At 40.5% G+C, this 60,948-nt stretch overlaps 2 protein-coding genes across 2 annotated transcripts in view; both read right to left on the bottom strand.

Annotated features, from left to right (window-relative positions):
• Positions 1–2,965: 2,965 nt before the first annotated feature.
• LOC307129939 (uncharacterized protein) lies at positions 2,966–12,963 on the bottom strand. The gene is made up of 3 exons (XM_079822744.1): positions 12,829–12,963; positions 12,134–12,382; positions 2,966–4,930 (listed from the first exon to the last, which is right to left on the bottom strand). Exons 2-3 carry the CDS (start codon positions 12,216–12,218, stop codon positions 3,789–3,791), a joined length of 1,227 nt encoding a protein of 408 aa, XP_079678870.1. The 5' UTR covers positions 12,219–12,382; positions 12,829–12,963; the 3' UTR covers positions 2,966–3,788.
• A 43,308-nt stretch (positions 12,964–56,271) lies between these two features.
• The window catches only part of LOC307130133 (uncharacterized protein), a 10,611-nt gene continuing 5,934 nt past the window's right edge, over positions 56,272–60,948 (bottom strand). The window contains exon 3 of the mRNA XM_079823029.1: positions 56,272–58,658. Within this exon, the coding sequence (XP_079679155.1) occupies positions 57,097–58,658 (1,562 nt within the window). The 3' untranslated portion in view covers positions 56,272–57,096. The remainder of the gene's footprint in view (positions 58,659–60,948) is intronic.

The following is a 60,948-nucleotide window of genomic DNA, read 5'->3' as shown; positions in this document are numbered from 1 at the left end:
AACCACATTTGTGTGGCTATAAATGGTTAATATTTTTTAATGAAAATGAAAAAAGGCAGAGTGGTGTTATGACATATTTCTCCTGGAGCATCTTGAACACGCGTCTATTTCACTTAAAATGCCCGATTGATATGTGCGTCCGATTCGCTGTGGACACGTGAGTGGATTCAAAAGCGTCCAACTAGAAGTGATAGACGCGAATTTGACGCTCTATTCACGTTTGGTGTGAACGCGTAGCAAGCAAAAATGCTTAGAGGAAAAAATTAATTAATGGATAGATGAATGAATGAATGAATCAATATACATGTCAACAATCTGTTGCATTGCACTCTTAGTAACTCAAACCAATAAAGATAACATTTTGTATTGTAAATGTGGACATTTTTCCTGTTTGTAAACAAATAAAACTCATGAATAAAGGAAGTAGACTAAATAAATGCAGGGGCATGCACACAAAGAAACACACACACATACATACATACACACATATGTACACACACACACACACACACACACACACACACATACATATATATATATATATATATATATAAGGCTGCAGAACAAAAGCCAAATATATTATCAACCTTATTGGGCGAACTCAAATGAAAGTGTCCCCACATTTCAGAACCATGACAAAGTGTCACAACAATAAACTAGCGCAATACAACAGTTCTAACAACCCGTGGTGCGCTTTTTGAATCGGAGTACGAAGCAGTCACGGGTGTGTGTAAAACAAAGCTTCGGACGTCATTGGTCACGTGATTTTGATAAGAACGAATCAAGCATCGATACAAAGCTTCACTGAAAATCGTTTCCTTTTTTTTGACACACGCTTCGGTGCTTTGGTGTCACTAGCCGCGTTTCCATTAGAGATTTGTGCAAAACTTTTGCGATATTTTCTAAAAGTCGATAAAAAAATCTTGCGAAATGACAGCGTTTCCATTAACTGATGTTGTGCGACTAAAACAATTTTTTTTCCTCTCATGATAAATCATTCCAAAAATTATGCTACGGATGTTGTTAGGTTTATGTATATCCCAGCCACCGCGCGCCATTATTTTTAATCGCAAGGAAAGCACCTTATACTTGAGCGGCAGGTGTTATGATAAATTGTGGCATTTTATATTCTTTTTTTTTTTATGAGTTTAATAAAGAACTCGTCTTCTGTCCAAACATACCATAATCTGTAAAGAATGATCGACTTTTACATACGCCAGGTTATTGTGACTCATTGCCACATACAGAGACGAGCGAAAAGTTTGAATCTTCATGGTGATAACTCAAAGGTTTTTTTTACCACTTTGTTATTTTGGCTTGGAATTTCGTTTGTTGGAAATATAAACTGAATTTAGAAATGCTTTTGAAATGAAAAACTGTGTTTAATAAACAAAATATATTTTTGAAATGAAGACAGCGTTTGGAGTGGAGTGCAAAATAATCTGTTCCCTGAGTCCACGGCCTTTGCTGTTATTGAGTGTACACAAATAAAAGTAGAAAGTTTACTGTTTATAATTATGTCTTGCACATCTGTATGGCTAAAAATGACGGAGTATTGTGAGTTTCAGCTGGAAATGGAATAAGGAAAAAATCCATCAAAAGGCGCCGACGACTTTGTTGGACAGAGTGTTTTAAAGAAAACGTAGCCTATTTAGTTTCATATAGTTAGGCTATGTCTAAATATTATAATCTTTTAATTTCATATGTTGATTATGAAAAGTGAGCAGCATGAGTAAGGCACATAATCAGATGCGCATATGTCTGGAGACATTTTGTGAATTGTGTTTTCTAGAAAGTTCTTTCTTTAAAATCAATTTCGTTTTGTATAAATTGTTTTTTAATTTTGATCAATGTTTAATCAACTATTTGGCTGTAGCCTATATTTAATAAATAAGAAGCAAACCAAGATCGTCGGGAATGATTGACGTTTGTAAATGGCCTGTTTCCTCAGTCTTTGAGCAAGGCTGAAACTATAGCGTATTTCTGTTTTAATACATTTCTTGAATATATGTCTTAATTACAGTAGGCCTATAGATAGTTATGATATTTGTGGTTGCAACGGAGTCCGTCATTATAAAGTTACGCCACTTTCCTTGTCATTTTGTCATTTTAACGACATAAGATATCGTTATTAGACATACTTGAGTGGAAAAAAATTATATGTAGGCCCTATGTGAGAGCAATGCGTGACCGTACCAGATGACCTGTAAATGCGAAAAAACTGTTTCCATTGCAGTTTTGCGGAAAATTGTCTTTTTCGAATTGCCTGAAAAACCACCTCAAGCGAGCGTAAAAACTTTTTTGCGATATGTGGGAGTTTTTGCGAAATTGACGCGTTTCCATTGGGCGTATTTTCAATTCGCAATTTGAAGGGTTATGGAAACACGGCTACTGTTAACATCACTAACATCTTTATCTTAATTTGGCTCAGCATCGTTCTCGTTTTTGATGCACACATACATGTTAATAAATAAATAAAGCATGGCTGCTTAATACGCTGTGCACTATTAGTCTGACTATATGTGTTCATACTGAATTTCAAGCTGGTGTGTTAAGAAAGAAAATGTCTGTGTATTCAGTGCATGTATCCTGCTCAACATTATCCTCCTCAGCAGGCCATTATATTAGTTTGTAATCTTGATTCTGCTGAGAGTAGGCCTTGTATGTGCACTATGCATGCCTAATTTCACCTGATCAGGCGTGATTCCTGAATTATTAGATTTATTATTTTACTAAAATTAGTTATAATAATGGTTTCCCCCCCTTTAACATGTATTTTAAAGGCATCTCTAAATTATGCACCATTTGTCAAATATAATGCCATTGTGTAACCTCTAGATGGCTGTATATATGTGTATATATATAAAATAACATGGTGTTTTGATTCGGACATAATTAGTAACTTTGCATTTGATTTGAATATGTATATATATTTACACAATATTAAAGAATACTTTTAGTCAAAGTTGAGTTTTTATTTTGATTTGAAGCATCAATTTTGCATTACAGTCAAATCTGGACACAGAGAAAGCATTTTGTTATTCACACTAGCTACATACACAGATCAGGCATAATATTATGACCACTGAGAGGTAAAGTGAATAACACTGATAATCTTCATCACGGAACCTGTTAGTGGGTGGGATATATTAGGCAGCAAGTGAACATTTTGTCCTCAAAGTTGATGTGCTAGAAGCAGGAAAAATGGGCAAGCGTAAGGATTTGAGCGCGTTTGACCGTGTGGTCCAATCAAACAGACGAGCTACTGTAGCTCAAATTGCTCAAGAAGTTAATGCTGGTTCTGATAGAAAGGTGTCAGAATACACAGTGCATCTCAGTTTGTTGCGTATGGGGCTGCATAACCACAGACCACTCAGGGTGCCCTTGCTGACCCCTGTCCACCGCCGAAAGTGCCAACAGTAGCACTGGAACATCAGAACTGGACCACAGAGCAATGGAAGAAGGTGGCCTGGTCTGATGAATCACGTTTTCTTTTTTTTTCTGGTGGAGGCAGTGTGATGCTTTGGGCAATGTTCTGCTGGGAAACCTTGGGTCACTTTGACACGTACCACCTTCCTAAGCATTGTTGCAGACCATGTACACCCTTTCATGGAAATGGTATTCTGTGGTGGCAAACAAGTCTGATCCATGGAAGCCCCACCTCACAATTAACAGGACTTGATCTGCTGCTAACATCTTGGTGCCAGATACCACAGCACACCTTCAGGGGTCTAGTGGAGTCCATGCCTCTACGGGTCAGGGCTGCAAAAGGGGGGCCAACACAATATTCATAATGTTATGCCTGATTGGTGCATTTCATTATGAATTTGAAGGATTATTTCTTCAGAGTGAATAAACAGATGATTTTTTAAACCTGCTGCATCTTTGAAACTCTTCTCACACTGAGTGCAGTGGTACGGCTTCTCTCCAGTATGAACTCGCTCATGGGATTTCAGGTTTCCAGACTTAGTGAAACTCTTGTCACAATATGAGCACTTGTGAGGTTTTTCTCCAGTGTGAATTATTTGGTGCTCTTTCAGATGACTAGATGTAGTAAAGCTCTTCCCACAGTCACAACACACATGATCTCTCACACCTGTGTGTGTTTTCTGGTGCTGTTTAAAACTCTTTAGCCATGAAAAACTCTTTCCACAGAGTGAACAAACATGAGGCTTCTCATCTGAATGAACTATCAGGTGTTCTTTTAGATTTGATGATGAAATAAAATCTTTCCCACACTGATCACAGTTAAACGGCTTTTCTCCAGAGTGAATGCGCAGATGAATACTGAGAGTTGATGCATCTCTGAAACTCTTCTCACACTGAGTACAGTAGTACATCTCTCCAGTGTGAACTCGCTCGTGTGATTTCAGGTGTCCAGACCGATAGAAACTCTTGTCACAGTATGAGCACTTGTGAGGTTTTTCTCCAGTGTGAATTCGTTGGTGCTCTTTCAGATAACTAGATGTAGTAAAGCTCTTCCCACAGTCACAACACACATGATCTCTCACTCCTGTGTGTGTTTTCTGATGCAGTTTAAAACAGTCAAGTCGTGAAAAACTCTTTCCACAGAGAGAACACACATGAGGCTTCTCATCTGAATGAACCATCAGGTGTTTTTTAAGATTTGAGGATGAAATAAAATCTTTCCCACACTGATCACACTTGAATGGTTTTTCTCCAGAGTGACGGAGCAGATGTTTACTGAGAGCTGATAATTGAGTAAAACTCTTTCCACACTGAGTGCATATATACGGTTTCTCTCCAGTGTGAATTCTCATGTGTGTGTTAAGGTTTTGTTTTTGTGTGAAACTCTTTCCACACTGAGAGCAGGTGTGCAGCTTTTTGGCTTCTGTTTCTTGAGTTTTGAAGTCACAGAGTTTCTTTACGTCATTTAGTTTGTGTTGTTGCTCTGTCACTTCCATCTGGTCTAAAATAAACATATAAAGTAGTCAGAATCAGTTCAATGAGGTTAAAAAATTAAAAACACTCAGCAGAAAACAAGAAATCTGGGCCTGTATTTATAAAACCTTTAAGAAATGCTCTTAAGAATAGTCTTAAGCTTTAACTTAAGTGTCAAAAGATTCTCAGTAAAAGTTGTCTAAGGGTGTGTTCACACTTGTCATGTTTGGTTCGATTAAAACAGACCCTGGTGCGATTGCTCGGTTAGTGCGGTCCATTTGAACATATGTGAACGCTGCCATCCGAACCCTGGTGAGCACCAAACAAGCGGACCGAGAACGCTAAAAAGATGGGTCTCAGTCCGCTTCCAAACGAACTCTGGTGCGGTTCGATTGATATATGAATGCAAAACGGACCAAAGACATGTAAACGAACCAAAAACAGGACGTAATGTCACAAGATGCGACGCTACAAGTCAGCTGATTTGACGACACGAAAAGATCGGTGTATCCAAAATGAGTAGAGGGCAAACGTGGAGCAAGGAGGAGGTAAAGTGCCTCATCGATATATGCAGATCTTCAATTCTGCATACAACAGAGCAAATCCTGGTGCTGTTTTGAATGTTTTGAACATTTTATGAGCTCTTCGTGAATTCTCAGCTGGTAAAAATAAAACCATATGTACACGCATAAAATGATGGCGTTTAATCCAGCACACAGCATTGTTTTGAATGTTCGGTAAGCAAGCTCCGTCACGAAATATACGTCATAAAAGCCGACCAATCAGGTTGTGACAGTATACCTATGCCTTTGGTTCGGTAACTTTAGGTTTGCTGTTAAAAATGCCAGTGTGAACGCTAAGCGGACCAGGACTATATGTTTTGTTCTTGTTTTTTGGTCCGGACCAAACAAACCGAACTACAAGTGTGAACTTTTATAGAACTAAGAGACTTTTATAAAGAAGCTGAAAGGTGGATTCTGAAATCCACTACCGCTTCAATAGAATTGTATATATCCTAATTAAATTTATAATCAAAGCCTCAATCAATATTCATCCTCCTATATAATTATGATTTTAATGATTCTTTCCAGTTATGAGTTTGCTTATATCAATAGGACCCATGATTGTTTCTTCCTTTATAATTTCTAAAGTTTGTATTTGGTCTCTGAGTGGTGATTGAGGGTCTGTCCTTGTGGTGTGTGATGTTTCGCAAAAACACTTGATTTCAACATGTTGTCGTGTGTTTGGATTTTAGAGGCATCACACACCTCACACTCGACAGGAATGCAGTAACAGAGATTGCTCATTTAGCCCGGCTTCCAGAGATGAAATATGGATTTGTCTTTCAAGTTATTTCTTTATTTTATTTCCTTTAATATTTTCTTTTACTGAAACCCTAAAGAATCAAGATGAATATGGTCTGTACTATTGTCTGTATCTCTCACTGAGAGAAAAGCACATGTTATCAATATGTTTTGGAAAACTTTCTCTGGTTGGGACCAGATCTCACCAACTCCAACCTTGGAAAGACTGTGTATCTGTGTATGTGCGCAGTATTTGGTGTTACAGATCAGTATCGGAGGTGGATTGCGGGCATCCTAAAAGATGAGGGGCTTGTTGTTCTGGACAAGCTGGCGCCTGCTCCAGAATCCGGAAGGTCATTACATGCCTAATTCTGGGGTGAACGTGTCAACAAGTGATATCTGTACATGTGAATCTGATTAACTGACAATGTGTGGAAATTTACCAAGTCCATTTTCTCTGAGTCAATCAGAATCATTCCACATGACAGTAATGACGTGATTAGACCTTGAAAACAGTATAAATGTTCAGAAATTGTATGTACGATAGGTGTAGGGCGGGGAGACTGTTAGAGGAAGCGTGGCCTACGAACTCCTTGTGAGACTTGAAGCTGGCTTCTGCTGATGAAACTGCAAACTATTCTTCAGTAAATTTCTCTTTAATTAATCTAACTCCTGACTCTTGGTCTTCATTTTTCACTACTGGTCCTGGGTCCTAAGCTGTTACCCCAACAAAGCTAAAAGCAAGTCTAAGACTGATTCTTAAATGCTGACTAAAGTGGCACTTAAGGCCAATTTATACTTCTGCATCGAGTGTACGCCGCAGAAGAAGCAGCTTGTTGTGTAGAATGTGTACATTCATGTTGGAATATCAGCAGCCGTGAGAGAGCAGCTTTTCTTGCAGCTTGAGTTGTTGTATCTAATACAAATGAAGCATCTCTAGTTGATTAGTAAAGTTAAATAAGGTGATCTGGCGCTGGAATGCGTTTGTGAAATCATGCAGAGCTCGTGGTCGCTGTCTTCACTAGCGGTGGCTCGAGCAATCGATTGCTGTTGTGGAGACTTCATTCACGAAATGTACCCTAATGTGTCCCTGTTCTTGATATACAATTACTGATTAACATCTTTGGTTTTAATGAGAAAATAAAATAAACTATACTTGCGGTCCGCTTGCGGTCCGCGTAGAATTGACGCGTTGTTACATTTTTGGAGAGGTGCGCGTCAGGGTACGGCGTAGGTCCGACGCAGAAGTATAAATTGGCCTTAAGTGCCACTTTAGTCAGCATTTAAGAATCAGTCTTAGACTTGCTTTTATCTTTGTTGGGGTAACAGTTTAGGATCCAGGACCAGTAGTGAAAAATGAAGACCAAGAGTGGCAAGTGTTACAAACTCAGGACTACAATGATGTCGACACAAAATGGCCGCCCTTAACCACTGAATCAGCCAATAGTGAGCCTGCAACGGTGAAGTCACAGCAGCAGGACACCAATCGTTTAATGCAATTATAGTAAAATAATTTATTTAAGATTGAAACTTTAATATTTAAATTTATCACAAATTAGTATTGATGCAGTGGAATCATTTGATTGATTTTTTTTATTTTCATATTCATATAATTTCCCTTCGCCTAATTTATCAACGCCTTTTCATTCTATCCCTCTACACTGCTCCTACCCCTAAAACTACCCATCACACACACACACACACTGCCCCTGCCCCTAAACCTACCCATCACAAGAAACATTCTGCATTTTTACATAAAAAAAAAAACATCATTCAGTATGTTTATAAATCCATTTACATTCACGCGGAATCACACGGTGTACACATACACGCGGATAGATCAAAATGCGTACAGATAACACGCCATTTAGCTTTAGAAAGTGCTGTGTATGTTTACTAGGGCTGCAACTACGAATCGATAAAATCGATTATTAAAAGAGTTGGCAACAAATTTCATTATCGATTCGTTGTGTCGCGCAACTATTATGCCCGTCAATAAGATGCGGAGATGTTTGAGTATAAAGAAAGCACGGTTGAGCGCAAAGCAGAGTGGAAGCGGACGAGCTGTGCTGTACCCGTCGTACCACGCAGCGGAAAAGCAAACCGAGCCGAGCGTACCAGTCGAAAAGCGCCATTAATAAATCGAAAAAGTGTGTTAATTGCAGCGAAAGCGACGTGACATGGCACGGGAGCACCACGGTGGTGATTCAGCACCTAAAACCAAAACATCTTGGAGTCCTTGATGAGGAGGAAGGGAGTTCAACAGCAGGGTAACGTTAATGCTGCCTTCACGTGGTCTCGGAATTATCGTAAATACGAGTTTCCTAGGTAAACATTGCACATGAACGGCCTCACATTTTGAAACTTGAATGCAATGCGCTCGTAATCACGACTTCAGAAGTCGGAATCATCAAATTTCCGATAGCACGTGAAGGCAGCAATTACTACAAAATCCCACTTTTGTTCCGTTTGGAAGTGAGGAGCGTGCCGACCCTCCAGTAGCTCTTCTGGTGCTTGTTTACTCGTTATCCAGCTTGACAAGCATGACAAGTTAGCGTTAGCTTGTTAATAACAGTAGTAAAGCAGCGGTGGTATAGCTTGCAAAGACTAAAGACACGTTTTTATTAGGGATGGGCGATATCTTATCGTTTGTGATATACCGGTAAAAATTCTCCCCACGATAAGAATTTGTCTTCCCGCGATAATAACGATAAAGCCTAGTTGATGGCACGACCCATCCGCACCGTGCCACCGCTGGCCGTGTTGATGCTTAAAGCGTTATTACTTTATGATGGCCGCGGTGGCTGCGTTCGTCACTTTGTATAGCTGAACGGGGGTTGGAGAGAGAATTTTCTTGTGGTGCCCCCGCAGCACTCGGTGCCCTAAGCGCCGCGCAATGGGAGCGGCGGCACTGAATCCGCATCTCACGTGCAGACCGAAAACAACTAGAAGCTGCGGAAGAGTTCATAGCTAAACGAGGGGATACCTGAGGGCAATCTGAACCTGTACATACAGATGTATTTTCACAAAAGCGATAACGGCGCACATTAGGGCTGCTCGATTATGGAAAAAATCATAATCACGATTATTTTGGTCAATATTGAAATCACGATTATGTAACACGATTATTTCACATGACTTTGGGAATGTGTTGTATTTATTAAAAATACACCTTTCAACAATTCAATTGAAAATGTAACATTTGTTGTACTTTTTGACATATTCAAATCAAAGTATAAAAGTATTCACGTAAAAATGATAACCACAAATAAATAAGATCAACAATATGGTTCGGCTAGATATGCTTTTCAGGTACGTCTAACATTAGTTTTCAGGTACAGAAATGTATCAAATGTAAAATAACATTGCATATTTGAGTGCATAAATTAAAGATGAATCCTATTAAACTTACAAAAGCTATTCAATCCGGATCGGAGATGCGTCGTTTTTATCGACTGTATAAAGTTCACTTAAGGCATATACAGACTATGTCTGCTAAGATACTCATCAAGATGGACATGTTGACATACGTTTTGTGTGAGTTTGTCCGTTCAAGAGCAAGACTTGAAAGAGAACTCAATATTTGCGCGCTGTGAGACGTGTGCGCGCTCTCGGATGAGAGCACAGAGATACATTTCCTCACAGCGCGCGCGGCTTCTCATTCGCGTCTTCTGGCTCTACACCCGGGTGAAGACGGTGAAAATGACTGGACATATTCGAACATACGGCAGCACTCGCATGCATTGAACAAAGTTTACAAAGAGAGAATTATTTGAAAAATATGAGGGGAAAAAAGGACGTTTACACGGCACCCCTGCTCTCGTCAGTTTTTTTTTCTTTATTAGATTGTCATAGGTCACTCTGTTTAATTTTCAAGTGGTTAAACAAATTCGTGCTGCTCCCTTGCGTTGCAGCCACTACCATGTAGCAAATCTTGCACGTAGCATGTTTCTGCTCGTCGTCTGATTCCTCGAAGCCAAACTGTTCCCAGACAACGGAGTTGGTTTTTGCCTTTTTTGCTCACCAAACGCTGCTGTAACTGCCCTCCTTCTGCCATCTTTACTCGCGCCGAGTTTTTAAATTCCAGCGGATGATATGCACACGAGACTCACGAACTGAGAAAGATTTGTGGGTTCGGGAGGGGCGGATGAGCGCGTGCGCGTTTCATTCAGAACGCAAGACAAAATAAGAGTGTTCTTGCAAAACTGAACATGGCAAAATAATCGTTTTTTCTCGATTATACTATTTTGGTGATCGTTGGGAGGCAAAATCGAAATCGAAATCGAAATTCGATTAATTGCACAGCCCTAGCGCACATTTCGACTTAACAAGCCGAAATCTCCGGTTTCACGACAACACAGTAACTGGAGTTTCTAAAAAACTTCACCCTGGCCGGAGTTTTCAAAAAAGTCTGGTTTCAGTAACCGGATACTGCGTTTGCGTGTGGACGAACAGCCAAACCGTATAGAAAAAGCTGCGGTTTTGAAAATACCCGTGTTCGTGTGGACAGGGCCTAACATCTATTGTCATTTTCGGTCTTAAAGTGACAGCAGTCCATTAACCTGCTTCCATTTGTGCTCATAATATTAATCAAACAACAAAAGACAGAGAAAATCACCTCTTTAGTTTTAATAAGGATTCATTATATTTATTATACATTAATTATTTAATCCATTTTAATCTATGAGGAATGTTGTATGCAAGTTGTTATAAAGAATGCATATCATTCATTGAAAATAAGACAATAAGACAAAATAAGGAGGAGTAGTTTTATTTAATTGTTACATAATATTTTTTTAATATGTCACAGCAGTTAAATCTGTGTCTGGATTTAATATCATTCATATTAATAGGTTAATACAGTAGATGTATTCTCCAGGAGTATATAATGGGTTTGGACATTTTAGAGAAATTCTTAATGCATTACAATTTAACTAAACCCATTAGTTTTGTTTGTGAGTGTGTGCGTCTGAGTGTAGTGTAGAGAACAAGTTCTAACATCCTGTTAAGTTTTCTGATTAGTATTTTTCTTTATAAAAAAAAGAAAAAAGATGTATACATTTATTGTAGCAACATGTGCACTTTCTGAAGATTTTTTGCACTGTCAGTTCTTTTCTTGAATAAAGGATTGGAAATTAAAAAATTTTTATAAATCTGATTCATCGATTTATCGAGGAAATAATCAACAAATTAATCGATTATTAAAATAATCGTTAGTTGCAGCCCTAATGTTTACGCAAAGTCATGATGTCATGTTGTATAGGGGGCGATTTCGGATTCAGGCAGTATTTTTGTGTTTCCAAAAACCATTCACACTTTTGCTAACTGGCAAACAGCATTTGCAGCAAGTCGTGTTTTACTGTAACTTCAGCAGCTCCAGGCACATGAACAAAAGCCCCAATCTCATTGGTAGTTAACACGAAACCAATGCGTTTTTTTTTTAATGACGCTTTTACGCCTGCCGTTTTGCGCCCTTCACATTGGCGCACTTTGTTTAGTCACGAGGCGTTAAACACAAGCGAAAATCATCCCGGTGTGAACAGGCCTTAAGTGTGACATCTGCGGGCTGTAAATTAAAGTGATGTTTGTGTGAGTAAAGAATAACATGAAGCTTCAAGCTTTCTTGACGTTTTCTTGACGAGAAAACTGACAGCCTCCGACATACGCATGACCAGAGTTTCTCAGCGCGCTGAAGTCACACTTCAAGTTACGTCAAGCATGAACTCAACCCTCTCATGCTCGTGCTGGTGACTGTGGGTCAGAGACGATAGTCTACAATTTAAAATATTGGTATTTTTCATACAAACACTTATCGTTACTTGACTTGAAACACGAAAGCCCAAACTATAAAAATATGCACTTTTGCTGCTTATTATTTCACAGCTACTAAAGCAGTCAATAATGAAGAATCAAGAATGGACACCAACCTATTTGTTCCTCTGTATCTTCATGTTTTATTCTGGATGGATCTGGATAACTCATGTCTTCAATCTCCTCTTTAATAAACTCCATCTTTAACAGTCACACAGATTTCAGCAGCTACACCTGGAGTTTGTCCTTCTCTTGTAGGATGATGTGAATATTCCCAGTATTTATTGGTGAATTGTTGTGGGAGGGGCTTCACTGCAGGTGTGAACTGTGATCACTGTGAGATACTGACGCCCACAGGACCAGACCTGGAAAAATCAAAGAGAAGTTACTGAATTTACACTGGATTACTTTAATTACATATTATTTCTGTCAGAAATATGGAGTAGTTTGGTACAAGTTAGATATTAATTGCTTTCAAAACAAGGTTTGTTCAACTCCTGTCCAAAGTCTGAGAGAAACAACAGGACCATCATGTTTAACTGAGCTGCTGAAAAGCCTCTTTGTCTCCAAAAGTTCCCTGTTTTCACCTCATTCATTATGCTGATGTCTGAGATCTTCTGTAAAGTGGCACATTAAGCACATTTTATTGGTGTAATAGAGTCAAGAGTCTGTGAAAAACTCTCTGCCAACATATTATTACACTCTAATAATAAACCAGGACACACAACGCATTTCATTACATTGTTCCTTAAACATGTAAACTCTGGAGCTGATTAATGTTAAACTCTGTAATCTGAGAAACATCTCTCACCTGCAGACTGGAAATATGAGGCATCCGGAGAAAATATTCAACTTTTGTCCTTCATTCACGATCGTTAACAGCGTCGCTTTTAAGTTTCAGCTTCATCTGGAGAGTCTGCTCTCGTCTCGCGCTTCTCTCTTCTGCGCATGCTCAGGGCGCGCGGTGTCATGTTTCTTTAAAGGGGCCGCAAATTCTTAAAGCGTATTCTTTGTAAAGGTGTAAATCGCCTTTCAACAAGTGTAACGCCCGTTTCACACATACTCCGTCTGCAGTGCGTATGCGGTGCGTGTTGCGGTGCGTATGCGGTGCAGGAGCAGCACGCGCTGTTGTGCTTTCATATACATGGGTTTCCTGTTTACAAACATTACAGGGTGCGTGCGCATCCTGGAGGCAGAAAGACAGATCGCTGAGCTGGTCCGCTACTGCAACAACCTAAAGTATTGAAGCTTTCCTTATTGTTTGTATATAACTGCTGACTCAATAAAACGTGGTTTTAGTTGGATCTGTTTGTCTGTCTTTAATTTTGCAGTGTTGCTGTGATACATGTATGAATGATCATGTTAGGCTAGTAATGTACTAGCCGCATCTACTGGACAGCGCGATTTTTTTATTTACGTGCCACGTTTCATGACTGCACATATATACACAAAATACTAAACTGTAAATAAAATATTTGACAATGGATTACGTGGGAAGCCTTTACCTCCGACCGTGCCGATTATAGCTATATATAAAAAAAACTTACTCTCAGCAATGGTGAGATCTTGCCAGATCCTTACGCTATACATGACGATCTGTGGATTGTGGATGACAAAAAATGGCCAGCAATTGAATCGCCTGATATATACAATTATCTAATTCAGACACCAAGTGTGTATACTAGAGAAAGTATTAGAGCGTACAAATCCCTCGATGCATAGGCAACTACGTGCGGTCATGTGCAGCTTGTTAAATACTTTGATGCTGCACCGGATTTTTGCGTGTTGAGGTCAGGTGTGCTCCCTAGTCAAAGGCAAGGGATTAAAGCGAAGCCTTATGATGCCTGGGTGTATGTCCACAAGCAGTGGCGGTTCTAGACCACGGTAACTATGGGGGCCAGGCAGGGGCCACTTGTGCTTTTAGGGGGCACACGTTAACATTTATCTTAACCAGTAGATAATTAGGTAGTTCACCTGAAAATTCTATCACCATTTACTCACCCCCATGTCGTTCCAAATAGGACTTTCTTATGTTGAACACAATATTAACTTATTTATTTTATTAAACTGTTGTATAAGATCAGTAGGCCTATCGCATTTGCACTCATGCTATTCTGGGTAGAAAAACAGAACTTGTGTGATATTGCACTCGTTACTCATGTTAATGCTTAGTCTATATCATGATGTAAATGTGAGGGCGTTTTCACACTGGCAGTTTAGTTTGAATAATTGGTAATGTGAAAGTTGTCATGCGGACCCGGGTGAGCTGAGCTCAGGGGAACTGAATTCGAGACTGCCTGAAGGAGGTAGTCTGAGCTCGGTTGCGCAAATTGCGCTCGAGCTGTGCTGCGATTCATGGGAATTTGAAAGCAACAAGCTAATACGACTAGCGGGCCTGTGGCGGACCACTGGAGGCAAAGTTGGCGGCCCACCGGCGGCCCGCTGGCATTTTGCTCATCGTTTTCCTAGCGGACCACCGGCGGCAGCCACCACTTTTCCGACAGTGGTCCGCTACCGAGCCGCTGGTTTATAATAAATGTTTTCTGGCCACCCACGGACGATCCACTGGTCATATGATTCACAACTGGGTAATTATAGTTAGATCCAATATAATAATATTTAATGCAATAATGAATCAAAAACAAAGTACACAACTGCTAATAACCATTGTATATGTATTTTTTTGGATAGAGGCAACACAAATGCGTAGCTAAACAAATGGAAATAAACATAAAATAACTATAAACATTATGATAGCCTATTCAAAATATGTACTTTTGTTAATATATATATATATTAGTGCTGTCAAACGATTAAAATATTTAATCGCGATTAATCGCATTAATGTCATAGTTAACTCACAATTAATCGCACATTTTTATTTATTCTAAATGTCCCTTGATTTCTTTTTGTCCCATTATTTTTTCTTATTTTAATGCTCTTATCAACATAGAAAAGTGGATCGGCTTGCTTTGTTCAAATGTTTGTTTTATTGAAAACAACATTGGCATACTTTAGTGTTCGATTTCACACCAACATTCTCACTTGGAGCAAATAATCTCACACAATGTAACACTGCCCATCAATAAAAGGGTGAAACAAATACTTTGTTGCACAAACAGCCCCTTCAACAGCCCTTTCTAAGGGATCAAAACAGGGTGATACAAAATAAAATTACAAAGTGCACATGCAAGGTAAACTAGGACTCCGCCTATAGTGCAGTTAAACCAGGGGTCGCCAACTAGTGGACTCCGGTCCGAATCCGGACCGCGAAGCCTTTTGACGTAATGAAACAGTTAACGTTGCAATGCTCAGTTACTACGTTCAGACCCAGACGCGCGGTCAAGCATGCAGTGAAGAAGAGACTGATGGTGCGTTCACACCGGACGCGAATGACGCGACATGCACGCCGCTTAATCCGCGCCGCAGAATGTCTATTTGCGTCTTTGCATTGACTTAAATCACTCGCGCAAAACGCTTCATTCGCGTCTGGTGTGAAAGCACCATCAGAGCAGAAAGCAGCGCTCAAGACAAGCACTTTTAGTTGAAGACCCCTGAGTTAAACCATGGCATAATACGTTTCTCATTTCGGCGTCTCACGCTTGCCATCCACGTCTACTCTTTTAATGGCCCAAACGAGTGCGGGCAGCCGCAGCGTGCCTGATGTTTTGTTTCCGGTCTAGCTACATCCGGAGTGGTGTTGTAGTTTTTCTAACGTTACTAGTTGTTGCAACAGCATGTGAAAAAACTACAAAGTTTGTTAGACCAAAAAGAACGTTAATCTCGCGATAAAAAAATTGACGCCGTTAAAATAGGTTTGCGTTAACGTCGTTAATAACGCGTTTAACTGACAGCACTAATATATATATATATATATATAAACAGGATACATAAGACTGTATTATATATTATAAGATTAAGACTCGGGTGCGCAAGAAAAGTAACCTGCGCATGCATTTTATCAGATGACGGTGTATTTAGTTCAATACAACACATGTGTAAGGGATGATAGTGTTGATGATTTACCTTGGATACGAGCGAGAGGGAGCCTGCGGTGTATTCGCGGTGTAGAATGCGCTCTGACGCGGACCACAACAAACGTGCCCAGTGTAAAAACGCTCTGAGTCTAAAACTCAAACAGGGGCATTTCTGCCGCATATCTTGAATTTTATGGACATTCTGGCACTGAAATGGTTTGGTTAACGACATTCTAACAATACAGGTTTTGGAACAACACGAGGGTGAGTTACATTAGGTGTTTTTATTTTCTTTTAGGGGGAACTAACCCTTTATTTTATTCCCAGATTATTGAAAGTCTTTTATTTGGCCATGTACTGTATCACTCGATCTGCAGTCTCTACACGTGAAGTAAAATCATTTCAAGTTCATTTATTTATTTGAAAAGTAATGTATCTGTAATATGATCATGCATGCTCAATTTATAAAAGTAAAACTAAACCATTTATTTTACATGTTTTGTAGCCTACCTGCTCTCTGTTAGCAGACTCTTCGCAAAGTTAGCATAGACATCAAAACAAACATCTAATACTCTATAAGCAACACTGGACAATTGGATAAAATAATATTATTTCTCGCTATATGTGAACAAGACTGAAATTACATTATTCTGTATCTTTTCTCGGGTATGCCTATCTCTGTCATATTCGCACATGAACGGTTCTTTCATTGCGTTGGTCATAATTTATCTTTGGCTGCATCTTCCTAATTCGGAATATGATCAAAGATTACATATGTGGACGTGTTCGGAGAAATTAGCCATTGAAAAAATATATTTTAACTACCAGTAAATGAACGAAATGACTGAATGGAATTCAAAGTCGTCAAGTCAGTAAAATTAATCTCCAGTAGCTATCACTGCTGCGTAAGGGTGCAGTTACATTCAACACAACGTGTATAAAGAGAGCTTATTTTATCTATAATCAAGAGCGTAGCAACCGCTATAGCCCGCGTTTTACAACTATTTGAGCGAATGCAGACTGAGTGACGAATCATTCATAAACAGACATCACTTGCGCGCCACAGCGCGCAGCCTCCTCATTGCTTCTCTGCATTGGTTATTGGTTATGACACAATAAAGTGCTCTTTTCATCACACACCGCCACAGCAAAAAACGCACATTGCAACCAGTTTCAGAACATTGTTTGGTGCGATGTGATTCCAAATTTACGGGGGCCAGAGGGGGGGCCAGGCTTGTTGACACGGGGGCACCGGCCCCCCTGGCCACCCCCCTAGAACTGCCACTGTCCACAAGGCCCTTGGGTACATCCTCACGGCTAACTGCAAATGCATGGCAGGGTACGTCTACCTATCAAAATGTACCTGCAATAACAAAAATAATTTTTTGGCAAACGCATGCTTCCCCCTAGGTATGTTAAACATCAGGCACCCAGCACTGGCTCTGTTGGTACAATTAACCACGCAGCAACTCCTTGGCATTTTGACTTACAAACACGCCGCTACCAACCTACAACACGAGAGGTTTCTTCTTTCTGCCTCTCGGGTGCGTGCGCAAGCAGTGATGACGTCGCCGAGAAATCCGTGTATATGCTGCGTTTGCAGCGCGCAACTGATCCGCGGTTGTATACCACAAACACAGCATTTATTCATTATTATTTTCATTTCAAATCCAAAAGTTGTTACTGAACATGGCTTGTCAGAATTGCAATTCTCTTTGTTTACACTTTCATAGATGTCACGTTTTAACGTAGTACATTTAAACAACGTTTTATTCAATTCATTACTTTATATTTATATAGCCTATATAACTTTATATAGCCTATACTTTAGCTCACACAAGTGGCAAAACATTGAAATATAAATTATAGCCTATAAACATTTTAAATTAGAAACTTACAATAGAAACAGTCGACTCTCGTCTTCTCTTTCGTTTTTAAACCCTTTTAAAAGCAGGTCATAAAGACCTTTGTTTTTCCACCTCCAGGAACGTACGTGCTCTTCATTATTTCAATTTTTTTAACCTAAATGCCAGGTAAGGTGTCGTTTCCTTGCTTTACCCGAGAAAAAAAAGCCATGTGTTGACTTTGAAACAGAGTATATTTTAAATTACATACATCTGTGGTAATTTTACTAGATTTTCGTGTCAGTACATGTTTATTTTAAAGCGAACAATGTGCTGTCACTTTAATTCCGCAGTGCAGCACAGCAAAAAATAGACTCGGTACGGAAACGATCGCCGGACTGCTGCAGACGCACCGCACCTGGAACGGACTGACGGACAGCATCCGCGCGCAGTGTGAAAGCTGTAATCCGTTAACATGGGTACGGAAAAAAATACGCACCGCATACGCACTGCAAACGGAGTATGTGTGAAACGGGCGTAAGAAAAAAAAAAAATTGGTAGCATTTTACTGTTATTTGTAAGTGTAATTAATGTATTGTGAAACTGCAGCTTAAAGGGGCTATATGCAACTTTTTCCCCAAAATAAACGTAACAATAGCCTTTTTATTTTACCATTTATGACTCAAACATCTCCTGATTAGCATACTGACACCTTGTCCGCTCACAGTGGGTGCACCTATAAGCCTGTATCCTATTTTTCCTATTTTCTGGCGGGTCGTCTTTTCCCGCGCTGTCTGCGGATGTGACGTCACCACCGCTGCGAGAGCGAGCAGAAAATGAGAGCAGTTCTGTTTTTTGGCCACAGGTGTCAGTCGCGAGTTTAAATTTCAGAAAAACGCATATAGCCCCTTTAATGCCATTGCAAAACAAATATGATCTGTATTCCTCCGACTTCCATTTTTCCAAGGTTACACTTTTGACACGTTTTTTCCCCCGATTTGCACTGTTCCGTCTTTCCTTTAGCTGCGCTTAAAGTTTATGCACGATTCTCTCACTCAATGAATGCTGCTTCTCTTACAACTTCGTCTGTAGCCAATCAAATGAGCTTCTTGCTGACTCTCGATTTACTCTTATCTGCCCAGCAAACACAGTACGGGGTGACGACGTCGTCAGTTAGTCGTCATTTGGTCAGCGTGACATTACTTTATGACAACGTTGTGAGGACGTCGTGGTAAAGTTCCATTTTTTTCGAATCTTGGTTAACGTTCCAGAAACGTAGTGGGCACGTCATCAAAAGACGTCGCTAGTTTATCCCACAGGGAACGTTGTGAGGACGTCGTGGTAAAGTTCCATTTTTTTTATATTAGCTAACGTTCCAGAAACGTAGTGGGCACGTCATCAAAAGACGTCGCTAGTTTATCCCACAGGGAACGTTGTGAGGACGTCATGGTAAAGTTCCATTTTTTTTAATCTTGGCTAACGTTCCAGATACTTCCTCAAAAGAGGTGGTCCACTGGTCTCCAGATAACTTTCCAGATAATTGCATTACATGCCATTTGTATATTATATTGGACATTTACCTAATTCATCAAATATAAATAAATTAATCAATGAATCAATGTTTTCAAATCGTCGTGTTTGCAAAAACAACAATACAAAAAATATTACATTATAAAAGTGCCACAACTGTCCCACTATCACATGCCAGGAGTGGCATTTTGCACCTGAGCGGGTCATAGAACTTCAAAATGAGTGATAAATTCATGATTTTTATTCATGTAATGTCATGTGTTAATTCTTGCTGCGTGACTTTGACGAATCAATTTCAAACACTGGAGCGGCGCATAGTTGCCATGGAAACGGCGCACACACAACAGACAAACCGCAAAACTCGCTCCCTCTCTTGTTGTTGTTTTTACTGCTTTCAGGTGAGTTTAGTCTCTAAAATCACACAAATAATACACACAATTGTTCCAGACACTTTTCTTACGTGTAATTGACACTCTTCTGTTGAATTTATAGAAATGGGTCTTTGGAGAAAGTCAACATCTCAACCGTTTTCACAACAGGTAAGTTAACGAGGCTAACTCTAGACTTATGCTGCCTTCACGAGCTATCGGAAATTTGGTCATTCCGACTTCTGAAATCGTGGTTACGAACTCATTGCATTCAAGTTTCAAAATGTGAGGGCGTTCATGTGCAATTTTTACCTCGGAAACTCGTATTTACGATAATTCCGAGAGCACGTGAAGGCAGCATTAAGCTCTTGTTTATAAAAGTTTAGGCTTTTAATCACACATTTATGTGTAAATGAGAGGTTTTTATAGTTTTGCCAGTTTTACCGGCAATTGAATGGGTCATTGGAAGGTGGCTAATTAATTTAACAAACGTAAGTTACTTAACTTAAATATGTGTGCTGTTAATCAACGACGTCACTTAACGTTACACGGAGCGCGAAAACCTAGTTCAAATATGGATAAAACATTTTCTGTGATTTCAGGAGGGACAAAATAACCCTTCTACAACAAAGGGGAAGCTCCCTAGGTTCCAACATGTCTGAAGATGTCCAACATGTTTGTCTGTCTAAATTGTTTATGTTGATGCTTCCATGCTGATGCCCTGCACCGTAGCAGAGTTGGAGCGGATCTCCTGTCGGACAACATCTCTTAAGGCACTATGAGTAAAACCTCAAACATACACTAATGTTCAAAAGTTTGGTGTTGATACAATTGTTTATGTCTTTGAAAAAAGTATCTAATGCTCAGTAAGACTGAATTTGTTTGATGAAAAAATACAGTAAAAATAATATTGTGAAATAATATTAAAATAATTGTCTCATGATCCTTCAGAAATCATTCTAATATAATGATTTGTTGAAAACAGTTGTGCTGCTTTATATTTTTTGGAAGACAATAAAATAAAATGCATTAAATTGATCAAAAGTGACAGTAAAGACTTTTATAATGTTATACGATTTTTGAACTTTCAAACTTTTAAAAAAACTTTTTATTCATCAAGAATTCTGAAAAATGCAGCACAAATGTTTTCAACACTGATAATAATCATAAATGTTTCTTGAGCAGCAAATCCTCATATTAGAATGATTTCTAAAGTATCATGTGACTGTGAACTAACCCTTTAAATATAGAAAACAGCTGTTTTACATTATAATGATATTCACAATAATTACAGTTTGTACTGTATTTTTGATCAAATAAATGCAGCCTTGGTGAGCAAAAGAGACTCTTTCAAAAGCAGGGTGCTCCTCCTTCAGCTGCCAGAGAAGGATGATGCGGTGACAGCTTGGGATAAGGAAGAGGATGAAGAGGAGGAGGAACACGTAAGTTAAAAAAAATGTTTACACATTTTTTATACCTTTCTAACAAAAAGCAATAAAGCTGACTACAATAGTATGGTATATTTTTATTTTTCAGCTTCCAGTTTGCAAAGATCCAAAGTGAATATATAGAGACCATCCTCCTATCCTTGCCTCAGAAGACCCTGCCCTCTGCTGGTGGGGTAAGAAAGAGACTCTTCCTCTTCTCCCACAGCTCTTCATCATCTCCCTCTGCCTCCTCAACACTGTCTGGGAGTTTTCCACAGCTGGGACACAGTCAGGAATGAGAGGCTATAATAATAATAATAATAATAATAATAATAATAATGATAATGATAATGATAATAATAATAATATATATATATATATATATATATATATATATATATATATATATATATATATATATATATATATATATATATGTACAGTGAGGAAAATAAGTATTTGAACACCCTGCTATTTTGAAAGTTCTCCCACTTAGAAATCATAGAAATTGTCATCATAGGTGCATGTCCACTGTGAGAGACATAATCTAAAAAAAAATCCAGAAATCACAATGTATGATTTTTTAACTATTTATTTGTATGATACAGCTGCAAATAAGTATTTGAACACCTGTCTATCAGCTAGAATTCTGACCCTCAAAGACGTGTTAGTCTGCCTTTAAAATGTCCACCTCCACTCCATTTATTATCCTAAATTAGATGCACCTGTTTGAGGTCGTTAGCCGCATAAAGACACCTGTCCACCCCATACAATCAGTAAGAATCAAACTACTAACATGGCCAAGACCAAAGAGCTGTCCAAAGACACTACAGACAAAATTGTACACCTCCACAAGGCTGGAAAGGGCTACGGGGAAATTGCCAAGCAGCTTGGTGAAAAAAGGTCCACTGTTGGAGCAATCATTAGAAAATGGAAGAAGCTAAACATGACTGTCAATCTCACATTCACATTCACATTCATGCATTTGGCAGACGCTTTTATCCAAAGCGACTTACATTGCATTCAAGGTACACATTTAACATTTTCTCAGTTCTTGCTTTCCCTGGGAATCGAACCCATGACCTTGGCGTTGCTAGCACCATGCTCTACTGTTTGAGCTACAGGAAAGCTCCCTCTGAGCTTTCCGGAGCTACAATCTCCCTCGGACTGGGGCTCTATGCAAGATCTCACCTCGTGGGGTCTCAATGATCCTAAGAAAGGTGAGAAATCAGCCCAGAACTACACAGGAGGAGCTGGTCAATGACATGAAAAGAGCTGGGACCACCGTTTCCATTGTTACTGTTGGTAATACACTAACCCCCAATTTCCACCGGCTGCGTTACGGCTCCGTCATGGCGGCGGAGTCAATAGGTTTCCATTAAAGTCAATGAGTGTATTTCCACTGAATGCGTTACAGCTGCGTTCCGACTCCGGCGATCCGCAGCCCTCCGCATCAAATACGCAGAGCTTCTATTTTTGCCGGATGCCGGAGCGCTCCGCAGCACTACAGGGCAGAGTACGCAGGACAGGAAGTCGAGTGACAAAACAGAACAGCCAGAAACAAAATAAAAGATCCGTTTAATTTTCAAAATAAAATACACCGCGCTCATATTTCCCTACACTACACCTTGAAAACGTCATAATGGGCGGAGACAGGCTTGTTTTAACCCCGTTGACACGATGGATGAAGAAATGCTGATTATTGAGGTACAGAATCAACCCATCATCTATGACCCCTCACATCCTTTTTATAAGGACAACATTAAAAAGGATGGAAAACTGTTCCTGGTTTGGTAGTTCTGTTTATAGAAACTACATATCGCGCGATCACACCAGAATTCGCGAGATTACATGGGGCCTCGTGACGTCAGCTGTCAGTCATCACCGCAGCCGTTCCGCAACAAATCCGGACCTGGTGGGTATTGACGGACGATGGAACACGGAGCTGTCACGCAGCGGAGCCGTTCCGCAGCCGTAACGCAGCCGGTGGAAATTGGGGGTAAGACGTCATGGTTTGAAATCATGCATGGCACGGAAGGTTCCCCTGCTCAAATCAGCACATGTCCAGGCCCGTCTTAAGTTTGCCAATTACCATTTGGATGATCCAGAGGAGTCATGGGAGAAAGTCATGTGGTCAGATGAGACCAAAATAGAACTTTTGGTCATAATTCCACTAAACGTGTTTGGAGGAAGAAGAATGATGAGTACCATCCCAAGAACACCATCCCTACTGTGAAGCATGGGGGTGGTAGCATCATGCTTTGGGGGATTTTTTTCTGCACATGGGACAGGGCGACTGCACTGTATTAAGGAGAGGATGACCGGGGCCATGTATTGCGAGATTTTGGGGAACATCCTCCTTCCCTCAGTTAGAGCATTGAAGATGGGTCGAGGCTGGGTCTTCCAACATGACAATGACCCGAAGCACACAGCCAGGATAACCAAGGAGTGGCTCTGTAAGAAGCATATCAAGGTTCTGGCGTGGCCTAGCCAGTCTCCAGACCTAAACCCAATAGAGAATCTATGGAGGGAGCTCAAACTCCGTGTTTCTCAGCGACAGGCCAGAAACCTGACTGATCTAGAGAAGATCTGTGTGGAGTAGTGGGCCAAAATCCCTCCTGCAGTGTGTGCAAGTGGGTGAAAAAACTACAGGAAACGTTTGACCTCTGTAATTGCAAACAAAGGCTACTGTACCAAATATTAACATTGATTTTCTCAGGTGTTCAAATATTTATTTGCAGCTGTATCATACAAATAAATAGTAAAAAAATCATACATTGTGATTTCTGGATTTTTTTTTAAGATTATGTAAAGATTATGTAATTCCTCCAGATTCCTTGAATCTTTTAATTATGTTATGCATTGTTGAATGTGAAATATCCAAATCTCTTCCTATCTTTCTTTGAGGAACATTGTTTTTATACATTTCAATAATTTTCTCATGTATTTGTTGGCAAACTGGCGATCCTCGGCCCATCTTTGCTCCTAAAGGATTAGACCTTTCTTGGATGCTGCTTTTGTACCAAATCATAATTACAATCACCTGTTGACATCACCTGTTTCAAATCACATCATTATTTAACCATTTTACCTCATTACTAGCCCTAAATTGCTCCTGTCCCAACTTTTTTTGAAATGTGTTGCAGGTCTGAATAACAGGAAAGGATGCATATTTACAAATGACATGAAGTTGACCAGACAAAACATGACATATTTTGTGTTCATATTGTCTGCAATGAAATACAAGTCAAAGTAAATTTAGAAATCACTTTTTTTTTTTGCGTTTTCCATACTGTCCCAACTTTTTCTGATTTGGGGTTGTATTTAGTCAGCCACCAATTGTGCAAGTTCTCCCACTTAAAAAGATGAGAGAGGCCTGTAATTTTCATCTTAGGTACACTTCAACTATGAGAGACAGAATGAGGGGGAAAAAATCCAGAAAATCACATTGTCTGATTTTTAAAGATTTTATTTGCAAATTATGGTGGAAAATAAGTATTTGGTCACCTACAAAAAAGCAAGATTTCTGGCTCTCACAGACCTGTAACTTCTTCTTTAAGAGGCTCCTCTGTCCTCCACTCTTTACCTGTATTAATGGCACCTGTTTGAACTCGTTATCAGTATAGAAGACACCTATCCACAACCTCAAACAGTCAGTTTCCAAACTCCACTATGGCCAAGAACAAAGAACTGTCAAAGGACACCAGAAACAAAATTGGAGACCTGCACCAGGCTGGGAAGACTGAATCTGCAATAGGTAAGCAGCTTGGTGTGAAGAAATCAACTGTGGGAGCAATTATTAGAAAACTGAAGACATAAAAGACCACTGATAAATCTCCCTCGATCTGGGGCCCCACGCAAGATCTCACCCCGTGGGGTCAAAATTATCACAAGAACGGTGAGCAAAAATCCCAGAACCACACAGGGGGACCTAGTGAATGACCTGCAGAGAGCTGGGACCAAAGTAACAAAGGCTACAGCCTTTAGTAACACACTACACCGCCAGGGACTCAAATCCTGCAGTGCCAGATGTGTCCCACTGCTCAAGCCAGTACATGTCCGGGCCCGTCTGAAGTAGGGATGGGCATTTCAAGCAAAAATTATATTCGAAGATCAATGGGAATTATTCGATTTTTATTCGAAAATCGCAACTCCTCCCCCGCATGCACACGTGTAAAGGCTACACACATAAACAGAGAGAGAGAGGGAGAGAGACCATTCACGCTCTCAATCTGTAGGATAACAAAGGGCCCTATCTTGCACCCAGCGCAATTGACTTTGTACACCGACGCATGTGCCATTCCTATTTTGCACCCGCGCAAAGCGCGCTTTTCCCTCCACAGAAGCACGTCGCTAAACTAGTGAATGAACTTGCGCTACCTGGGCGGTTCAGCGCAAAAAAGGAGGCGTGTTCCGGCGCAAACAATCCCTGGTGCTATTTTGCTGTTCCATTAAACAATTGCGCCACTGACCAGAAAAAACCTAGTCTAAAGTCAGTGGCGCGTTGCGCGTTGTTCCTTATGCTATTTTAAAGGCGCATGCTTGACCATAATGTATAGCGTGCACAACGCGCATACACTTTGCTCATGTAATCTACACAGATGCAACAGTTATTTTTGCAAATCATAAATTGTTACACTAAAAAATATTAACACATGAGATGACGGAAATCATTGTGGTGTGCCACGAAGATGTGAAAAAATAGGCATAAATCTAGCTTACAAATTATTCAGGCTAATTGTAGTCTAATAATTAAGGAGACCTGTTTGCCCAATAGTGGCAACTTCGGGCAAGACATATATGTATATAAGGACATCTAACAAATTGGTTTGTCCGTCAAGAACCAGGAAAAAAAAATCGGTGAGGGTGGACGCAGCGATGTCCTCTGCTGGCGTCAGGTCCTGAGTAGAGGCAGATCCACCTCCCGTTACACGGCGTGCCCGATTGATGCTGGCAAGCTTGGACTTTCCCCGTCTTCTGATGTCATTGTAGCGCTTGCGGCACTGGTGCGACGTCCTGGGGATGCCAGCTGATGAAACAATTGTGGCTATTTCCTCCCACGCATGTTTAATCGACGCTATTTTGGGTGAGTTTCTCCCATCTCCATATAACACAACTTCTCTGTCTTTCACTGCTCTTACAAGCACATCAGTCTCCTCGGCTGTGAACCGCTCCTGGCGTGCGCCTGGTAAATAGCCTACGCCATAATAATAGCAATCCATAATGGAACTTGCGCACCTGCTTTTACAGGGAATGTTGGATGACGCTCTGATTGGTTTATTCACGTTACGCCCAAACCACACCTATGAATAATGAAGCTACTTCAGACCAACCCATTTTAGATTTGCGCCGGGCGCAAGAGCCATTTATCCCGCCGGGAAAATAGCAACAGCGCCGAGACCCGCCCACAAAGTTACTTGCGCTTCACGCTTTGACACTTGCGTTTCAGATCGTTAAAATAGGGCCCAAAATGTTTAATTCATTAGGGAATAGGCTATATCAACTCAAGCCATATATGTATTGTAACATGCTGAAACATATGACTGTAATGTGACATCGCCCCAAGTTACCTGATAAATGCCACAAGTCTACAGCGTGCGCGTGAGACGATGTGTTACTCTTCTGTTGTCTTAGGGCGTTTTTACTCAGGCATTTTAGTTCGGAATGGGGCACGGTTAGCATGAAAAAATGCTAATGTGAAAGCTTACCTACAGAGCTTGGTGTGCACTGAGGTACCGAACCCGAGAACACACAACCGGAGTTCGGTTGCTCTCGGAGCTGTGCCACGATTCACGTGAATGTGCAAACAACACTCAGGTGCGCACTTGTTCTGGAAGAAAGTAACCAGCGCATGCGTTTTAGCCGATTACAATGTCATTAGTTCAATAACATACATGTAAGAGATGATAGTATTGATGATTTACCTGAGATACGATCGCGAGAGCGAGCCTGCAGTGTATTCGCGCATAGAGTGCAATCAGGGCAGCAAATTAATGGCAATTCACCGTCTCCTCAAAAGAGTCTGTTTGCAAACAGCAAAGCCGCCTTCAAGCGACACACATATTGTGTCGTTTACTCAGCTGCACATAATAGCACCAAATTAATTGAAAAAATCCCAATATACTGACCCGCGTTCTGTTTTCTATCACGCCCGTGCACGTTTGTGATGATGTAAGATGAACGCAAACGCACCAGGGTTCAAGTTGAGTGTGAAACCAGACCAACACTGCGGAGGCGGAGGGAACAATCAGACTCGGACCGCAGCAAACGTGTCCAGTATAAAACACCCTGAGAGCTGACTGGCAGCATTTAGGTCTGTCTTCCTGCTTCGCTACTGTTCGGACGCTCTTGCTTACTGCTCCGCGCTTTGCTCTATCGCTTCTATATTTTACAACTTCAGCAAATCAGCACATTGCTCAAACGACAAAGCTTGACTCCAATGATAAAATTAGAAACTCTGGTGACTGAATTCCTAAACAAAAAGCGGAATATTTCAACCGACCAGCCTCCCACTGCCTCCAGCTTACATTCCGGAGAAGGGAAAACACAGCTGCCTACATTCAAAAGGATAAGAAAATGCCTCTTCTAGAATCTACTTGCTGCACAAACTGCCACAGACTTTTACAAAGGATTGCAGTTCTTGAAACAAAGTTATTTGCGGAACCATCCAACCAGACGAATCACACAGCAGAGCTTCATCATGATCGCCCTCTGCACACTGCCGGTGAGTCCCATAAATGTAGTGCTACTCAACATGTAGAGAAACAAGTAACTGATCAACACACTAATCAATGGAACAAACAGGGAGCAAGACCAAAAGGCACTCGAGACATCAGATTGTCACGAGCATCACATATTGCCGCAGTAGCATGCTCTACCCCAGACACAAGGATTGCAAACACTAGTTTTCTACCACCAAATATACATCTTGAAAACAGATTTGAAGTGCTAATGAATGTGGGTGAGGAATCCCCAAATGTGATGAATATGACCGAACACAGATTGAATCAGCCCGCAGCTAACACTGCTAACAGGCGCTCAAGGTCAAGCAGACAGCGGCCCTCAGCTCAGAGCGCAGCCGAGCCCAGGACTCTGATAGTGGGCGACTCAACAATCAGAAACATTAGCAGCAGGGATACAACTACATGCTGCCTTCCACAAGCAACAGTCTCTGATGTAAACAGGGAACTTAAGAACATTCTGATGAAACATAATACTGCAAATCGACTTATCATTCATGTGGGAAAGAACGATATTCAGAGAGAGGAGTCAGAACTTCTAAAGAGGGATTTTAATGAACTTTTTGAAACACTTAGAAAACTGAAAGTTCAGCCGTTCATCAGTGGACCACTTCCAGCAAGAGGAACAAATAGGTTCTCTCGGCTACTTGGGCTTAATACATGGCTGCAAAAAACCTGCAACATGAAGGGAGTGAACTTTATCGACAACTTTAATCTCTTCTGGAGTCAGAGACAACTGTTTACATCAAATGGCCTCCACCCAAACAAACTCGGTGCAAGAGTGCTAAAGGACAATATTTATTTTTCCCTTCATCATCCTTCAGCTGTGTGTGCTAACCCACTCAACCTGGATGGCACACACACACCAGTAAAGTACGATCACAGGACTTCATTTCAGCATCTGAATGGACATGCGGTTGATACACCCCACAAGGACAATGATAACACCACGCAGCCACAACAACCACTTCTTATGGACACACTCCCAGCAGAGCCCCGCCCTCAGAGCTCAACACAGACACACTGTGACGGTAACATCTCAGCCCATACTGTGGAGTCTGTGGAGGCACTGGTAAAAATGGGGACCATCAGGGGTGAGACTGGTGAACTTTTACAACTTATATGTGGTATAAGCAATAGGCTGGAAGAAATGTCTATATCACGCCTTGAACCAGACGATAACATATTGCAGTTTCCGGTAACACCAGAGAAACAGCCCCCCTCACCAGACATGTTATCCCGCTCTACAGCATCCCCGCCTCTGAGCTTCACAGAGAAAATGGATTTTGTTTATACTGGAAACAGACAATCATACTCGATCACTGCGAGCCCCCAGATATCAACCAAAGAGCGTCGAGCCCCACAACCACCAAAGACTGTGGGCCCAGCTCGCTCTGCCCCTCCTCCTGTGAGATTTCTTCGGTCACAACGCCAGGGCACACACCCTCCTCCATCTGCACCAAAAACAACTGATACCAGCTCTCAGTGACGTGTTCTGGGTCCTCGCAACGTCAACAGCAATCTTATCAAATGTTTACAAAACATGCGTGAATCCAGTGTGCCTTTATCTTTCTCTATTTCTGTTCTGTTACGTGATAGAAAGTCCAAGGCTTTCTCAGGCCGTATGGCAAACCCATCTAATCTGCTGCCTGTTAATTGTCAAACTAAGATTACTATGGGGGAAAAAATTAAAATTAATACTGTTAAGTTAGCACTCTTAAACATCCGTTCACTTAAAAACAAATCATTTCTAGTCAACGACTTAATATCCACAAACAACCTAGATTTTTTGCTGCTAAATGAAACGTGGCTAGAAGACAGCTGCAGTGCAACAGTCCTCAATGAAACAGCCCCTCCTAACTTTACTTTTATGAGTGTCTGCAGACCAGTCAGAAGGGGCGGGGGGGTCGCAGCACTATTTAAAGATGTCTATCAATGTAAGCAAGTATCATTTGGTGACTATTTGTCTCTAGAATATCTGGGCATTGTGCTAAAAGGTGCTCCACGCATCCTGCTTATCATTATTTATAGGCCTCCGAAATATTCTCCGGCCTTTATTGATGACTTTACAGAGCTGTTATCAGCAATCTCATCTGAGTATGACTGTTTTGCTATTGCTGGGGATTTTAACATTCACATTGACAATGCTGAATCCAGTACAACAAAAGATCTCATGACTGTTCTTAACACTTTTGATTTGACACAACATGTTCACGGACCCACACATGATCGTGGACACACTCTAGATTTACTTATCAGTAAGGGGCTAAACATTTCATCAATAGTTATTAAGGATGTGGCAATGTCTGATCATTTCTGTATTTTCTTTGATATATCAATCTCTCCTGCCATTGAAACTAGATCTGTCTCTGTCAAAAAGAGATGCTTAAATGAGAACACTAGTGTGCTGTTTATGAAGGCTATATCTCTAACACCAAGCATATCTGCAGACTCTGTTGATTTTCTCCTTGACTCTTTTAACTCAAAAGTTAAGGGTGTAATTGATGATATTGCTCCTGTAAAAGCCAGGAAAAAGAGTGGCAAACAAAAAGCACCCTGGAGAAACTCAACAGAAGTGCAATTAATGAAAAGACAATGCAGGAAATCGGAACGCATGTGGCGAAAGACAAAACTTGTAGTCCATTATAAGATCTATAAAGACAGTCTTCGTGCTTTCAATGTGGAACTAGGCAAAGCTAGACAGACCTTCTTTTCAAATATTATAAACAGAAACATAAACAACACGCGCACTCTTTTTGCTACTGTAGAGAGACTAACAAACCCCCCGAGTCACATTCCCAGTGAAATGCTCTCAGACAGCAAATGCAGTGAGTTTGCTTTCTTCTTCTCCGAGAAAATCATTAATATCAGAAATGCGATCAGCACATCCTTGAGTTGCTCTGAGGTGAGTCAGATCAGACCACAGCCTCAGAAAGTTACTATGACTGATTTCGAAGCAATTGATGGTAAAATTTTAGAAGAAACAGTACAGCACCTTAAAAAATCAACCTGCGCCCTTGACACACTCCCCACTTCTTTTTTCAAAAGTGTGTTTAACTGTTTAGAAGCAGATCTCCTAGAAGTGGTAAATGCCTCACTTCTTTCTGGGACTTTTCCAAACTCCCTTAAAACCGCAGTAGTTAAGCCTCTCCTGAAAAAGAGAAATCTGGATAACTCCATATTGAGCAACTACAGACCAATCTCAAATCTCCCCTTCATAGGCAAGATCATTGAAAAAGTTGTTTTCAGTCAGCTGAACAAATTCTTGAACTCAAACGGATACTTTGACAATTTTCAATCTGGTTTCCGACCGCATCACAGCACAGAGACGGCCCTCATTAAGATAATAAATGATATTCGCCTCAATACAGATACAGGCAAAACATCAATTCTGGTACTACTGGACCTCAGTGCTGCATTCGACACTGCTGACCACAAAATACTTCTTGACAGGCTAGAAAATTGGGTTGGGCTTTCTGGAATGGTCCTCAAATGGTTCAGGTCATACTTAGAAGGGAGAGGTTATTATGTGAGTATAGGTGACCATAAGTCTGAGTGGACATCCATGACATGCGGAGTCCCACAAGGGTCAATTCTTGCACCACTCCTATTCAACCTGTACATGCTGCCACTGAGCCAAATAATGAAAAATAACAAAATGGCTTACCACAGCTATGCTGACGACACCCAGATCTACTTAGCCCTATCACCTAATGACTACAGCCCCATTGACTCTCTATGTAAATGCATTGATGAAGTTAACAGTTGGATGTGCCAAAACTTTCTTCAGTTAAACAAAGACAAAACTGAAATTACTACATTTGGAAACAAAGATGAAATTCTCAAGGTGAATGCATATCTTGAGGCTAAAGGCCTGAAATCAAAAAATCAAGTCAGGAATCTTGGTGTGATTTGAGTCAGACCTGAGTTTCAATAGTCATGTCAAAGCAATAACTAAATCCGCTTACTATCATCTCAAAAATATATCAAGAATTAGATGCTTTGTTTCCAGGCAAGACTTAGAGAAACTCGTTCATGCTTTTATCACCAGCAGGGTGGATTATTGTAATGGTCTTCTCACCGGCCTTCCCAAAAAGACCATTAGACAGCTGCAGCTCATTCAGAACGCTGCTGCCAGGATCCTGAGCCGAACCAGAAAATATGACCATATCACACCAGTCCTCAGATCTTTACACTGGCTCCCAGTTACATTTAGGATCGATTTTAAAGTGCTATTACTTGTATATAAATCACTCAATGACCTAGGACCTCAATACATTGCAGATATGCTGATTAAATACAAACCCAACAGATCACTCAGATCATCAGGATCAAGTCAATTAGAAATACCAAGGGTTCACCCAAAGCAAGGAGAGTCTGCTTTTAGCTATTATGCCAGCCGTAGCTGGAACCAGCTTCCTGAACAGATCAGATGTGCTCCAACAGTAGCCACTTTCAAATCCAGACTCAAAACACATCTGTTCAGCTGTGCATTTACTGAATGAGCACTGCCACTGTACGTGCTTTGTCCGAACTGTTTGCATTTTAATTTATATGCTTAAATTTAACCCTGTTTTTATTTTTATTTTTAATTATACTCTTTATTTTTATCTTTCAATATTTTCTTTATTTTTTATTTCTTTAAATTCCTATTATAACTGTAATATTTTTATTTCATTTCTGTGTAAAGCACTTTGAATTGCCACTGTGTATGAAATGTGCTATACAAATAAACTTGCCTTGCCTTGCCTTGTTATTGGCAGCGCCTCTGGTTACATGAACCAGAGATGTGGTTCACCACCACAACAGCACCGACAACATGGGGATTTTTTTTGGACGATAATCGCACATACTATTCGATATTCTATCATTAAATAACTAATCGAATATTCAAAAATCGCGACCCATCCCTAGTCTGAAGTTTGCTAGAGAGCATTTGGATGATCCAGAAGAGGATTGGGAAAATGTTATATGGTCAGATGAATCCAAAATAGAACTTTTTGGTAAAAACTCAACTTGTCGTGTTTGGAGGAGAAAGAATGCTGAGTTGCATCCAAAGAACACCATACCTACTGTGAAGCATGGGGTGGAAACATCATGCTTTGGGGCTGTTTTTCTGCAAAGGGACCAGGACGACTGATCCGTGTAAAGGAAACAATGAATGGGGCCATGTATCGTGAGATTTTGAATGAAAACCTCCTTCCATCAGCAAGGGCATTGAAGATGAAATGTGGCTGGGTCTTTCAGCATGACAATGATCCCAAACACACCACCCGGGCAATGAAGGAGTGGCTTCGTAAGAAGCATTTCAAGGTCCTGGAGTGGCCTAGCCAGTCTCCAGATCTCAACCCAATAGAAAATCTATGGAGGGAGTTGAAAATCCGTATTGCCCAGCGACAGCCCCAAAAAATCACTGCTCTAGAGGAGATCTGCATGGAGAAATGGGCCAAACTACCAGCAACAGAGTGTAAAAATCTTGTGGAGACTTACAGAAAACGTTTGACCTCTGTCATTGCCAACAAAGGGTATATAACAAAGTATTGAGATTAACTTTTGTTATTGACCAAATACTTATTTTCCACCATAATTTGCAAATAGATTCTTTAAAAAGCAGACAATGTGATTTTCTGGATTTTTTTTTCTCATTCTGTCTCTCATAGTTGAAGAAAATAACAGGCCTCTCTCATCTTTTAAAGTGGGAGAACTTGTACAATTGGTGGCTGACTAAATACTTTTTTGCCCCACTGTATATGGGCGGCAGTGGCTCAGTGGTTCATGTAGGTTGTCAACAAACTGGAAGGTTGGTGGTTCGATCCCCGGTTCCACCTAACCAAGTGCCGAGGTGTCCATGAGCAAGACACCTAACCCCAGCTGCTCCCGACGAGCTGGATGGCGCCTTGCATGGCTGACACCGCCTTCGGTGTGTGAATAATAAAATGAAATCATGCTTTGATGATTGTCATAATTATGTGGTAACGTTACTGATAGGCTATGGTAGACTATACTGCCCTACAAAGGCTAAGTGCAGTAACTACGCAAACACTGAAACTGAGAAAAATGGCTTTAAAGTTTTTACACCAGCCAGTCAAACATGTTGTGGGTAGATTAGTGGTAATGCATTCATGTATTGCCTTCTTAGGAAGACATTTTTTATAGATAAAAACCATGACCGCCGATGTGATCTTTGACCCCTAAAATGCAGATACTGCACTCTGCCTTCGGATGACCTTAAACAACTAAAACACTATTGCAAAGGCAAAGTGCAGTATCTACAAACTAAATGTGTTCATCCAACTTTTTTTCATGCTTCTTAATACATGTTTATAGTAATAACAAACTTTATATAATACAGAATTTTCATTTTCGGTTGAACTATCCCTTTAATATGGCCACACATCATTTCCTAGAATTAGAGGTTAGAGAGTAAGTTAATTTACGTATTTCTTCTTTCTTTAGCCTAACTTCTAAGCTATTCTCAAACATGTACATTTCCGATTTATGCTATCTACACCCTTAAAGCTATAATTAATAATTAAAATATAATTATTATGTATTCTTAGCTAGCCTATCTGTGAAATCCAAAAAACTGATTGGCACTTTTTTTTTTGTATATTAAGTAGCCTACGAAATTAGTGCGTGAAAATAGAGTACTTTCAGTAGATTATGCAAGTGTACTTTTTCACCTAGTGTGCTTGCTGTCGGACGGCTGCGCTCGTCCGGTTGTCACCTGCTGACTGGCGCCGCTAACTTTTAGAGTAACTTTGTCTAACAAGATAACTTTACCAGACCCAGCTAACTTTTGAAGGAGTAACCCCTGTCAATACAATTGGATTAGCTGCCTGAAACGGAGAGATGTCCGAATCAACAAACACCAACGTGATTAAATCGGATTATCTTTACGTTGTCAGAGGATATTGCCTTTAATAGAGCAGCACAGGTTAGTCAAAATTTGCTAGCAGCTGGCTAGTCAATGTTAACTGAATATAAAGCTGTCAGTTGCCTTACTATGAGTTATTATTTTGCTATCTTCCTTACCAGTCTTTGAATATTTGTGTTTTAACGCGAGTTCAAACATCATATGGCTGCGGGATTGTTTCTGTGTGTTACGATCGGGGCAAACCGCATAAGTTACAATCCCTATCGTGACAAGGCTGAAACCGCAGTATCTGCTGTGTCAAAAACGGGGAAACAAAGTTGTGCTGTGTTTCCACAAGCAACCACTGTTTAGAGCAGCGAAGAAGAAATGAAAAAGCGTTAGCAGTATGTCTGCTGTTTAGCAGTATTTCGTCCCTGTGTGGTTGGGCGCCCGCACACACACACACACACGTGTAACACTCGCTTGCTGTCTTTGTCCTCCCCCAGTTTCTTTACCTCTATGTGCGTTTTTACAGTCTATGGTCACTATATGAGGACACGAACGCATAAACCGCCACTTCATGAGAATTTACCGTGTCATATAATTAACACAGACACTCAATGACGTGACATGTTCACGGCAACTTGTCAAAATAAAAGTTCGGTTTAAAGTGAAGAAATTTTCAGAATATATTAGGCTACTTTTGTAGCCTACAGTAGATTTAGCTACGTCTCTACTACTACTAATAATAATAATAATGCCTAGAAGGTTGTAAAGAGATTATTTTGATTCCTACATTTATTTGTTGCACTGTTTTTTATACATTTATATTGTAAAACTAAAATACCTTTTTCAGTTTGCGGTGTTAGATTTGTGGCTGCATTTGAAGTTCTTTTTCGCTTAAGAAAAATAAATAATATTACTGTCAAATGCATGTCAGATAATAAAAATACTGTGATAAATACAGTAGTTCACTGTATGTATTTGTTCATGTTTTATTAAGGGATAAGTCTGAAGCACATCATAAAATAATTCTAGCAATTCATACAGGGCTAGTAGTGTATACAGCTGTATATACAGATACACACCCAGGTATCGGATCAGTACTCGGTATCAGCCGATACCCTGAGCCCAGCTATCGGAAACGGTATCGGGAAGGGAAAAAGGGTATCGGAAAATTTCTACTTCAAAGGAAGATTACAAACGGCGAACGCCAAATGATTACACACAACGATTTTGTTTTGGTGGTTTGCTTGACGATCTGAGTACAGGACTCACTTTAATGGTAACGTTAGACATTTTTTTTAATTTGTCTAAAACATACGGAGCTATTCCTAGATGTTTTGATTCTCGCGCCCCCTGAGCTTACACTGACAGCCGGTATAGTTTAGACAATGACATAGTTTAGGGAGGCACTAGTTCACGTTCATTCTCTCTCTCTCTCACACACGTGCGTTCACACACACACCTTCAGTGAAATGAATGGACTAACAAACCATTTCAGCACTGCGTTTATTTTGCTGATGCTAATTGCCGTAACTGATTCTCTGGTGCTGCTCACTTCGCAATTTCAATCTCACACACAGCACGGAGCATGAATATCTGGACCACATCCAATTAGAGGCAAAGACCTGCCCCAACTCTGTCTCAGATTGGTTTAGACCACAACATGATCCAACCATGAGTGTGTGAGTTCAGTCAAAGGAGAACACACGCTTCGTTCGTGGAGAGGCAGCTGAGCGGATGCAATGACATTAGGTGCACCGGTGCGACCTAGGAAAAATTTTAGTCGCACCTTTACAAATTTTGGGCGCATGTGTTCCCAAATTGGTCGCACTCTAGAGCCCTGACATCTCACATGGCATGATGGTGAAAAAACTGGGTAAATGGAAAGGACATTTCTGGGTGTACTGTATTTTCTTTTAATAGATAATACAGAATAGCAGATGTCCCACTTACCTTGTAACTACATGGAACAAGAGTATATTTCCCCAGTATTAAAAACATTTTTTTGTTGTTAATTGGCTTGAAACTACCCTGCTGCCTATTATTATTATTATTAAAAAAAATTTTTTACAGCTTATTATTTTACAGCTACTAAAGCAGTCAATAATGAAGAATCAAGAATGGACACCCACCTATTTGTTCCTCTGTATCTTCATGTTTTATTCTGGATGGTTCTGGATTACTCATGTCTTCAATCTCCTCTTTAACAAACTCCATCTTTAACAGTCACACAGATTTCCGCTGCTACACCTGGAGTTTGTCCTTCTCTTGTAGGATGATGTGAATATTCCCAGTATTTATTGGTGAATTGTTGTGGGAGGGGCTTCACTGCAGGTGTGAACTGTGATCACTGTGAGATACTGACACCCACAGGACCAGACCTGGAAAAAATCAAAGAGAAGTTATGAATTTACACAGGATTACTGAAATACACTTAAATGAAGTGAACATATGTTTTCTGTCAGGAATATGGAGTATTTTGATACAAGTTAGAAATTAATTGCATTTAACAAAGGGTTTGTTCAACTCCTGTCCAAAGTCTGAGAGAAACAACAGGACCATCATGTTTTATGCCTAGTTCAGACTGCCCGATTTTAGCCCTGATTTTGACTCGCCGACAGGTTTTGGGAAATCGCCGACAAATGCCTGAAATCATAGGCAAATCGGTGCTCGTGCACGCGAGTGACAATCACGCAGTGTGAACGATCAAAGACGTGATCAGAGAGAATCGCCGATGAGTCGCCGACGCCCGCGAGATATTTGGACCTGGACCTGTCGGCGATTCAAACTCCTGCTGTGTGCAGGGGCGGGGCCACCCCCAAAAATGTAATTGGCCTCAATCCCTCAACATGTGCAAAAAATGGACCCCAAGTTTTATTAAACTTTGCAAGAGAACCATGTATCGAGCACCTAACTTTCTCCAGCTTCACAAACTAAAGGATGTCTCTGATCCAAGATGAGTGAGAAGGCGGTGCAGGAGACTTCCACCTCAGTAAACAAACAGAAATAGAATTAAATAGGTAGCTGGAGCCTGATGACATCTACACTCACCTAAAGGATTATTAGGAACACCTGTTCAATTTCTCATTAATGCAATTATCTAATCAACCAATCACATGGCAATTGCTTCAATGCATTTAGGGGTGTGGTCCTGGTCAAAACAATCTCCTGAACTCCAAACTGAATGTCAGAATGGGAAAGAAAGGTGATTTAAGCAATTTTGAGCATGGCATGGTTGTTGGTGCCAGACGGGCCGGTCTGAGTATTTCACAATCTGCTCAGTTACTTGGATTTTCACGCACAAACATTTCTAGGGTTTACAAAGAATGGTGTGAAAAGGGAAAAACATCCAGTATGCAGCAGTCCTGTGGGCGAAAATGCCTTGTTGATGCTAGAGGTCAGAGGAGAATGGGCCGACTGATTCAATCTGGTAGAAGAGCAACTTTGACTGAAATAACCACTCGTTACAACCAAGGTATGCAGCAAAGCATTTGTGAAGCCACAACACGCACAACCTTGAGGCGGATGGGCTACAACAGCAGAAGGCCCCACCGGGTACCACTCATCTCCACTATAAATAGAAAAAAGAGGCTACAATTTGCACAAGCTCACCAAAATTGGACAGTTGAAGACTGGAAAAATGTTGCCTGGTCTGATGAGTCTCGATTTCTGTTGAGACATTCAGATGGTAGAGTCAGAATTTGGTGTAAACGGAATGAGAACATGGATCCATCATGCCTTGTTACCACTGTGCAGGCTGGTGGTGCTGGTGTAATGGTGTGGGGGATGTTTTCTTGGCACACTTTAGGCCCCTTAGTGCCAATTGGGCATTGTTTAAATGCCACGGCCTACCTGAGCATTGTTTCTGACCATGTCCATCCCTTTATGACCACCATGTATCCATCCTCTGATGGCTACTTCCAGCAAGATAATGCACCATGTCACAAAGCTTGAATCATTTAATATTGGTTTCTTGAACATGACAATGAGTTCACTGTACTAAAATGGCCCCCACAATCACCAGATCTCAACCCAATAGAGCATCTTTGGGATGTGGTGGAATGGGAGCTTCGTGCCCTGGATGTTCATCCCACAAATCTCCATCAAATGCAAGATGCTATCCTATCAATATGGGCCAACATTTCTAAAGAATGCTTTCAGCACCTTGTTGAATCAATGCCACGTAGAATTAAGGCAGTTCTGAAGGCGAAAGAGGGTCAAACACAGTATTAGTATGGTGTTCTTAATAATCCTTTAGGTGAGTGTAATGCACATGGGGTCGACATCATTATAGATTTTGGAAAGCCTAACTCGAGTGAGATGGGTACGATGTAGAATTTTGCACTGGGTCAGACCATGTCTAGCACAAATAGATGAGGAGTGAACCCGACGCAAAATGGCATCCCACAGCTCCTCCGAGATCCCCTCCCCTAGATCCTCCTCCCATTGGGTTTTAATTTTATACTGCGGGGTAAGCTGCAAAGAATAAATAAGATTGTATAAACTTGAAATGGCACCCTTAATAGTCGGCAATGGGGTTAAAAAGGAGTCAATTAGAGAGGCCTCTGGGAGATTTGGAAAATTGGGGCTAAGATTGCGAATGAAACTACGAACTTGAAGGTATCTAAAAAAATGCTGTCTAGGCAAATGGAATTTATCAGAGAGTTGCTGGAAGGATGCAAATGTACCAGCAATATACAAGTCCCTAAATGCCTTGATGCAGTAGTCAGACCACAAAGTAAAAGCTCCGTCAATTAAGGAAGGATGAAAAACAGGGTTAGCGGATAAGGGTGCTAAGAAAGAGAAGGTCTGTAGACCAAAATAACGTCTACATTGCTCCCAAATTTTAAAAGTGGATTTAACTAAGATGTTATTGCAAAAAAGGGAGGGAGAGAAACTAAGAGGAGCGTGGATGAGAGCAGTCAACGAAGCAGGTTTAACAGAAGACATCTCCATACTCAACCATGTGGGAGGAACTGGTGCACCCTCCAGAGAAATCCAAAGCTGAATTACTCTAAGGATGGAAGCCCAGTAATAAAACCTCAAGTTAGGAAGGGCCAAGCCCCCAAGGGTCTTAGGTCTCTGCAACAACTCCTTTCGCATACGAGGGACCTTTTTGTTCCATATAAACTCAGTGATTAATTTGTCTAGTTTATGAAAAAAGGACTGAGGGAGAAAGATAGGTATGCATTGGAAGAGATAGGACAATTTGGGGAGGATATTCATCTTAACAGAATTGACCCTGGCCCCAAGGGAAAGAGGCAACAGTGACCACCGTTGAAAGTCCATCCGTATCTGATCTAACAAAGGGGAAAGATTATAATCAAACAAATCTTCAAATTGGTCTCCAATCTGGATACCAAGGTATTTAAAGCCAAATGGAACAATTTTGAATGGGAAACCCTGAGCAGCGTTTTGGGCACCTTGATTTAAAGGAAACAGCTCACTCTTGTCCAAATTTAGTTTATAACCTGAAATCTGACCAAATGAACTAAGGATGTCAAGAGCAGCTGGAACTGAGACAGAGAGATTGGACATATATAGTAATAAATCATCGGCATAGAGGGAGACCTTCTGTTCAAGACCATATCTTGTAATTCCAGTGATGTGTGGCTCTGAACGAAGCGCAACAGCCAGAAGTTCAAAAGCAACAGCAAATAAGAGAGGACTCAGAGGACAGCCCTGACGAGTGGAGCGGTGCAAAGGGAAATAATCTGAATGGGTGTCATTAGATCTGACTGAAGCCACAGGGGATGAATATAGCAACTTGATCCAAGAAATGAACTCCTGGCCAAAACCAAATTTCTCCAAAGCATAAAAAAGGTAGTTCCACTCCACTCTGTCAAAAGCCTTCTCCGCATCTAATGAGATTACGGCTTCCTGCCCCTTTGATGTAGAAGGATTATAAACCACATTGAGAAGTCGTCTGAGATCAGGAGAAATGATCAAGGGCAAAACTGATTTCCCATCGCAGAGCTTATAATTTGGACAGAAGTTTTACATCTACAGATAATAGACTAATTGGACGGTAACTTGAGCAGGACAGAGGGTCCTCTTTTTTTTTAAGAGTAAAGATATGGAGGCCTGATTTAGAGTCTAAGATAATTTAGAAATAGTAAGGGATTCATTGAACATTTCTATCAAAACTGTTGCTAATTTGTCAAAAAAGGTCTTGGAAAACTCGGTTGGAAAACCGTCCGGGCCTGTACATTTTCCAGACTGCATAGAAAATGTTGCACGTTTAAAGTTCATCTATGGTGATTGGGACCTCTAACTGCTCAGCAATATCAGCATCTACCTTAACTAACTCCAGAGAATCAAAAAAACTATCCAGGGCAGACAGATCAGACCCAACCTCAGAAGTATATAAAGAGGAGTAAAACCGTTTAAACTGATCCCTAGTTACCCTTTAACTTCCGTGAATGCAGCACGTTTCTTTGCGACTGACGAAGTGTAGTCAGGAAAGAGAAAAAGTCTTTTGCCTTGGTGGAGAAGAGGAGCTTCGCTGGCTCGGCGTAAAATGTCATTCCTCACGTGAAAAAAGTGCACACGAATCACAAAGGGTCGGGGTGGTTTACCATCACTGGGCTTGGATCGGAGAGTGCGATGCACACGATCGAGCAGAGGCAACTTCTCCAGACCAAGGGAGTCCCTCAGCAGCTGGGCAATAAATTCGGTTGGACGCACACCTTCGGCCCCCTCTGGCACACCTACCAGACGTATGTTGTTCCTCCTCGCTCTACCCTCTACCCAGGTCCTCACATTTATCAGTCAGCAGTTTAACCTCGGCTTTCAGCGTGGAAACTGTTGAATCCAGTGAAGTTAGCAGATCACTGTGGTCAGTGCACGTGCGCTGCAACTCCGTGATAGCTTGATCGTTGGAGCTAAGTTTTTGTTGCATCGGTTCAATTGCGTGCCTAAGCTCCTCTCTTACCGAAGAATTGTCCGCTCAAAGCTTGCAAGATAGCGAGTCTATTTTGCCACAAATGTCCCCTTTCAACTGGTCTAACATAGCCCGGAGGTGGTCCAAATTGGGCGCACACTCGGGGTCCGTGGCCACCTTCGGCGGAGATGCGGGCTCAGTCGAGGGAGAGGCCTTAGCACGGCCTGTGCGAGCCGAGTTTCCACGTGCAGCTGCCATAGTCAGTTGAAATTAGGGCTGTCATTTTTGAGAAAAATCTGATTCAAACGGATATCAAATATCAAGCAATGTATTCGAATATCTACGAGCGCCCCAACCCGAGCATTTTTCTCCCATAGAAAACCATTACGCTATAATAAAACGCTTAACGTGGCTTAATGTACTAAAACAGTGTTATTAGGAGACCAAACTCATGAAACATAACAAAAATACTGTTCGATAGAACTCTGTGTGCTTGGTTTGTTACCACAGTTATCTGCGTGCTTCCTCAGCGATGAACTTCCACATTTGCGGCTATCTTTTTCTTCAATTCCTCAGGATCCATCTTGACGAGTGCAGGCAGATCGCGCGCGTGATTATTTTATCATCTTGAAATACAGATGGAGAGAGCATTTTCTTGTGGTGCCCCCCTCAGCACTTGGTGCCCGACGCGCAGTGCGTGATGCGCGTAATGGGAGCGACTGCACTGTACATGCATATATTTTTTAATATATTCGACTTTTTAAAACCTGTGTTTAGACCCGTGTTCTCTCTTGTCCGACCCGACCCATATCCGACACAGTTGGGATGTTTTTCACCAGTTTCAGCAATATTCGCGGATACCCACAACCGTGCAGGACTCTGCATGGCACTTTAAAAAACGGATAGTTTATTTATAGTTCGATTAAGGATATTTCACATTATGTTCGAATGCATATTCAAATATCGAATAAAAAGTGACAGCCCTAGTTGAAATTCCCCCAAAACACACCGAAACTGACCAAGTACTTGTCAACATTGTGCACCGGCCAAATTAGTGAATAGAAACGTGTTAAAAAGTAAAAATAATCACAAACTCGCGGAGCAAAAGGGCGACACTTCCTGCATGCTCGGTGTCCAACAGCGTCCCTAAATGGACAAATTCACACACAATTGTCAACATGACCGTTTTGAGTATCCAAGCAAATTAATATTCTTAATGTCTGTGTTTTTTATTTTAATCAAACAACAAAATACAAGGAAATCACTCACTGCTCTTTTGTAACTTTAATAACAATCTTTAATTTATACAGTCAAATATGCAATGCTATTTTACATTTGATTACTGATATTTAATTTCTGTACCTGAGAACTAATGTTAGACCTACCAGAAAAACCTGAAAAGCACTGTTTATTTTATAAGTATCTTTGCTCTGATTGTATTTATGTGTGCTGTTGCATAGTTAGAGTATTTGTTTTTATTTTCTTTAATTTTAATTGACAGTAGTTATTTTTTCCCTGATTATAGCACTGACTGAACCATGAGAAATTTGAACAGTTACACCCCTAGTAAATGCACATAATAAATACGTATTACAGGCCCCCACTAATTATTCTAGAAATAAGTTAATTCAACAAAGGTAACCTCTTTTGCTACATATTTTTGATGGTTCGAATGCATACTCCTACATGTTTTACCATTTATGAACTAATTTATGTGCCCTATGCCATCACCATTCATATCTATGCAACCAATAAATGAATTAATACTAAAGTACAAAATTGTTTACCAAAAAAAAAAACATTTCTTCATGGATCTAGTCCAGGGGTGTCCAATCCTGCTCCTGGAGGGCCACTGTCCTGCAGAGTTTAGCTCCAACCCTAATTAAACACACCTGAACCAGCTAAACAAGGTCTTGCAAGGATTTGCAAATGAAAACAACAGGAACTGCAAAACAGATTGGTCGTGTAAAACCAGCCTTTGTTTTGTTTTTTTTAAATATTGCAAATGTCTAAATGACTTGTGTCCGTACACTCTAAAAACGTTTACTATGATTTACTCAATTTTTTTGGTGAAACATTTTTACACTAATAAAATTGAGTACATTTTAAAGCAGTGAAATCAATTACATACACCACATGAGCTGAGCAAATGCAAGTAAAAATAATTAAGTAGATCTGTGTAACTACATTTGGTACATTTACAAATAAAATTGAGTAGAAAAAATTGGAGGAAAAACATTTAAAAACAAAATTTAAGAGTAAAATTAACTGTTTTTATTTATGAGTAATATTAACTCTTACAGTATAACTTTAATTTCCTCTAAACCTTTGTAAAATACTCCACACAACCACACTTATACATGACAATGGCCTTTATTGTCGATGAGTAAAGAAATTCAGCATATATTACAGTTTTGACATGTATACAATATTATACAACATATTTACAACATTTAAACTCATGTAACAAACATTTTAGAAGTAAAAAAATAAACATTTAAAAGTAATTCAAGTGTTATCAACCTGTCTGTTATCCAATTTCCACCGTATCAGCGCCGTTTCTCGAGCCTGAGATGGACTCGCGGTGTGCGGTTGGACATTGAACTTCAGACCGCCGTCCTGCGTTTCACTCGTAGCCGAAAGATGCTGCAATGCTCCAGAGTCCATAACCTGCCAATAAACAAACAGTGCACAGTTTTAAGAACATTTTATCATCCAAATTAATTATATTCATTATCTTAAGGAATAAAGTCTTGTGTTTTGAGCAAGGCAGTAGCACCAGGGGCGTCAATGCAGCACTCGTTTACTCACATTGCGTCCCTGTAACTTATGTTGTTTTGCATTAAATAAAAAAAAATTAAGCTCAGTAATGATTTTATAGATAAAATAAATAAATAGATTAACACACAAACCTGAATTTCACAGAGGAAATGTTCCAATTCTGCGACGCTGAGAAGAAGGAACTCCTGAGAGGAAAACAGCAGCGCTCAATCAACCGTCGAGCCGTCGTCACGTCAGTAGGGGGAGGGGTGCAGTGTTATAATCAAGTAAACTTACTAAATTTCATCAGTGCGGGTTAAATATTAATAATCTTGATTTGAATTAAGTAATATTTGTGGTTCTTGAAACAGATCGATTTAATTCTCCTTTCTCAAATATTTTGATAATCACATAAACGTCGCACACCTGTGTGTGATAGGTGCGTAGGAGAGCAGGACAAAAAAGTCAAATTATCAACCAATGCAAGAAGTCCCGCACACTATCAACTTGCAATTAAAAATGATTTATTTTTTCATTGCAACGTTTCGATCTTTCGATCTTCCTCAGGCATGAAAAAACATAAGAAACTTCCGTTTCTTTTAACAGGTACCGTTGACCAATCACAATCTCGAGGTCAAGGTAAACCAATCACAATGAATAATAGAACACATTAACAAAATCGTCACGTCACAATTAATCGTGAAATCATCTTAAACTCATCACATTACCATGAATGAGTAGAGCACATCCTCAGGAACTCATTATATCACAATTAATGGAAAAACCAATCATCATAAACTCATCACATTACAATGAATGGTAGAACATATCATAAACTCATCACATCACAATGAATGGCAGAACACATCATCATCATAAGCTCATCACATCACAATGAATGGTAGAACATATCATAAACTCATCACATCACAATGAATGGTAGAACACAGGAGTTGTGAGATCCAGGCAATCAGCGGCTAGTGATGGGCAGACCGAGGCTTCGTGAAGCACTGAAGCAGTTGAAGCAAATGTGTCATATTGTTTCGAAGCTTCGAATCAATCTGACACCCGTCTCTACGGCGCCATCTAGTGATCACTTCCATGTGTTGATCTGAAATACCTTGACAATGATCCATGTAAAAAAAATTGTTTTTAACATCTGTCTGACAAGTACATGATCTTGGTTTTGTAACCTGTAGCCTTGTCATTGTAAAGAACTATATATATTTGTTTGTTATACAAAATGAACATTAATAAAATAAATAAAGCCACAATGTGTCACATTTGTCACAAAACATTTTTATTCAAAAATATGAATTGCTCTGCTGTTGAAGGACTCAGCTGACTTCTTTTTTTACATATAATTTCTCCAGCCTTTGAAAAAATCCTCTCACAAGGGACACTTGTTGCTGGCATGCACAAATATTTTTGGATGATGTAAATACATGGATGATGTATTGTTGCAGAAGGCTAGCTGCCTATCACAATACACACATCTCACTTTATTTGGTGCTTCCAAATGGAAATGCTCCCACACCACAGATGTACGGCATCTCTTGCGTGCAGCCTCCATTTTTATATATTCAATTAATATATCTATCTATATATCACCTATGAATCTATATCTATATAATTCTATATATCTAACTTATGCTGTGCTATCTATCTGTCACTATCTAACTTAGCCTATATGAATGTGTCACTATATCTATACTATATGTCACTGTCTATACCTATCAGTTGTTACGTCTATGACGTATTGTATGCTGTGTATGTTCCTGTGTGTCCTCTCTGACAGGATTGGCCCAAGGCTTAACGAGTGACCGTCGATGGTTGGACCAGAGATGAGGCCTGGACTATAAATTCCTCCAAGTCTCCCTGGAGGGCACTCTCACTTTTTGCTCTCGCCTTTTACCTGTTTGCACTCTCTTTGTTACTTGCCATGATTGCTGCTGTGTGTCTCTCTCCTTGATCCTTATTGCTAATGTGTTAGCCTTGGTGTTCAGCTTTAGTGAAAATGCTGTTAAAGTAAGTTACAGAGTGCTGTTAACCATTGTGAGAGCTTTATGTCTTGAACGTCCATGTCCCATGAACTTGTTTGTAAATCACATGTGAAGCTGTAGGGGGTGAGTGCCTTATTTATTTTTGTAGGCCACTTGGCCACCACCCTTTTCTCCTGTTCTGTTGGATAGATAGGGAGGTAGGTTATGTTGTTGTATTTTGGTTTCTTTATTTTTATGCACAGGGAAGTTAGTTCATTAATGGGAAGTTAGAGTGTTGTTTGTTTATTATTTTGGCATTTGCTCACCCCTGATCATTTGCTTCAGTTCTTTTGTTTACGTATTTTGTTTTTGGTTGGTGTTCTCCAATGGCTGCCGCACAAAAGAACTGATCAGAAAGATCTGAGAAACTGAGAAAATAAAATGAGTACTTGAACAGCCATTTTGTGTTGTGTCATTTATGTTGCGGTCCTGACCTAGACCAGGGCCGTAACATAAATTGGGGGCTCGTCCAGCCGGTTGATCGTGGCGGATGGTCTAAGTTAAGGGCTTGATTAGTTTGTTTTCATTCATCTAAACTGGGAGTTTGTCCGTTACGGATAACATAGATTGGGGACTAGTGTGGTGCAGACATGCATTTTGGAGGTTTGTTTGGGCATGTAAATGGAGGTATGTGGTGGAAGTAACCATGCGTTTGTTTGTCTGGTAATTTTCTTTTGTGTGGGACGAGTTACGGTCGAATATGGAATTTGATTTAACGTCGTTTACATTATATCCTACAACGGAGGAATATAATAAGTGTCGTAAGGCTGATTTGTTGCAGATTGCAGATTTCTTTGATATTCCTGTTCCTAGGGAGGGGCAAAAACGGGTAGTTAAAGAGGAGTTATACAGCAAGTTGATAGAGGCTGGAATTTTGCCGGATGAGCGGAAGAGTGTTGAAACTGATGTAGGTAAGGAAACTTTGTCTTTTCCTAATATAGATCCTAGTCATCTTCGTTTTGATCCTTTGCTAGCGATTAGACTGAAAGAGTTGGATCTAGAGTTAAAGAAACAGGATTATGACGCGCAGTTGCTTCACTATCGAACTGGGGAGTTGGAGACTGATAGTAGGTTTAAATTACGTAGTTTGGAACTACAAGCTAAAGCATAACCTAATGTACCTGTGCCTATGCCTAGATCGAGACCTCCATCTCCTCGCACGCCAGTGAATGCGCCAGTTTCAGCTGTACCGGTTCAAAGTCCGCCACACCCTACTACTTCATCTATTGGTGAGTCTGTAACCAATCTGGATGTGAGTAGATATGTTACACTTGTTCCTCATTTTAGAGAGACGGAGGTAGATTCGTATTTCGTCGCTTTTGAGCGCATTGCAGTTACATTGCGTTGGCCGAAGGAGTTGTGGTCGTTGCTTCTGCAATGTAGATTAGTGGGTAAGGCTCAGGAAGTGTGTACAGCTTTACCTGTCGAGCAAAGTCTGGATTATGATACTGTCAAAGCTACTGTGTTGCGAGCGTACGAATTAGTACCTGAAGCTTATCGACAGAAATTCCGAAATCATCAGAAATTAACCCGTCAAACATTTGGTGAATTTGCTCATGAGAAAACTGTGTTCGATAAATGGTGTGCAGCAAGCCGTGTTACCACATTTGAACAGTTACGAGAACTTTTACTGTTGGAGGACTTTAAAAGTTGCATTTCGGAGGATATTGTGGTATACCTAAACGAACAGAAGGTATTGTCCATACCGGCAGCTGCTGTTTTGGCAGACGAATTTGTGCTCACGCACAAAACTACTTTTACCCCGTCTGTGTATAATGGCTCATCTGTTGAATTCTCTGTGCGAAACCGCTCAAGAGTTTTTAATAAGGGTAAGGTAAAACGAGAGGATAGAGAAGCCATTTCGAATGTGTCTCGTGACGCATATGTGTCTCGTGAGGGAGAAAGTCGTGTGTGTTTTTTCTGCCGTGAGCAAGGACATTTAATTGCGGATTGTAAACGCTGGAGTCAGGGTAAATCTCCTGAGAAACCAAAAGAAGTTGCTTTGGTCCAGACTGACACTATGCCATCTCAGTTTGCTAGTTCACATACTGACCTGTACTGTCCATTTATTATGAATGGTTCTGTATCTCTTTCAGATGAGCAGGGAGGTTTGAAGTCTATAACAATCTTGCGAGATACGGGTTCGGTTCAGTCCTTCATTTTGGAAAGTGCACTAGAATTTTCTGAACAGTCATACTGCGGATCAAGTGTGTTAATTCGTGGTATTGAGCTTGGCTGTGTTAAAGTGCCTTTACATTCAGTTTATCTTAAGTCTGATTTGTTTACAGGCTTTACGAAGTTGGGAATACGCTCTCGGCTTCCTGTTGAAGGAGTCGATCTGATTCTGGGTAACGATATCGCTGGTGGTAAAGTGTTTCCTCAGCCGATCGTAGTGGATAGGCCAGATGTGACTGAGTTACGCGAACGGATTGATGTGGGTCGACAATTTCCGTCAGTTTTTCCTGCCTGTGCGGTAACGAGGGCTCAGACTAGAAAATTTGATGATGTTCTAGATGTGTCTGAAACATTCATGACTGATGGAGCTGCTGAAAAGGAGTGTGTGCAGGATGTTTTTTCTAATGTCGGTGTTCCTGATCAAGCTGTTGCAGTCCGACTTGAGTCTCTGCTGGGAACAGGGAGGGAGCAGCTGGCTGCTGCGCAAAAAGCTGACCCGTCATTGGATAAGTGTGTTGCCGTGGCTGTACAGAAGGATGAGGTAGCGACTAAGGATGTAAGTTACGTTTGGGAAGATGGGGTGCTCATGCGTAAATGGTCGCCATCAAAGAAGGATTTGAGCTGGAAAACTGTGTTTCAGGTGGTGGTCCCTGAGAGTTATCGTGAACAGATTCTGTGTTTGGCTCATGATCATGTTCTTTCTGGCCATTTGGGAGTAAATAAAACTTTCGATCGCATCATTCGTTATTTCTTCTGGCCTGGTTTGAAAGCAGCAGTTTCCAGATACTGTCGTTCATGTCATGTATGCCAGTTATCTGGTAAACCTAATCAGGGAATTCCTAACGCTCCTCTTCATCCTATTCCAGCTCTGTCTGAACCATTCGAGAGAATCATTATTGATTGTGTTGGTCCACTACCGAAGACGAAGTCTGGCTATCAGTACCTGTTAACTCTAATGTGTGCTGCCACTCGGTATCCGGAGGCGATTCCTATGCGTACGATTAGAGCTAAAAACGTGACAAGGGAACTGATTAAATTCTTTTCTACCTTTGGCATTCCCAAAGTCATACAGTCAGATCAAGGTTCAAATTTTACCTCCAAGCTGTTTGCTCAGGTTTTGACCTGTCTGTCTGTCAAGCATACATTTTCTAGTGCTTACCATCCAGAGTCACAGGGGGCACTAGAACGATTTCATCAGACGCTAAAGAGTATGTTGCGGTCGTACTGTTTTGAAACGGGGAAAGAGTGGGATGAGGGTGTTCCATTGGTTATGTTCGCCGTGAAAGAGACCATTCAAGAATCTCTGGGTTTCAGTCCGGCTGAATTAGTGTTTGGGCACACTGTTCGTGGTCCGTTGAAACTGTTGCGAGAACAATTGTTGCGTGAGACAAAACCACAAACTAATGTACTTGAGTATGTGAGTTCCTTTCGAGAACGTTTATATAGAGCTCGTGAAGTGGCACTTTCAAATCTGAGCATCACTCAGGAAAAAATGAAAAAGCACTTTGATAAAAAGAGTGTGTATCGCAGTTTTCAGGAAGGTGATCTGGTGCTTGTATTCCTTCCTCTGCCTACATCACCGTTACAAGCAAAGTTTTATGGTCCTTATACAATCAAGCAGAAGCTAAGTGACACTGATTATGTCATCAATACACCCGACAGAAGACGTAAAACCAGAGTGTGTCACATTAATATGTTGAAAGCCTATGTAACGAGAGATATGCCACAGAATGTGTTCAAAACCACTGTTCCTGTCGCTGCTGTCATAGCTGCGTACTGTCCTGAGGAGGATGGGCTCAGGGTGCGAGAAGTGTCATGTGCTCGCTTGGAAAATTCAAAGCTCTTGACGAACTTAAAGTCTCACCTGTGCTACCTGAGTGAAGGGTGTCAAAATGATGTTATTGCTCTAATTGAAAAGTTTCCGTCTCTTTTTTCTGATGTGCCCAGTGAAACCACGGTGTTGGAGCATGACATTGACGTGGGTGGTTGTTCTCCTATCAAACAGAACTCTTATCGTGTAAACCCTGTCAAACGGAGAATGATGCAAGAAGAATCTGCATACCTGCTGGAACATGGTTTTGCTGTGCCAAGTTCGAGTGCGTGGAGCTCACCATGTCTGCTGGTGCCGAAGTCTGACGGGAGTTTTAGATTCTGCACAGATTACCGTAAGGTAAATTCCATTACAACACCTGACTCTTATCCTTTGCCAAGGATGGATGATTGCATAGACAGGGTGGGTGCTGCAAAGTTTGTGACCAAGCTTGACCTGTTAAAAGGGTATTGGCAGGTCCCTCTGACGGCCAGGGCTTCAGAAATATCTGCCTTTGTCACTCCTGATCATTTCCTTCAGTACAAGAGGATGGCTTTCGGGATGCGAAATGCACCCGCTACATTCCAACGCTTGATGAGAATTGTGCTTGCTGGATTAGAGAACTGTGAGGCGTACTTAGACGACATTGTCGTTTATTCATTCGACTGGAAACAGCATTTGACAAGTCTCTGTTCAGTGTTTGAGCGGTTAAATGCTGCTTCACTTACCTTGAACCTTGCCAAGTGTGAGTTTGGTAAGGCAGTCGTGACCTACCTGGGAAAACGTGTGGGTCAGGGACAGGTGCGTCCTGTGGAAGCAAAAATTGAGTGTATGATTACTTTCCCAGCTCCAACCACAAAGCGGGAGTTGCGTCGTTTCTTGGGAATGACGGGATATTATCGTGCCTTCTGCAAAAACTTTGCTGAAATTGCATCACCACTCACAAATTTATTGAGTCAGTCTAAAGTGTTTGATTGGAATATGGAGTGTCAATCAGCTTTTGATGCTATCAAGAGGTTGTTGTGCAGTGCCCCAGTTTTGTCCGCTCCAAACTTCTTAAGAGCATTTAAACTAGAAGTAGATGCAAGTGACGTGGGAGCAGGTGCAGTTCTTATTCAGGAAGATGCTGTGGGAATTGATCACCCAATCTCTTACTTCTCAAAGAAGTTCACGAAGTCACAGCAGCATTACAGCACCATTGAAAAAGAAGCCCTTGCACTGTTGTTGGCACTCCAACATTTTGAAATCTATCTTGACGCTTCTACTGTTCCTGTTTTGGTGTATACTGACCATAATCCCCTTGTGTTTCTTTTCCGAATGTCAAATTCAAACCAGAGGTTAATGCGCTGGTCTCTTCTGATCCAAGGTTTTAACCTGGAAATTCGACACAAGAAAGGATGTGAGAATGTGATTGCTGACGCTTTGTCACGTGCTCCAAGTAAGCTTGAACGTTAAGAATTTTTTTTGTTTGTATTACAAATTCAGTTATTTGTAATTTTAAGGGTGGGGGTGTTACGTCTATGACGTATTGTATGCTGTGTATGTTCCTGTGTGTCCTCTCTGACAGGATTGGCCCAAGGCTTAACGAGTGACCGTCGATGGTTGGACCAGAGATGAGGCCTGGACTATAAATTCCTCCAAGTCTCCCTGGAGGGCGCTCTCACTTTTTGCTCTCGCCTTTTACCTGTTTGCACTCTCTTTGTTACTTGCCATGATTGCTGCTGTGTGTCTCTCTCCTTGATCCTTATTGCTAATGTGTTAGCCTTGGTGTTCAGCTTTAGTGAAAATGCTGTTAAAGTAAGTTACAGAGTGCTGTTAACCATTGTGAGAGCTTTATGTCTTGAACGTCCATGTCCCATGAACTTGTTTGTAAATCACATGTGAAGCTGTAGGGGGTGAGTGCCTTATTTATTTTTGTAGGCCACTTGGCCACCACCCTTTTCTCCTGTTCTGTTGGATAGATAGGGAGGTAGGTTATGTTGTTGTATTTTGGTTTCTTTATTTTTATGCACAAGGAAGTTAGTTCATTAATGGGAAGTTAGAGTGTTGTTTGTTTATTATTTTGGCATTTGCTCACCCCTGATCATTTGCTTCAGTTCTTTTGTTTACGTATTTTGTTTTTGGTTGGTGTTCTCCAATGGCTGCCGCACAAAAGAACTGATCAGAAAGATCTGAGAAACTGAGAAAATAAAATGAGTACTTGAACAGCCATTTTGTGTTGTGTCATTTATGTTGCGGTCCTGACCTAGACCAGGGCCGTAACACAGTCAATATATCTAATTTAAATCTAGCCTAAATATAACTAACCAAAGCGCACTATAAATCTCACTGCTATCACAAAATCTCTCTCCTCTCACAAAAACCCACGAGGTGAAGATGGATTTACTTCACTTTTAAACTGTGGTGAGTTAGGTTTATACAGATGTGTGGTTTGTTCCCGCCCCCTTTAATCAACGCAGTTTCGGAAGGCGCCACCTGATGAAACACTTTGAAGCTTCATTTAGCCATAGTCACGTGACATGGGTGTTTCGAATCACAGTTCGGAGCAGTGTTTCGAAACATCTGCGCTTCGGGATCTCGGCAAAGCCCCGAAACGTCTGTTTCGCGTCTGCCATCCCTATCAGCGGCGCTCGTTAACCCCGGCGAGAGCAGCCTTTCCTCGGCCAGTCCTTCTGACGTCTGCCGCTGGCTCTGATGTCTCTGTAGTGGTTAAACATGTGATATAATATAACGGGCGATCTTTGGCCTCATGAATCTATAATTTGTTGCCTACCAAATCGTTTTGACTGAGGGCAAAGAGAAGTTTCATAACTTTATTTTTTAGGATATTTAAATCTACATGCAGTGAAGATAATGTAGGTAGTGCGTTGCCTGAACCACATTTGTGTGGCTATTAATGGTTAATATTTTTTAATGAAAATGAAAAGAGGCAGAGTGGTGTTTTATGACATATTTCTCCTGTAGCATCTTGAACACGCGTCTATTTCACTTAAAATGCCCGATTTATATGCGCGTCCGATTCGCTGTGGACACGTGAGTGGATTCAAAAGCGTCCAACTAGAAGTGATAGACGCGAATTTGACGCTCTATTCACGTTTGGTGTGAACGCGTAGCAAGCAAAAATGCTTAGAAGCAAAAATGAATTAATGGATAGATGAATGAATGAATCAATATACATGACAACAATCTGTTGCATTGCACTCTTAGTAACTCAAACCAATAAAGATAACATTTTGTATTGTAAATGTGGACATTTTTCCTGTTTGTAAACAAATAAAACTCATGAATAAAGGAAGTAGACTAAATAAATGCAGGGGCATGCACACAAAGAAACACACACACATACATACATACACACATATGTACACACACACACACACACACACACATACATATATATATATATATATATATATATATATAAGGCTGCAGAACAAAAGCCAAATATATTATCAACCTTATTGGGCGAACTCAAATGAAAGTGTCCCCACATTTCAGAACCATGACAAAGTGTTGCAACAATAAACTAGCGCAATACAACAGTTCTAACAACCCGTGGTGCGCTTTTTGAATCGGAGTACGAAGCAGTCACGGGTGTGTGTAAAACAAAGCTTCGGACGTCATTGGCCACGTGATTTTGATAAGAACGAATCAAGCATCGATACAAAGCTTCACTGAAAATCGTTTCCTTTTTTTTGACACACGCTTCGGTGCTTTGGTGTCACTAGCCGCGTTTCCATTAGAGATTTGTGCAAAACTTTTGCGATATTTTCTAAAAGTCGATAAAAAAAATTGCGAAATGACAGCGTTTCCATTAACTGATGTTGTGCGACTAAAATTTTTTTGTTCCTCTCGTGATAAATCATTCCAAAAATTATGCTACGGATGTTGTTAGGTTTATGTATATCCCAGCCACCGCACGCCATTATTTTAAATGGCAAGGAAAGCACCTTATACTTGAGCGGCAGGTGTTATGATAAATTGTGGCATTTTATATTCTATTTTTTTAATGAGTTTAATAAAGAACTCGTCTTCTGTCCAAACATACCATAATCTGTAAAGAATGATCGACTTTTACATACGCCAGGTTATTGTGACTCATTGCCACATACAGAGACGAGCGAAAAGTTTGAATCTTCATGGTGATAACTCAAAGGTTTTTTTTACCACTTTGTTATTTTGGCTTGGAATTTCGTTTGTTGGAAATATAAACTGAATTTAGAAATGCTTTTGAAATGAAAAACTGTGTTTAATAAACAAAATATATTTTTGAAAGGAAGACAGCGTTTGGAGTGGAGTGCAAAATAATCTGTTCCCTGAGTCCACGGCCTTTGCTGTTATTGAGTGTACACAATTAAAAGTAGAAAGTTTACTGTTTATAATTATGTCTTGCACTTATCTGTATGGCTAAAAATGACGGAGTATTGTGAGTTTCAGCTGGAAATGGAATAAGGAAAAAATCCATCAAAAGGCGCCGACGACTTTGTTGGACAGAGTGTTAAAGAAAACGTAGCCTATTTAGTTTCATTTAGTTAGGCTATGTCTAAATATTATAATCTTTTAATTTCATATGTTGATTATGAAAAGTGAGCAGCATTTTTAATCAGAGTAAGGCACATAATCAGATGCGCATATGTCTGGAGACATTTTGTGAATTGTGTTTTCTAGAAAGTTCTTTCTTTAAAATCAATTTCGTTTTGTATAAATAGTTTTTTAATTTTGATCAATGTTTAATCAACTATTTGGCTGTAGCCTATATTTAATAAATAAGCAAACCAAGATTGTCGGGAATGATTGACGTTTGTAAATGGCCTGTTTCCTCAGTCTTTGAGCAAGGCTGAAACTATAGCGTATTTCTGTTTTAATACATTTCTTGAATATATGTCTTAATTACAATAGGCCTATAGATAGTTATGATATTTGTGGTTGCACCGGGGTCCGTCATTATAAAGTTACACCACTTTCTTTATTAGGAGAAAATGTTGTTTTAACGACATAAGATATCGTTATTAGACATACTTGAGTGGAAAAAAATTATATGTAGGCCCTATGTGAGAGCAATGCGTGACCGGACCAGGTGACCTGTAAATGCGAAAAAACAGTTTCCATTGCAGTTTTGCGGAAAATTTTCTTTTTCGAATTGCCTGAAAAACCACCTCAAGCGAGCGTAAAAACTTTTTTGCGATATGTGGGAGTTTTTGCGAAATTGACGCGTTTCCATTGGGCGTATTTTCAATTCGCAATTTGAAGGGTTATGGAAACACGGCTACTGTTAACATCACTAACATCTTTATCTTAATTTGGCTCAGCATCGTTCTCGTTTTTGATGCACACATACATGTTAATAAATAAATAAAGCATGGCTGCTTAATACGCTGTGCACTATTAGTCTGACTATATGTGTTCATACTGAATTTCGAGCTGGTGTGTTAAGAAAGAAAATGTCTGTGTATTCAGTGCATGTATCCTGCTCAACATTATCCTCCGCAGCAGGCCATTATATTAGTTTGTAATCTTGATTCTGCTTAGAGTAGGCCTTGTATGTGCTCTATGCATGCCTAATTTCACCTGATCAGGCGTGATTCCTGAATTATTAGATTTATTATTTTACTAAAATTAGTTATAATAATGGTTTCCCCCCCTTTAACATGTATTTTAAGGGCATCTCTAAATTATGCACCATTTGTCAAATATAATGCCATTGTGTGACCTCTAGATGGCTGTATGTATATATATATATAAATAATAACATGGTGTTTTGATTCGGACATAATTAGTAACTTTGCATTTGATTTGAATATGTATATATATTTACACAATATTAAAGAATACTTTTAGTCAAAGTTGAGTTTTTATTTTGATTTGAAGCATCAATTTTGCATTACAGTCAAATCTGGACACAGATAAAGCATTTTGATATTCACACTAGCTACATACACAGATCAGGCATAATATTATGACCACTGAGAGGTAAAGTGAATAACACTGATTATCTTCATCACCTGTTAGTGGGTGGGATATATTAGGCAGCAAGTGAACATTTTGTCCTCAAATTTGATGTGCTAGAAGCAGGAAAAATGGGCAAGCGTTAGGATTTGAGCGCGTTTGACCGTGTGGTCCGATCAAACAGACGAGCTACTGTAGCTCAAATTGCTCAAGAAGTTAAAGCTGGTTCTGATAGAAAGGTGTCAGAATACACAGTGCATCTCAGTTTGTTGCGTATGGGGCTGCATAACCACAGACCACTCAGGGTGCCCTTGCTGACCCCTGTCCACCGCCGAAAGCACCAACAGTGGCACTAGAGCATCAGAACTGGACCACAGAGCAATGGAAGAAGGTGGCCTGGTCTGATGAATCACGTTTTCTTTTTTTTTCTGGTGGAGGCAGTGTGATGCTTTGGGCAATGTTCTGCTGGGAAACCTTGGGTCACTTTGACACGTACCACCTTCCTAAGCATTGTTGCAGACCATGTACACCCTTTCATGGAAATGGTATTCTGTGGTGGCAAACAAGTCTGATCCATGGAAGCCCCACCTCACAATTAACAGGACTTGATCTGCTGCTAACATCCTGGTGCCAGATACCACAGCACACCTTCAGGGGTCTATTGGAGTCCATGCCTCTACGGGTCAGAGCTGCAAAAGGGGGGCCAACACAATATTCATAATGTTATGCCTGATTGGTGCATTTCATTATGAATTTGAAGGATTATTTCTTCAGAGTGAATAAACAGATGATTTTTTAAACCTGTTGCATCTCTGAAACTCTTCTCACACTGAGTACAGTGGTACGGCTTCTCTCCAGTATGAACTCGCTCATGTTTTTTCAGGTGATGAGACCGATTGAAACTCTTGTCACAATATGAGCACTTGTAAGGTCTTTCTCCAGTATGAGTTCTTTGGTGCACTTTCAGATGACCAGATGTAGTAAAGCTCTTCCCACAGTCACAGCACACATGATCTCTCACACCTGTGTGTGTTTTTTGGTGCTGTTTAAAACTCTTCAGCCGTGTAAAACTCTTTCCACAGAGAGAACACACATGAGGTCTCTCTTCTGAATGAACCATCAGGTGTTTTTTAAGATTTGATGATGAAATAAAATCTTTACCACACTGATCACAGTTAAATGGCTTTTCTCCAGAGTGAATGCGCAGATGAATACTGAGATCTGATGCATCTCTGAAACTCTTCTCACACTGAGTACAGTAGTACTTCTCTCCAGTATGAACTCGCTCATGTTTTTTCAGGTGTCCAGACCGATAGAAACTCTTGTCACAATATGAGCACTTGTAAGGTCTTTCTCCAGTGTGAGTTCTTTGGTGCTCTTTCAGATGACTAGATGTAGTAAAGCTCTTCCCACAGTCACAACACACATGATCTCTCACACCTGTGTGTGTTTTCTGGTGCAGTTTAAAACTGCTCAGCCATGAAAAACTCTTTCCACAGAGAGAACACACATGAGGTCTCTCATCTGAATGAACCATCAGGTGTTTTTTTAGATTTGATGATGAAATAAAATCTTTCCCACACTGATCACAGTTAAATGGCTTTTCTCCAGAGTGAATGCGCAGATGAATACTGAGATCTGATGCATCTCTGAAACTCTTCTCACACTGAGTACAGTAGTACGGCTTCTCTCCAGTATGAACTCGCTCGTGTGATTTCAGGTCTCCAGACTGAGTGAATCTCTTGTCACAATATGAGCACTTGTGAGGTTTTTCTCCAGTATGAATTCTTTGGTGCTGTTTCAGATGACTAGATTTAGTAAAGCTCTTCCCACAGTCAAAGCACACATGATCTCTCACTCCATCATGCGTTTTCTGGTGCAGTTTAAAACAGTCAAGTCGTGAAAAACTCTTTCCACAGAGAGAACACACATGAGGCTTCTCATCTGAATGAACCATCAGGTGTTTTTTAAGATTTGAGGATGAAATAAAATCTTTCCCACACTGATCACACTTGAATGGTTTTTCTCCAGAGTGAATGTGCAGATGATACCTGAGAGCTGATGTTTGAGTAAAACTCTTTCCACACTGAGTGCATGTACACGGTTTCTCTCCAGTGTGAACTCTCATGTGTGTGTTAAGGTTTCCTTTTTGTGTGAAACTCTTTCCACACTGAGAGCAGGTGTGCAGCTTTTTGGCTTCTGTTTCTTGAGTTTTGAAGTCACAGAGTTTCTTTATGTCATTTAGTTTGTGTTGTTGCTCCTTCACTTCCATCTGGTCTAAAATAAACATATAAAGTAGTCAGAATCAGTTCAGTGAGTTTAAATGTGAAAATTAAAAACACTCAGCAGAAAACAAGAAATCTGGGCCTGTATTTATAAAACCTTTAAGAAGTGCTCTTAAGAATAGTCTTAAGCTTTAACTTAAGTGTCAAAAGATTCTCAGTAAAAGTTGTTTAAGGGTGTGTTCACACTTGTCATGTTTGGTGCGATTAAAACGGACCCTGGTGCGATTGCTCGGTTAGTGCGGTTCATTTGAACACATGTGAACGCTGCCATCCGAACCCTGGTGCGCACCAAACAAGCGGACCGAGAACGCTAAAAAGATGGGTCTCAGTCCGCTTCCAAACGAACTCTGGTGCGGTTCGATTGATATATGAATGCAAAACGGACCAAAGACATGTAAGCGAACCAAAAACAGGACGTAATGTCACCAGATGCGACGCTACAAGTCAGCTGATTTGACGACACAAAAAGGTGTATCCAAAATGAGTAGAGGGCAAACGTGGAGCAAGGAGGAGGTAAAGTGCCTCATCGATATATGCAGATCTTCGTTTCTGTATACAACAGAGCAAATCCTGGTGCTGTTTTGAATGTTTTGAACATTTTATGAGCTCTTCGTGAGTTCTCTCTTCGTGAGTTCTCAGCTGGTAAAAATAAAACCATTTGTACACGCATAAAATGATGGCGTTTAATCCAGCACACAGCATTGTTTTGAATGTTCGGTAAGCAAGCTCCGTCACGAAATATACGTCATAAAAGCCGACCAATCAGGTTGTGACCGTATACCTATGCCTTTGGTTCAGTAACTTTAGGTTCGCTGTTAAAAATGCCAGTGTGAACGCTAAGCGGACCAGGACTATATGTTTTTTTCTTGTTTTTTGGTCCGGACCAAACGAACCGAACTACAAGTGTGAACTTTTATAGAACTAAGAGACTTTTATAAAGAAGCTGAAAGGTGGATTCTGAAATCCACTACCGCTTCAATAGAATTGTATATATCCTAATAAAATTTATAATCAAAGCCTCAATCAATATTCATCCTCCTATATAATTATGATTTCAATGATTCTTTCCAGTTATGAGTTTGCTTATATCAATAGGACCCATGATTGTTTCTTCCTTTATAATTTCTAAAGTTTGTATTTGGTCTCTGAGTGGTGACTGAGGGTCTGTCCTGGAGGTGTGTGATGTTTCGCAAAAACACTTGATTTCAACATGTTGTGGTGTGTCTGGATTTTAGAGGCATCACACACCTCCAACTCGACAGGAATGCAGTAACAGAGATTGCTCATTTAGCCCGGCTTCCAGAGATGAAATGTGGATTTGTCTTTCATGTTATTTCTTTATTTTATTTCCTTTAATATTTTCTTTTACTGAAACCCTAAAGAATCAAGATGAATATGGTCTGTACTATTGTCTGTATCTCTCACTGAGAGAAAAGCACATGTTATCAATATGTTTTGGAAAACTTTCTCTGGTTGGGACCAGATCTCACCAACTCCAACCTTGGAAAGACTGTGTATCTGTGTATGTGCGCAGTATTCTGTGTTACAGATCAGTATTGGAGGTGGATTGCGGGCATGCTAAAAGATGAGGGGCTTGTTGTTCTGGACAAGCTGGCGCCTGCTCCAGAATCCGGAAGGTCATTACATGCCTAATTCTGGGGTGAAAGCGTCAACAAGTGATATCTGTACACGTGAATCTGATTAACTGACAATGTGTGAAAATTTACCAAGACCGTCCATTTTCTCTGAGTCAATCAGAGTCATTCAACATGACAATAATGACGTGATTAGACCTTGAAAACAGTATAACTGTTCAGAAATTGTATGTATGATGGGTGGAGGCGGGGAGACTGTTAAAAGGAGCGCGGCCTACGAACTCCTTGTGAGACTTGAAGCTGGCTTCTGCTGATGAAACTGCAAACTATTCTTCAGTAAATTTCTCTTTAATTAATCTAACTCCTGACTCTTGGTCTTCATTTTTCACTACTGGTCCTGGGTCCTAAGCTGTTACCCCAACAAAGATAAAAGCAAGTCTAAGACTGATTCTTAAATGCTGACTAAAGTGGCACTTGAGGCCAATTTATACTTCTGCATCGAGTGTACGCCTCAGTGTACGCCGCAGGCTACGCGCGTAGCCGACGCCGTCATGAGCATTTATACTTCTGCGCTGTTGTCCGCGTCAATGTGCAATTACACATGCAGACGCTAGTAGGCAGTGTCCTCGGGCATGTTGGTGTAATCAAGACAACAGCCGAAGAAGAAGCAGCTTGTTGTGTAGAATG

This window comes from Gobio gobio (assembly GCF_949357685.1).
Source record: "Gobio gobio genome assembly, chromosome: 8".
Classification (NCBI taxonomy): domain Eukaryota; kingdom Metazoa; phylum Chordata; class Actinopteri; order Cypriniformes; family Gobionidae; genus Gobio; species Gobio gobio.
Note: the sequence above shows the minus strand (reverse complement) of the source record. Positions and strands in the feature narration are given on the sequence as shown.

Coding starts and splice junctions, on each gene's coding strand:
- LOC307129939 (XM_079822744.1), bottom strand. CDS start 12,218: ATGGAGTTTATTAAAGAGGAGATTGAAGACATGAGTTATCCAGATCCA. Junction 4,931..12,133: donor AGATACAGAGGAACAAATAG/GTTGGTGTCCAT, acceptor TGTTTATTTTAG/ACCAGATGGAAGTGACAGAG.